This window comes from Papaver somniferum, chromosome 10 (genome assembly GCF_003573695.1).
Source record: "Papaver somniferum cultivar HN1 chromosome 10, ASM357369v1, whole genome shotgun sequence".
NCBI classification, from domain to species: Eukaryota; Viridiplantae; Streptophyta; class Magnoliopsida; order Ranunculales; family Papaveraceae; genus Papaver; species Papaver somniferum.
Window position 1 is genome coordinate 31945838 of NC_039367.1, and position 72089 is coordinate 32017926.

The 72089-nt window shown below is 35.5% G+C and overlaps 2 protein-coding genes and 1 long non-coding RNA gene across 7 annotated transcripts; 1 reads left to right on the forward strand and 2 right to left on the reverse strand.

The window, feature by feature from the left end:
- Positions 1-7067: 7067 nt before the first annotated feature.
- On the reverse strand, positions 7068-12443 carry LOC113315088. Of its 3 annotated transcripts, none has more exons than XM_026563404.1 (7): positions 12098-12441; positions 11666-11734; positions 10927-11104; positions 10741-10838; positions 10506-10634; positions 7538-7763; positions 7068-7447 (listed from the first exon to the last, which is right to left on the reverse strand). In XM_026563404.1, the coding sequence occupies exons 3-7, from the start codon at positions 11090-11092 to the stop codon at positions 7341-7343; spliced, it is 726 nt and encodes a 241-aa protein (XP_026419189.1). In that variant the 5' UTR covers positions 11093-11104; positions 11666-11734; positions 12098-12441; the 3' UTR covers positions 7068-7340. The 3 variants fall into 3 exon arrangements, with proteins under 3 accessions (XP_026419189.1, XP_026419190.1, XP_026419191.1); XM_026563405.1 differs by having other exon boundaries at positions 12021-12441; XM_026563406.1 differs by lacking the exon at positions 11666-11734 and having other exon boundaries at positions 12098-12443.
- Positions 12444-24597: 12154 nt separating this feature from the next.
- Positions 24598-26916, reverse strand: LOC113318873. 2 transcript variants are annotated; one of them, XR_003344919.1, is made up of 6 exons: positions 26527-26916; positions 26342-26400; positions 25790-25892; positions 25581-25639; positions 25230-25347; positions 24598-24988 (listed from the first exon to the last, which is right to left on the reverse strand). It is a non-coding gene; the product is annotated as an uncharacterized LOC113318873 (long non-coding RNA). The 2 variants fall into 2 exon arrangements; XR_003344918.1 differs by lacking the exon at positions 25230-25347.
- A 25498-nt stretch (positions 26917-52414) lies between these two features.
- On the forward strand, positions 52415-55735 carry LOC113317448. 2 transcript variants are annotated; one of them, XM_026565566.1, is made up of 5 exons: positions 52415-52672; positions 53702-53790; positions 54414-54590; positions 54802-55085; positions 55215-55730. In XM_026565566.1, the coding sequence occupies exons 3-5, from the start codon at positions 54419-54421 to the stop codon at positions 55281-55283; spliced, it is 525 nt and encodes a 174-aa protein (XP_026421351.1). In that variant the 5' UTR covers positions 52415-52672; positions 53702-53790; positions 54414-54418; the 3' UTR covers positions 55284-55730. The 2 variants fall into 2 exon arrangements, with proteins under 2 accessions (XP_026421351.1, XP_026421350.1); XM_026565565.1 differs by having other exon boundaries at positions 54802-55735.
- The last annotated feature ends 16354 nt before the right edge of the window (positions 55736-72089 follow it).

Sequence of the window (72089 nt, forward strand, 5' to 3'; positions counted from 1 at the left end):
TATGGTGTGTTTACATATTGTCAAGCTTGTTTTTCTGGAGCTTTTCTATTACGGGGTTGATACAGTGATTCAATGGTTACAGGATAATTACGCCTTGGTGAAATTCAAATTTATAAAATTCTGTTACAAACAGTGTCCTTTAATTGCTCTCAGAATTATCGCTCTTCTATGCAGTTGTTCAGTTTCCTTTGCTGAGCAAACTTTCCTTATTCAAAATTATACTCAGTCAATTTCATATCCTCTGAATCAAAATTCTCGGATGAATATCTTACCTAATTCAAGTCAATTCCTGATTTTTCTAGGTTTGAAACATTATAAAGTAAGTCTTCAAGCTACAAGTTTTCACATACTCAATAGTTTTCCATATCATTATATATCGTGTTCAATCAAATCAATGGCAGAAGAAAATGAGATATCAATTTCGGATTTAGCTACAAAATTTAAGCAAGCTGCTATTGAGCTTGGTGATGTTGAGGAAATAGTGTATATCAATCTAAAAAAAATGAAGATAAAGAAGAATAAATTGAAGAAATCAGTCTGGTTGGAAAAATAATTATGGAGGGGAAAATGGGTTTAAATGTGGTGGAAAAGTGCATTGCTCTAGTATGGGATTTTATACCTGAAGGTGATCTTAAGGTTTTTGAGCTGGATAACAATGTAATGGAATTTCGTTTTAAAGACCAAGACACTAAGAAAAAAGTTTTTGATACTAGACCTTGGAGTATCAATGGTCAACTTGTTATTCTCCATTTCTATAATTCTGAAATCATTTATCAGGATTTAGATTGAGGGATACAATGTTTCTGGATTCAGTTGAAAAGAATTCTACCTGAGCATATGAATGTTAAGACAATAACTAAGATTGGAAAGACTGTGGGTGAAGTCATTGTTGTGGATCCTGAAGATGCAATTCCAGCTGCTTGGGATTATACCAAAGTTTGTGTTCAAATTGACGTTAATTTTCCTATGAGAAGGGGTGTAATGGCAATCATTAATGCTGGATCTACCAGGTGGATTAAGTTCTTTTATGAGAAGCAGCCTCACAAGATTTTTCCCCATTTCTTCATCCTTAATCACAAAAAGGGAGTTTGTAAGGTTGCTGCTGATTATCTTGTTAAGGCTCATGCAAAGCCCAATTATTTTGGTGAAGAAAGGAAAAAAGATAGAACTAAGGTTGTTATTAGAGATGGATATCAAGTCCCAAGTTTCAATCAAAAGAATACTACCAAAGCTAATGTCTTTGTTCCTCCAAAGGATGGTTATGTAATTGAGGCAAGCACTGCTGATGTTAATGAATCTGGTGGAAGACTAGGAAAGAGGCAAAGGAATAATGCTCCAGAAAGTATTGTTTTTGAACATATTGCTTCAATCTCTGACAATCATGTGAACACACAGACAACTCAAATGGTCACAACAAGGGGTAATCAAAACTTCAACACAAAGGAAGCCAAGGTATTTCTTATAAACTTTAAACTTTACTTTTGTTTTGATTTCAAAATGAAAATTATTTTTTGGAATGTGCAAGGTATAGCTAACCATTTCACTAAACAACAATTTCAAAATTTGTTTCATACTCAAAAACCTGATTTTATTTTCCTTTGTGAAACTAAAATAGATGAAACTAGAATGACACATGTTTCTCAATATGTTCACTATCATAATTATGTGTGTATCGAGAAGATGGGGAGAGCTGGTGGTTTAATACTTATGTGAAAGGATTGAATTGATGTTGAGATAATTGGTTGTGACAATAATATCATCCATGCTCTTATTAAACTTGATCCAAGTAAACCTAAAGCTCTCATTTTCTTTTATGTATGGTTCAACTTACACTGAACCTAAGAAAGTCCAATGGAATTTCTTGAATGATTTCAGTAGAGATGTTCAACACCCTTGGTTATTTCTAGGTGATCTAAATTTTCACTTAGATAAGAACAACAATGGCTTTGACAATTGGGTTAAGGATAGAGTTAATTAATCTGGTTTGTAAGATATTGGTTATGAAGGTAAGGATTATACTGGACTAGAAACTCTTATGGAATAAGAACTAGGAAAGCTAGAATTGATATGGCTCTTGGTAATAATGAATGGTTCTTATCTCCACAGCTAAGTTATTTCATTTAAATTTCATTGCTTCTGATCATTGTCCTGTTTTGAGTATTATTGATCATATTCCTAGACATTTAGGGAGACCTTTTAAGTTTTTCAGAACTTGGATTGATCATGGAAATTTTAAAAATACTCTTGAAAGATCTTGGAATTTAGAAACTCATAGAAGTCATGCTTATAGGTTAATTCGGAGACAACATAGTGCTAGAATTACCTTTTCTCAATGGAATAAAATGGAGTTCGGTGATATTCAGTTGAACATTAATAAGCTTCAAAAAGATCTATAATCTTCCCAAAATGATATTAGCATTCCTAATCAGTATGATAGAGTCAAGTCTATTGTTAGTGAGCTTGAAAATTGGTATAAAATTCAATATGACTTTTACAAGGAAAAATCTAGGGATAAATCCTTATTTGATATGGACAATAATACTAGGTACTTCCATTCTATTGTTAAAAATAGATTGCATACAAATAATATAAATGCTCTTTGTGATGCTAATGGTAATTGGTTAAGAGATAGACGTGACATTAGTGCTTTGCTTACTAATCATTTTAGTGATGTTTCCATCACTTCTAATCCTATTCTGCCTGATGCTGCTTTTAATATTCTGCCGAGGATTATTCTTGATGATGATAATATTGTGTTAACTGCAGTTCCTAGTGAACATGAAATTGAAAATGTAGTCAAGAATATGCCTGCTTGGAGTGCACCTGGCCCTGATGGCTTTCAAGCAAGGTTTTACCAAACTCAGTGGCAACTTGTTGGTAATGATATCATAAATGTTGTTCAAAGGTTTTTTCAGAGTGGCCATATGCCAATAAGTCTGAACAAGACTTATATTTCTCTTATTCCTAAATGTAAAGGTCCAAAACAACCCTCTGAATTCAGACCAATTGTTTTGTGTAATGTTTCTTATAAAATTGTGTCTAATATTATAGCTAATAGAATTAGGCATTTTCTTAAGAAACTAATCTCACCTTATCATGCTGCTTTTGTCCCAGGGAGATCCATTCACGATAATACCATTATTTCTCATGAATTTATTCATTCTATGAAACACAAAGAAGGTTTGACTGGCACTATGGCTCTTAAAGTTAGATTTGTCTAAGGCCTTTGACAGGATAAAATGTAATTTTTTTATTAAAGTCCTTGATAGCTTTGGTTTTAGTAAAGAAATTTGTAACTTAATTATGCAATGTGCCTCTGCTACTAGTATTAGTGTTCTGCTTAATAGCTCTCCATGTGACCAGTTTGAACCAACTATAGGTGTTAGACAAGGAGACCCACTGTCTCCCTATATTTGTATCCTGTCCATGAAATACTTATCTAAATCTTTGCTAGTAGATGAAACTTCTAAGACTATCACTTGCATCAAAACCTCTAGGAAAGCTCCACCTTTATCCCACTTACTTTTTGATGATGATATTCTGATATTTGGTCAAGCTAATATGCAACATGTTGATCATATTTTACACACTTTGCAGGAATTTGGGAAACTTTCAGGTCAGATACTTAATTTTGATAAGTCTTGTGTGTACTTCAGTAAAAATCTTAGTCCTAATGAATGTGCCAATCTTGCTCAGGCTCTTAACATGTTTTTGGTTTCTGACTCTAAAAATACTTGGGAGCTCCTTTACTTCTTGGTCATTCTAAGATTAACTCTTTTGATCCTATAATGCAATCTTTTGAAGCTAGATTAAGCAATTACATTGGCACCACTGTCAATCAAGCAGGTAGATCCACCTTATTAAGTCTGTTCTGAATTCTTTAACAACCTATCAAATGGGATGTTTCAAAATCCCTACTACTTTGATTAGCAAACTTGAATCTTTGCAGAGGAATTTTTGGTGGGGGACAGAATAGGTAAATGGATTAAATTTATTGCTTGGGATTCTATAAACATTCCTAAAGAATTAAGAGGTTTAGGATTTAGGAATCTTGAAAATTTCAATACTACTATGATTTGTAAGCTTATTTGGAAGATTCTTACTGAACAAGATGAGTTATGGGTGAAAATCTTGAATGCTAAGTATTTTTATAATAGTAGCATTCTCCATTTACAGAAACTTAATGATAATTGTTCTTGGATTTGGAGGAATATTTATAAATGCATTGAGATCATAAAGGGTAATAGCATTTGGGCTGTTAGATGTGGATCTAAGGTCAAAATTTGGCTTGATAATTGGATCTTTGGTCTAGATCCCCCCTTACCAGCTGAAGGTTTGATTAGCACTGTATCTTATACTTATGTCTCTACTTTATTATTTGTTTTCCCCTGAATCTGCTGAAAGTATTCTAGCTATGACTATTCCAGCTATTGGTACTGACATTCTTATTTGGATGCCAGATAGAAAAGGACAATTCACAGTAAATAGTGCTAATAATGTTTTATCTAGTAATACTAGTGCTAATGCAGGAGGACAAGTTGTACCAGCTTAAGTTTAGAAGGATTTATGGAAAGTAAAATTGCCCCACAAATTTAATTCTTTGCTTGGAAATGCATCAGGGACATAGTCCCAACTAGAGACAAACTTTCTAAGTATAAACCAAACATAGAACTGCAATGTAGTCTTTGAAATCACCCTAATGAATCTGTGAATCATATGCTGCTGGAATGTCCTTATGCTAGATCTTTTTGGTTGAGTTTAAACATAAATGTTGGCCGGTAATGTTATGATGCAGCATGGTTCCCTTAGGAACTGGGTCATTTCTTGGTTTTATGCAAGGAATAACCTTATTTTGGGAGAAGGAATCAATAGGCAAGAAATAAATAAGCTTCTTATGGTTGCTATTTGGACAATCTGGAAAGATATGTGTTCTAAAGTGTTTCAGAACATCAATCCCAACAAAATGTTGTCTTTAGAAAACATTCATAGGCTTACTGCTCCTGTCATTAATAATATTAATGTCACGAGTAACTCTTTGCAGGTGTTGACATGGAAACCTTCAGATTCTGGATTCATTAAAATAAATTTGGATGCATCTTTTTTGCAAGAAAATTTACAGGTTGGTATTGGACTAATTGTAAGAAATTTTGCAGGCAAATGCATTGGTGCTCAAGGGAAATACCTTGATGGAGGAATGATTGCATGACTTGAAGTAGAGGAACTGGAATGCAAGGCCATGAACGAAGCTGTATCTTGGGCTGTTGCAAAGAATTTCAATAGGGTTGTTTTTGAGTCAGATAGTGAAGTTTTAATAAAATCCATCAATGAACAATCACATCATGTTCACTGGAGGAATCAGTCTTTTGTTTTAGACATTCAGTTTTTGTTAAGCAAGTTAAGTTCTTGGAGATGTATTTCAGTTAAAAGAGAGGTTAATAGTGTGGCCTATAAGTTGGCCAAGAGATCTAGAATTATCAAAGAAAACTTTGAATACTCAAATGTTCTTCCTCAGGAGATACAGTCCTGGGTTGATCAAGACTATCATGTAACTTCTTCATCTACATAATACAATCTTATTTTGAATCAAAAAAAAATTGATTTAAGTATTTATAGAGATATGTTCTTAGTAAGAATCAACCCCTGTTTACGAGGAAAACAAACCCCAAAAAGAATAATACTTCTCCAAACAGTTCTCTCCAAAAAAAATATATTTCACGATATTTTTACTTCAGATTCTCGAATCATATTTATCTTTTGCACAAAATAACTACTCCTAACTACTAGGGATTATCCTACAAGATAACTAACCTACAAAATAACTACTCCTAACTACTAGGGATTATCATATTTAAATCATTTTTATTTTTTTCAATAAAAACCTTTCTCTTTCTCTCGACCAAAACCGTTTTTCCAAAACAAACTAATCCTATTTTTTCTCCATCTTCTTCATCCTAAACCTAGATTTACTCGGGTTTATATATGGATTTCATATCTTCCGAGCAAATCGAGATTGTTTTATTCACTAAATCCTGTTTAAATAAATAAAACCGCACTAGTTTGCTAAATCAAGATCTTGTTTTATGTTTTCAATAAATATTGTATGTATGACAATTCTTTGTCATATGATGTTTCGATTCCCTATTACAGCGATTTATTATTGCTCTTTGGATTGTCATATGGAGTTTGATGATGTATTCAAGTACACCTTCAAAGATGACCAATTCTGGCGTGACGATGATCAAGATTCTTACAAATTTGATCAATGGCTACCGGAAGGGGTTTTAATGATGATATTTGGAGCAGATCATTCCTTTTACGAAGGATTATATCTTAATGAGGAAGAAGTTTTCAAATGGCTGAAGTCTAATGAGAAGACCATTTTTTGGATTACATCATTTATCTTTTTGATCAACTATTTTGTACAATTATTGTATTTCAGAAATTGGGATACATTATATTTTGTATTTTTTTATGTTGTATCATTATGATGTACTTGAATTATCATGTTATCATGATTCCAATCGGTGGAACGGTGATTCTCCACCACTATGTATCCCTTCAAACCTCAATTTTAATGAGGTAATTTTAATAAATTATGGGTTTCAAGTTTGAAACCCGTCTTTCCTTCAAAAAAAAAAAAAATACATCCATAGACAATTATAACAAATACATACAAAAGCAGGCACGTAACATATAGTTTAAGGTGTGCTGGATCAAATTGATAATTTTACTATCAGGTGGATTCTGTAATATGGTATATAGAAGAAAAAAAGTGAGGACTTAACATGGGAAGGCAGTAAGGCACCACAATATGTTTGTACTTTAGAATAATTGAAGACCCTAAAATGAAATAGGATGAAAAGTAAAAATATTAGGGTCTTCAATTATTTATTTTAATGAAGAAAGATATATGAATGATCATCGGTCTGCAAGGGGAACTGTGGGAAGGGATTGAAGGAGGGTGGGGGTTAAACACAGGAGAGCATATGAGGAACGACAATGAAGGAATAGATTTCCTCGGTCTCTGATGATTGAGAATTACACAGAAGATACAAGGGGTTTAGGGATGGAACACAGAAACTTAATTAGATTAATAGAAATGTATGAATTGAACTCATTGTTTTGGCAAAAGTCACATTTGGCTTCATTGTTATCCGACTACAAAGTAAATAATCTGAACTTACTTAAAGCCATTCAACTGATTTAATATACTGTAAGATAGTAATGACCTCAAATTTATAATACTCTAAATCTAATATATTTCCAATTTTCTAGTTTAGGTTAGGTTTGCTTTTGTATCCACCATCTTTTAAATTTGTGTAATGCTAACTGCTGATCATCTATATCAAAGGCCTCCTCATAAGCCCAAAACCATGTTCCTTCCTCACGACACTAATATCAGTATTTGTACGATGGACGACCCCATCTTCCGCCGTGACAGCAACAGCTGCAATTTGAACTTACATTATAAGAAAATAGAAAAAGGAAAAGAAAAAGAAAAACTGTACACTTAACAACCACTAGATTTTGCACTTACTCTTGATAATCCCATCAGCATTGCCATCATCGCCAGCCCGTGCAACTGACCCCTGAGCTAGCCGAACAGCATCCTGCCAAGAACATGTTGAAGCATTGAAATGTGGAATCAAGACTACCCTGCTGCTATCATGTCCACCACCTATGCAAACAAACTTCTCCCTGGATTCGTGCACAACTGACACAAACTCTTCACTAACCATGTACAGCAATGGAACACGTGGCTCCTGTAGAAGAAAGAAGATACCAAGTATGTGATCTGCGAAGGATGACAGTATTTTTTAACTATATTGTAAAGATATTTCAGATTTCAAAATGATGTAGGAATACTATCAAGATTAATTACACGAGGCACTCCTCCATCATCTAAACCAAGATGCATCTCTAGCAACTTGCAGAGAGATATAATCGTAAGCAGTGTGCATTTGGCTCAAATCCGGGTTTTCTTGATTTAGTACTCGGTGTGTGTTTTCACCAACTGTTTTCTCACCCTCTAATCGTGATCGCCGTTTGAGTTTCAGCAACATATCTTCCTTCATGGAGATATAATCGTATCCGTTTCATCAGTTTCAAGCTACCAGGTGTTACATCTGATCACTTGGACAATTTCCACTATCTACTTCAGATCCCTATTAAATTGTCTTTAACAATATCGACAACGGTACTTATCCACAACTCAAAAGTTTGTTATTATCTCCTTCATCTACTGGGTTTGTTAGCTCTCCACTGGCCATCGCTTCAACATCTACTTATGCGATTTCTCAAATCACTAAGAAACTGAAAGACTCGGCAATTGATGATAAGTGATTAAACATGATGCTAGAACTTACGAATTGGTCTTTTCTCTTCATAGTGAAAGTTTACTACGAAAAGATGTTGTCTGTGTGTGCTGCTGAGAAAATGCTAAACGTATTTGGAATGGATGCTGATAAATTTTATTTTAGCTATCACGGCAGAAACATGTATATCATAAGATTTAAATCAGAGGACGACAAAAATACCATTTTGGACAAAAAAATATTCTTCTTTGGATGGCTAACTTTAAGATTTAACCAAGGATGCTTCTACTTTGAACTGGACAGATCTAGAAATCTCTTTTACTTTGCTCTATCTGCCTCATGAACATCAAACCGAGCAATTGTCGATAAAATGAGAGCAATGGTGGGACAGGTAATTGATGTTTCCCCTTCAACTGCTAGGATTGTCGGTAATTAGAAAGTTAAGGTCACTGTGAGGATTACCAAGGATACTCTCCTTGGAGACGTGGAATTTCTGTTTACAAACTCCGGTCAAGAGGATGCTAAAGTGATCCTCTTCTATATCGATGTTATCTAAGATTTGTACTAAGTGTCTGGTCTGTAATCATAATAAAACCAATGGTCCTACTATCCAGAATATGCTGAAAGAAGAGGAGTCACAAATCCATGATTTCTTCACCACAAGATTTGCCAGTGCTCCTAGTACAGTCCTACCAACTACGTCTTCCGTTGTACCTGTGTTATCAACTGCGAGTTCTGGATCAGCAATGGCTTCTTCTTCACAGGTTCTGATCTCAACCAATTTTACTGCTATATCGCATGGGTAAAAGGCCTTGTTTGGTTTATGTAAAAGGTATTGACGGGTGGAGGATGCTACAAATAATGGCACTGATGTCACCATGGTTAGCCCTAGTGAAGCTGATGAACAGGTTATTTTCAATCCCTTAATCTCTCTTTTTGAAACTCCATTCTCTCTTCTTTTCCTCTTTGTTCATCATAAACATAATTGTTGTCTAACCTTCACATTACATATCATCCTTTTGGTGTCACTGGTTTTCACATGTGCACTCATATAGTGATCCATAGTGTTGTTTTATTATCTTTTTTGCATTATAATGCATCCCCTACCCTTGCTCTTTACTATTTATCTGTAACTCTTCTTTTGTTCTGAATTCTGCCGTCACTCTAGCTATGCTGTCTATTGTAAATCGTAAGTATTAGCTTGGGGTGTGCAGGGAATTGGCAATCCCCTGACAAGAAAACGTTCAAAAGATGAAATCTCCACTCATTCTCCAGATCTTTTTTCTCTGTCAGAAACCAAGACTGGGATACAGAAAATGACACCGATTCCATATCAATGTGGTTACTAAAATTATTGGATTCAAGGTTGTAGAGGATTATCTGGGGGCATGTGTGTTTTATGGAAAGATGGATTTCAAATTGATCTCATTCAAAAAAAACGAAACCTTTGTACTTTTCTTCTTCCTATTGGTGCTTCTGTAGGTTCCTGGTTATCGCCATGCATGTATTGAGCATTTTATGACAAGGAAAAACTTGAACAATGGTCTCCTATCCAATTTCTGAATGATACCTACAAGCTACCTTGGCTCCTTCTTGGGGATTTGAACATTACTCTTTCAGTTCTGAGAAAAAGGAAGGAGGGTCTAATTTTAACTCTAGAGAAGCATAATTATGCTCAAGCAGATGTTCAGAACTCTGGTCTATCCGATGTGGCTTGGTCTGGTGACCCTCTCACTTGGTCCAAACATCGACAAGGTCGGCAACTCATTAGAGCAAAGACTAGATAGAGCTCTGAGGATTATGATTGGCATACTACATTTTCTAACGCTCTACTATCCAACCGGCTACCCATGGGATCTGATCTTGCACACCTGTATTAGTGTCTACTAATACATCTACTCATAATGTTTCTAGGCCGTTTAGACTTTTTGAACACTGGTTAGGGGATGAATCTTGCAAATCTGTTATGCATTCAGCCTAGCACTCATCATTGTCCACTTCAACTAGTTCAAACATATTCAGGCAAAGCTCTACATTACTCAACAGCCTTGGACTACTCAGAGTAAAGCTACTTTCGGAAGTATCAGAGGCAAAATTCAGCAAATTAAAAAAAAATGACATCTATGAGTAACAAGATACCTGATGTGAGGGTTAGAAGCACAATTATAACAAACATAACCGAGTGATTACCTTATTTCCGTCAAATCCACCTAGCAGAGCTTGGGGCTTTTCCCAACCATGACCACCTAGTGCTTTAATATGATGACGAAGTTCATCTACATACCAACGAAATGACTTCCCCCATCCCGTTTTGGAAAACTACAAGTAAAACGGAAAAGAAAAACACAATCAAACATCAATTAGTACATAAATTGAACCATAAGAAACATCTTAAAGGATGACAATAAGCCCCTGCGTCACTCACCAACTGCTCAAGCTCACCCTTAAGAGCGAGGCAATCATCCTCGTGTCCAGAGGCGGAAAAAAACATATTACAATTAATTTGGTGAACTTTTACCGCAGCTGTAATTAAAATCAGTTTTTTATTAGATTGAGTTGTAACCTAAAATAAATACAAAAAAAATCATAACATAGAGGATTAAAAACTTACTTTTATATATTACATCATGTTTCACAACCGTGCGCTCATCTTCAGCAATATCATATTGAAAATCATTGTGGGACATGCCATCACCAGACATAACCAAAGCACGGTCAACCTCCGAAATTAACCCAACAAGGGTTGTACCGCGAAAACAATTAGTAGCTACCATCATATGTTAGAACACCTAAGAAATTTAAACAGTTAAGAGGGAATTCTGAAATCAATACAAGTATAATGTATACAAGTAGTGTAATAGAACATGAAATGGACCATACACATGAAATGAGTCATGACATGGACCATACACTGACACACAAATGAAAATCAGTATATGCCCCACTATTACGAGTACTTACTCTATCAGTGACATACCCAATTTGAATCTAAGAGAAAAAGAGCAACTCATGCAAAGAGAACAGGCTTCACTTTCCTCCCCCTTTTCCTTAATACAGAACATGACAATGATGGTTTCATTCTATGCCACATAACTGACACTATTAAGTATTAACATGGTTCCACTCTATGCCACACAATTCTAATCAATTCTCAGAATGAATATAAGACCATGTTCGTGAAACTTCAAAAGTTCTCAGGAAAGGGAGTTGTGACAGTGTCGGAAGGAATAGGACCAACTAATTGGTTGTTGACATGTTGTTCAATGAGCTGCATTGCAAAGCCATGTAAGCTTAGTAGATATTTAAACAAGTTCCATGGTCAAATTCAAGACCCATGAACATTGACAAACCTTGAATGCAAAGTAGCAGCAACCACCTAGAATTAGTAACTCCAAGAGCTAGAATCTGCACCTCTATACCTAATCAAAAGTAAAATTAATGAATGAGGATTTAGTATTCAGCAACAAAAGCCCTAATTCATGTCCATGTACAGAAAATTGATAATCAAAATGTATCAATTACTAAACAGACAAGTTCAAATCCACCATTCAGTTACTAACTCGACATTATTTCAAAACTAAAAAAATCAGAACAAAAAATCATGCAAAAAATACAACATTCCTAGTATTTATAGACCTAGGGTTTCATTAAAGAACCCCAAATTTGATTTATGTCTAACAATAATCATCAAAATTGAAACAGTACATGCAAAGAACAATAAGTAGTGAACAACAAAGATAGAGAAGGTGGTCCAGAGAATGGCTGCGGTGACTCCCACTTACTGCGAGTCTGTGAGTTTGTGACTGTTGGTGCTGTGAAAGTGAGAAGAGTGGCTAAGAGGGATGAAGGTGGTGTGGGTGGATGATGGTGAGTGGGAGAGAGACTGTGAGAGGAAGAAGAAGTTGAGGCCGTAGAAATGAAGAAGATGAAGTTTTTTGATGGGGGGCTGGGAGTCTGGGACTGCTGCATATGAGGCTATTAGCCGGTCTAACTTTTTTTTTTTCCGAGAAAGATTAGCCGGTCTAACTAAACTCTGTTTTTGAACTCGTGGGATGTGAGGTTTTATTTGGTACCTGGCTTTGATTTCTTGGTTATTCCGGGATAGGTGATGATTGAATTTTGATATTTTTATGAGGATTTTCTTATGGTTGATAAATACTGAGTTAGAATTGTTTGCTGAAAAGAAAATTTGATTACTGGTTGCAAGTATTGCACCCGTTTTGGAGTAATTGAAAATACAAACGAAACAAGAAAATTCTAGATGCTTCAAATATCAAATTTGTTGAGCTCCGAGCTCAGAATGTCTCAAGCATTGAATGCCTTAAGCAATTTTTCGTAGATTGTTGCTTCTACTACCTTGCCATCCGCAGCAACCAGCTTGTAGTACCCACCGATAGTGGAGTTGGCAATCATGAACGGGCCTTCACAATCAGAATTAGTCATGGGGCGATAGTTACGCTTTGTTTCAAATTCCCAACATGAAAGGTGTTAGGTTTGATTGGCCTAGCCTTGCATATCTTCTGTTGATTGGCCTTCACAATCAAAATTAGTCATGGAGCGATGGTTACGCTTTGTTTCAAATTCCCAACATGAAAGGTGTTAGGTTTGATTGGCCTAGCCTTGAATATCTTCTGTTGATTCATTTTTTTCTTCATCTCTATACCAAAATCCTTATTCTAGACGTGAGTATATCCTGGAAATTCCTCATGATCTTTCTGTGGTACATGAGGACATTCTTGTAATGTCAAAAGAGGAAACCCTATGTTATGCTCGGTCGAACTCGGAAGCATTGCTATCTCAAGCTTGATTGTCAAGTTTTTGTGTCAAAACTATAAGCCTTGATTTCTGGTCTACTTATAGCTATGTCTCGGATTAGGATAAAATGTGTAGTTGAGCTTCAGACTTCAAGGCGTTCATCGATTGAAGACGAAGATCTACTAAGGGGAGCTTGGAGGAAATTCATCAAAAAAAGGTATGTGGAGACTTAAACTCATTTATCACTCAGAAGTCTATGTTATTCCATCTTCTACTGAGACTAAGTCGTATAGCTATATAAACTTTTACATTATACACATTTGATATTTCGAGTTGAGTTTAACTCGCTTATATATTTCTCAAAATATTTGTTGGAAAATTTTTTGCTTTAACTACATTCATCATTATTCTTGACAAGTTTAGTTGGAAAAAATTTATTTGTTGGAAAGTAAATAATGAGTCAAAAGATGATCATGTGAAAATTGCCTTGAAACATCTTACATGATTTGTGTGAGACAGTCATTTGATGTGGACTCAGAATGTATCGTATTGATCATTCGATCACTTGAAAATTACTTATAAGCTAATAGTTTGTGTGAGACAACTATTGTCGTCTTCTAAGGATGTTTCAATGATTGAAATGGGAGTTTAGAAAAATTAAACATTGTCTGGATATATAACACAATATGCATACCAGTATGCAAAATGTTGTAGTAATAATTTAGGTCCGGGAACCAAGTGTCCATACCCGTATGCAGACGGTTTTAACTGTCAAATTCCGAGAACCAAGTTTGTATACCCTTTTGCAAACGGATTCACCTGAGTTCGGTCTGGAACGACCGTATGCGTACTCGTATGCGAACTGTCGGAAAATATCAAAGTCCGAAACTTAAGTTTACGTACCTGTTTGCAAACTTATGTGGTCAATTTCTAAAATCGGTTTAGTATGTTTTCATACTCATGAACAAATACATTTATATATTAAGGAATGCAATCTTTGCAAACCGTGGCTAAATGTTCATGAATCGATTCTTTTGAATCAAATCCGATTTTACTTCAATTGTTTCTTGTATACTTCTATGAGAATATAAACAATTGAATAACTCTATGAGTAACACAATTAGATTCATTTGATTTACAAGTGTTAGATGAATATATTTAATACAAAAGTGTTCATATGGCTAACCTCAGTTAACTGTTATTGAGCCAACTCAATATACACGTTTAGGTTCGGTTACCCATATCTAAATAAAAGTATATTTCATTTTTTTTTAACAAGGTAAGACCATCTAACAGTGGAGAGATATTGGTTTGGTTTAAGCAAACTTAGCTTGAATCTTAAATCAGGTTTTCATCTAACGATGAATATTGATAGCTTTATTTCTAAGCTATCAAACCCTGATTTGAAGAATATATAAGGGAGAACTCTAGCAACTGGGAAACCTAATCCCCACATACTAGTTGCGACCAGAGTCGATTCTCCTTTAACCTAGGTTTTTCCTAAAACCATTATAGGTTAACGACTTGAAGACTTCACTGGGAGTCTGAAGCCAGATCCAACTATTTTCTTTGTAGTTGTGTGTTCTGATCTTACTTGTTCTATCGTATTGAGTATTATCTTCTCTAATATTTTCTCGAGATTTATCTATGATAGGTAAGATATAAAAAGTAATTACAAAGCTTTTCGCCTCATTCTTTGTGATTCCACGATAACTTGTTGTACTACCATATAGTTAATTTATTGTGAGGCGATTGATATTTCTAGGCTGTTCTTTGGGAATATAAGACTGGATTATCAATTGGTTCATGTTCACCTTGATTTATCAAAAGACGGGACAAAACTCATAGGTACATTTATAGGAGACGGATTTATCTATTCAATAGACTATTATGTGTAAGAAAGATTGGTTTATCAAGTCTTCGACTTTGGGTCATAACAACTCTTAGATGTGGGTGAGATCATCTAAAGTAATCAAGTGCGTAGAATCCGGCGTGGTTCTAGAGGCGTAAGGAACGCGATTGTACCTTGACCAGTGTGAGATTGGTTAGGGCTCAACTACATTCCAGTCCGAATTTAACTTGGAGTAGGCTAGTGTCTGTAGCAGCTTAAAACAGTGTTCAAATCTGGACTAGTTCCCGAGGTCTGTAGCGGATTAATATAGTGTGGTGTTCAAATCTGAACTAGGTCCTGGGTTTTTTATGTATTTGCGGTTTCCTCATTCACAAAACCTCTGGTGTCCGTGTTATTTCTTTTCCGCGTCATATTTGTTTATATAATTGAAATATCACAGGTTACACGTAGTTCAATCAATTGGTAAATCCGACCTTTGGTTGTTGATTGAAATTGATTTACACTTGAACATTGGTCCTTGGTACCGTTCAAGTTGTTTCTCATAATAATCAGGCTCGCGGATTCCCATCTGTTTGATTTGCTGATTACATTGAGAAACAAAGATATAACTCTTGGATATATTTTCCTTGATTGAGTCTGACTGTCTAGTTGATTCTCTTGAAATTATATTGGAGTTAGTCCATACAGATTGCCTAGCGAAATATTGGGTGTGGTTGTTAGACCCCTTTTTTTCACTCTAGATGTTATTCATCATCGTATTTGGAGATCATATAAGCAATGTATGTCCCAACATTGGTTTTAGCTTGTTGATAGATCGAAGTCACCCACTTGGTGAAGTATTTTAAGGGAGAAATTACCCAGTCGTAACACCTCGTAATAGCAGTGGTGTTCTTATAACATAATTGAGTCCGGCTATCAAAGCATACATATAACTCAATAAAACATATTCGGACAGGATGGGACTTTCCTGAGCACGTAATCTCTTGACGCAGGATATTGCGTCCTCTACAGTTTCCTGCTTCATCTTCATCAAATTCAGGAATTCCTTCATCGTTGTAAGATTCGGGAATTCTTCCAAGCGACCTGCAAATGGATTATCGACCAAAGTCTCAGGACTAGGGATTTCTCTATCAGGGAAATGGGAAGGTACTTTTACGGTGATAATATTCTCAGAATGTAACCATTCTCGTTCAAGGATCATGTCGTATTTTGGATCTTATTTGATGATATGGAATTGAACCTCCATCCGAGCAACATCCATCATTATCTTAAGAGTAATGTGACCATAGGAATTTATGACTTCTCCTTCGTGGCCTTTGATTGTTGTAGGGGTGAACGTATCCTCCTTATGGGTAATCCCTGAAACTCTGAGTGTCTTGAGAGTAATGATATTGATACGGGTACCATCTTCAATCAAAGCTCTTCCAAACTCATTTCCCTCAAAATGAACTGAGGTTAGCAGTCCTCAATCATATAATTCTTTGTCTGTGGACGGTGGCTAAGAAGTCGTTTCTGGTAGAAGCAGATGTTTTCCTGACACAACATGGTTGAGAGCGTTGAAAATGTCTTTCATTTGTTCTTTTGATAGGTAAAGCAATTCACATAGATAATTCATCAAGGACCGAACTGCTTCATTGACCGACTCCTCGTATAAAGTGGATGCTCTGACCGGCAAAGGATTTCTACGAACTCCTTCAGTCCCCAGGTGCAATTCTCCCGACTCAACCTTTTATTTATGATACGTTTCGAAACATTACACTCACTTGTTTTATGGTTGAAAAATTGATGGAAGCGGTAGTATTTAGGATCTTCCATCTCTTTCTTAGTATGTGGATGCTTGATAGGAGGTAACTTGATTGTCGTGAATCCATACTTCCAGTAACTTCAATACTTCTTCCATGGGCAGAGGAAAATTTTGAGGCGTCCGAGCCTCTCTTGTCTATCGCAATTACTGACGTGGAGTCAATGTTGGTGCAATTTGATCCTGATTAGCACGTCGTGGCGCCTGCACTGGTTGGGTTGGTGCTGGTGGTGCTCCACGTTTAGGTTGTTGCGTGCATCCGATGCCGTGGCCCTTTTTCCTCTCTCGTTAACAACATTCACATAGGTTCCAAGGTTATATTGTTTGTTAACAAGACGTTTGTTGCTACAAGCATCACGAGTTTCTTCAGATTTGATAGGCTTAGTTCTCTCAAATAAAACAGGCGTTGTGGTAGCCGACCGTTGGCTTCTTCATGAAGTTCTGAGAATGTTTGAAAACACAAATTCTCTAGTAATGATATGTAGACAGGAATCATCCCTTTGATGCACAAGTCTAGGAGATATTGTTCAGTATCATTCAGATCATGATAGTCCAAAGCCTTGACTCTGAATCTTTTGACGTAGTCATTTGGATGTTCGCTAGTCCTTTGGAACATCCTTCTGAGATCATATAAAGTAATATGTTATAATACAAATAAGTATTTTAGATAGAATGTGAAAACACTGGGGGTATCAAAATACACCACCAAATTTTTCGTAGGCAATCTGTATGGACAAACTCAACAGAAATCTTAGAGTTAAAACTCAATCAAGGAAATGATTAAGATTTTTGATTGCCGTTGTTGTAAATAGGATTCGAACTCAAAGATTTGTGAAGATTAAATTTAAAGGTTTAATAAAATTATATACAAAAAATATTAACAATGGTGAGAGGTATTGGGACTAAGAATTTCATCAAATTCCATTCATGTGATTCAAATAATAATTCCATGCAATTATAGCTCAAATATTAAAAATATGGACTCTTATTCTTTGCCAATATAGATTCTCAAAATATTAGTTATAAATCGTAAGCATGGGACATCAAACATTTAAGCAAGCATGACCCATCAAATAAAATGATAACAAATTAATTCGAACCATAAATCAATTAAAAACAAGTGCAAAAGTCATAAAAAGAATTATTAAAATTACCACATGCGTGAAATAGGGCTCCATCTGTCGTCCCAGTGTTGGGATTTATCTTATCATATTAATCACTTGCTCAAAATACATGTTTGTTGCTCAAAAGTTGATTAAAATGATAAAAAGGAGTAAAACAGTGAATGTACGACCCACAGAAAGCGTCACAAAAAGAACGATAACAGACAGGTGCTGCTGATGTTGAGACTGCACTGCGACCCCCGGTGTGCGTCCTAGACGTTGTTGATTAACAACTGTCTATGCGAGTTTGTTCTTCGTGTTCTTGGTGTTCTTCATCATCATCAGCAGCAGAAACAGAGTTTGATCAACTCGTGATTTCTTGCTCCTGAGCTATCCTCTCGACCTCCAATTCTCGACACCCCTTCTATGTGATACCAACAATCTATTTATACTCCTCAGACTCATTTAATCACGCCATAACTCAAGATAATTCTCTCTTTACTCGGCTTTGATGAAAAATATGATGAGAATATTTTCTTCCCTGATTTAGCTTCTCACGCGTTTCTACAGCTGCAAGGTCCAAAGTGTTGCTAGAGTCATCATACATGAGCAAACACGTTTAAATTCTCCAAAACTCATACAATCCCGTGAAGTGTTCCTCTCATGCACGTGCTGCCCTGTTTTCTTCTCACGGATTTTTCATCCAAATTTGACCAACGAAATCAACCATACCAAGCCTGTTAAGACTAGTCACGTCATCCCAGCAAATTTCGGTCATTGAATCACTCTCTAGCTCGCCAAAAAATCAAACTAAACTTTGCATGCACGCTGCACATTTTTCCCGCCAAAATGCATTTCGAATTTTTGAGAAGAAGGTAGTCGCCCCCTATCCACTCTTGGGGTCCCTTAGCACTTGCCTTATGGGGTGCTAATAGTAATTTTTGGGCGTGAATAGTGATTTTCTGGGGTTTCTACGGCACATTTTTGGGGCGCTTTTAACACTCCTCCGGGGTGTTTCCCAGGTGCCTTTAGTACTTTATCATGCGGTGTAAAACACCACTTTTTGAGCTAATTTCGGCGCAGGAGCTTATATTTCCAAAAACATCTACAAAAACATAAAATAACACAATAACTACTTAATTGAGTCTAATAATACAGAACATTGAGAATAAAATAGACACATAAATGTGTCTTTCAGGAAAGTGTCTAGAGTTATATATATCTTGTTATTAAAACATTTACAGAATTGAATACGTGAACCTAATCACAAAGAGAGTTCTTGAACGATACCAAAGACCAATGTCCAAGGATCAATCAAGTCGTATCTAATAAACTAAGTCAGACATATCTACTCTGATTGATCAACAGACAACCTGTGATATTTCAATTATAAGATGTATGTCTTCCTCTTATTCTTGTTCTCATCAAATTTTTATGTAGTAATTGTGTTGTTAATATACCACCTAGTTGTAATGTCATGTTTTAAGGCAACTATCAATTTCAGAACTGCATCCATCTGAGCTTTAGCGTATCTATTGAAGTTGACTAGTTATGTCTTTTCATAACCCTGCATGCAACTTCTGTAAAGTTGCAATCTTGGAGATGGTAATTCGTTGCACAGATCTGTCTACATTAAAGTTCACATTGCTCAGTTTTATTCGAGTTTTTTAAAAGAAATAAAATTGTGGGAAAATGGGAAATTGGGTTTTAATTGGACTTTTTTATCAGCATAGGTTAATAAAGAAATAAAGTAATTTGAATGATCTCTCTGGTATATCTAGGTTTACAGTGCAATTTTCTAGTATTGGTTGACAATAGTCCAATAATTTTGCTTTGTTTTGCGCGACAATAGAGAATAGAGATTTGTGATAGACATTTGTTTTTCTTATGAAATACTAGAATATGGGGAGAATTAGTTCTGAAAACCTAGATTTACTGAAGTTATTATGACTTCTTGCGAGGTAGAAAAACGAACTAGTTTTTTCTGTTAAAATTTTCCTATAGCCTATAGGTAGAGCACAATGCTTAGATTTAGTGTTAAAATTTCACATATTATTCTGATTGTTATATTTTACTAGATTTTGTGCCCGTGTTACGCAGCGGGAGGACCCGAAAACCATCCACCGTCAATTTTATCTTTAACCATATTTTTGGTTTGGTGTGATGTGGCTTCATCTTGCCCCGTAGTGCATTTTTGATTTGGTGTCGCAGGACTTTAATTCGCCCTGTCGCGATGTATTTTTATTTGGTGTGGCTCGGCTTAGCCTCGTCTCCGTCCTGATACATGATTTTTTTATTTGATGTGGCTCGGCTTCACCTCGCCCCCGTCCCGATGCATGATTTTTGATTTGGTGTGGCTCGGCTACGCTTCGCCCGTCGCTCAACATTTTTTACATGGTATGGATCGGATTCGCCTCACCCCTCATCCCGATGCATTTTTGATTTGATACCAAATTTTTTACTTGATATGGCTCGGATTCGCCTGCCACCCGTCCCGATTGAAAAATATCAGCAGCTAGTGTTGAAGTAGTGGTGTTAGAGCAATTCATATGGGATGAAAAAACTCAGACTTTGTTCATTTTGCTCCCACTATGGAATGAACAAACCAAGAAAATGGATATTCAAATGAACATATCTGTTCATTTAAACATCGAGTTGGAACATCAGGCGCGCGTCTGTTGCAAGGACGCGCGACATTGCTAATAACCCTGGCGATAGGCCTGCTGAGTTTTTATGTAAAGTGCCAGAGAAATTATCTAAAACGCCAGTGTCTGACTCAATGGCGCCAACGGCTCCATCTGAACTGCTGAAAAATCTGGTGATCCAACGACTATTTTGAATTCTATAAATACTCCTAATTTCAACTATAAATTCACACATTCTACACATTCTTCTCTCTTAAATCATCCAAAAAAATGCCTCCAAGAGTTCGTGATGTTAGATTCACTCAACAAGAGGATTTAGCTATTTGTAGAGCCTTTGTTTTTCACACGCAGGATGTTGTCATGTGTAATGTAGCCGATTCGACGTTGACTTTCTGGGAGAAAGTTTTCAGAATGTTCGTTGCTGAAACGGGGAACATCCATGGGCGTGATTCTGGCGGATTGCAGCATAGTTTTAGTTCAATTAGTACGAATTTATTGGAGTTCGTCGCCCAACTAATGGAGAATCACCAAAATAAGCTCAACGGTGAAGCCGAACATGAAGTGTTGCCCAGAACTCTAGCGATGTGGCCAACATCTCACCGTGATCGTCCTTTTGACTTTCATGCTTGTTTCAATATTCTTAGGGTACTCAACAGATACGATCCCTACATCGCCATAGGAATTCCACCACCCGAAGAGAATTGACGCATATGTAGTTGTTGTTTGAATTTAATGTATTTCTTTTATTCTCATGTATGATGTGGTTGTTCAATGCAGTATGTTTTTATTTATGAAATTGATGGTGCAATGTTTAACCGAAGAAAACATAAATTACTTGATATTGATGGTTTTAGATAATCGTAATAACACAGAATAAACAACAAATTAAATAACATAATACCATAGTGAATCGATTTGTCCTACAACTTCAATCTGCCCACTCCACCAAATAACACCTGGGATATTCCCAGAAATTCCTTCCATATGTGTCTTCTTCAGAAGAAGTCCGCAAATGTATAAAAGTCCTGCAACTGGGATTTGAGTATGAACTGATTCTTTGTGGACAATGTTACTATTCGTGATCTCCATATCCACAATGCAAGCAGTGTAATAACTCCTCTTCAATTTGGATTTAAGTTTGAAGTTTTTGCAGAGTGTTGCAATCTTTTCTTCTTCTTGTTTTTGAATCTTCATAGCATCATCTAACATATGTGGTTCCTATGGACAATTGACATTACAAATACCTGAGATTTTCCGGTTGTGATTCAATCACCATTCTGATGCATGAAAAACCTTCATGCGAATACTTTGAATACAACCAAGGACATTGCATAAGACTATGGTTATCCATGAAACATAATGGGCGTTGGTAATTCAAACGGGCGCTCAAAGGAAAGTCGTGGCAGACTTTACTAATGTCGCCCACGACTTTACTACAAACCCCAACTGCTAAATTTCCATTTCCAACGACAAATTTTTCGTTCTCGTCCTATAAATTTCATTCATTCTATCTCCAAAATCACATCTTCTTCTTCTTCTTTCTTATATCTTCTTCTTCTTCTTTCTTATATCTCTCCTCCTTTGCAGAAATTTTTGTTAGAAATCGTGGTCCCAAGTTTACCGAAGAAGAGGATATAACTCTATGCAAAGCATATTTATTTCATAGGATAATCATTGGTGTTCTTATTTTCTCATGACAGTTCTTTTTGGGAGAACGTGTTTTCAATGTTCGTCTCATTGACGGGAAACCCATGAAACCGAGATGCTCGTCGATTGCGTGCTCGTTTTCATTCTATTAGGCATGCAGTCCATCCATTTCTTACTCTGGTAATAGAAATTGAACGAGAAAAGTTCAGCGGTGCAACTGAAGATGAAGCGATCCAAACAACTCTTGATAATTGGGAGGAAGCTCACGGTAAGCATTTTCGTTACGAAGCGTATTTCAGAATTCTAAAAGATGGTCTATCTCAAGCACATCGTTACTGCACTCGAATGCCGTTGCCGAAATTTACAATGTAAGAAGATGTTGCTCTAGTTCGATGTTAGTTACATCGTATGGTGAGACCAATGAACCATGACAATTTCTGGGAAAGAGTATTGGGACATTTTGTAGCATCGCGGAACGAAACAATAAGAAACAGTAAGAGCCTAGAACTAAGAATTGCATTCATCAGTAATGAAGTCAAACATTATATGGAAATATTGTGGATGGTTCATCGTAGCAATTCTGGATTATGAAGAACTGAAAACCATCACTCAGACCAAGTTTACCGAAGAAAGCGGGAGAAAGTTTAGGCATTTTGAATGCTATGAACTTTACATAGAGAATGTCGCTGGATTTGATGTAGTTTGATGTTTTTGTTGTGGTTTAATGTTATTTGCAAGTTTAATAAATTGTAATAACTTTCACTTGATCTGAAGTGGAAATCTATTTTAAAATATAAACATTTTTATTCATTGTTATTACTGCCAATTCTTTTGCAAGATATAAACTTAGACAATAATAAAAACTTCAATAAAAATCAAGTACAAGTTTTAGCCTCATTTTGATCTTCATTTGACGTATTTTCCATTCAACGCGCTCTTTGACAGTTTCACCTTTGTTTTTTAATTTTTTGTTATTAACTTTCAAAACTGGAGCTCTTCTTTGCCTTTTAGCGGAACATTTTCTTGGAGCAACTTCTAAAATTTGCACTTCCCTTTTACAATTTTCAATCTTTTTAAAACTCCCACATATTTTAGAAACATCAGCTTCAAGTTTTGCATCGCAAAAAAGTGTGATCGCCTTTTCAGCCATTTTTAGAAGAGAAAATTCAAGTGAATTTGGTGTGAGTGAATTGTTCGAAGATGATGGTAATTTATTGAGGGAAAAAGTAAAATTCGAAAATTTAAAAACTATCCGTTGGCGTCAGCAACAAAAACTTGGGCGATATAGCTAGTGACGCCGCGTCTGTTTTCCTGTCGCCAGCGTTTGTGTCCTGGAAGCCGATGTTTTACCTTTGAGTGCCAGCGTTTTCATCTAGGTCGCACGCCTATTAGTCTAACGCTCGGTACTTTTCCATAATGGAAAACCCACTTTGACCATCCACCTGGCTGAACAAGTTTTTGTGTTTGGCCATTATCATAGGAATTTCTCTTAGGACCACCAAGGAGTCAAAGTGGAAATGGTAATGTTAGTAATTATTTGACACTCATTTCATTGAGAGCAAGTTACTTTGCGAACTGTATGCCTTCCCTTGCTCGTGCAATATATGACATTAAGGACAAATATATGCCTTCCCAAGTAGTTAGCAAATCGATTATCTCGACTCTACAAATAAATCAAATAAACAACGTAAGAAAGAAATATCATGCCTTTAGGCAATGGATGTCATTGTTTTCGCGTCTGTGGAAACCATGCTTTCCGATCAATGTGCAAACTTAGAAAATTACTAAGCAAAAATAATAGATAATATTTGCATATCTAACGGAAGAACTTTATTTAAACTGATCATGTATAGCTAACAGATGAACCATACCTACAACTACAGTAGAAGCTCTTTTAATTAATACTCGATTAATTAATAAACTTTCTTATATAATATTTTTGGCCGGTCCCGAATCGGGAACAACGTGCCAAATTAATAATCCGTTAAAATTATAACATAATACTTTTTTGATTAACCATGTAGGCATCATATGAAATATAAAATAATAATGCATTATATATATAGTCAATACATTAATGATTTATGAAGACTTTTTGAAAAATGATTTAATTGTCTTCTGTTTTTTTTGTTAAAATCAATATGGTGTTGAATTCCATTTCTAATTTTTCATATCATTGTAAGAATTTTTGGTGTTGTTGAACTATCCTTGTTGTGCTTGCATAATGCTCTGGGAATTTCATCGGTCATTGTTGATTTTTTTGACACCTTTAAGATGAGAAGCCATATTGTGTTTATGATCTTTTTGTGTCAGTAGTATGATTTCATATTGTATTTATATAAAATATTTTTTATTTGTTAGTAAAATGATTTCATATTGTATTTCTATATGAAATATATATTTTATTTTTGGATTATCCATGTTTGTTTAGAAACTAATTATTTGATATGAAATTAATCTATTAATTAATAATTATCAATTTATCGGTTAATTAATATCTCGCTTAATTAATAAATTTTGATGGTCCCGACAACATTAATTTATAGAGTTTCTACTGTATTATCAGTTTCTATAGCTATTGCGTTATTGTTAAAGAAATGTAGAAGCATGATCGGTCGGCAAAAAATCCATGCCTTCGCCATTAAATATGGTCTTCCTGCTGTTTTAAATCCTGCACCCACAGTGATAGTCACTGTCCATTGCAACTGCGGTATTGTACTCCAATCTCACTTGTTCTGAATGCTTGTGGAGGGTCTTACACTTTTGAAGTAGGCAGGCAATTTCATGGCCGAATTACGAAAACTGACTTTCAGGGTGACCCGTTGCCACAAAAGGGTTCATCATTCCTTTTCCTTATTGACTCCAGTGTGCTGTAAGAAAGAAGAAATCATTTTTCTGTTCAGTTATAGCCAAGATTCAGCGTAATGCAACACAAATACAAAGAATTATTAAGACTAAACAGTTACAGTCGATAAGATCATCAGATTATTTATGGGTCTTGATATATGCCTAGTCATGAATATTTATGGATCTTCGAAATTGATTGCCAAAGTGAACTCATCAATATTAATGAAACTGTACTCATCTTCTTTTCCAATTCATTCAGCTTACCCTTAATCAACATATTTCATAATGCAGGACCTTTATGGCTGAAGGTCAGAAGAAGCGTAAACTAAATGAAGCCGAAGACAGAATAAAGATTCCATTTTATTAAAAATACGCTTTCTGACTGCAATTACAACACATAAAAGAAAATTAAAAACCTATAATTGCTGCAGAACAAAAAGATTTTACTTATTTATATGCATACATTGGCAAATCAAAAATCCATCAAACTGGTGCCAATACCCATACAATTGGACTACTGGAGAACATTTCCCCTTTTGGCTCAAAATTTATGCTTACTTTAAACTTTCTGAACATAAGAAAGACAAATTCTTTACTGTTGATGGTAGCACTTACTTTGATTGTAATTTGGGAAGAATAACCCCATAACGCCCGCTTCGATAATGAAGATAAAACTGAAAAGCAGACAAGTGATTTTGTAACTCAAAAGCAAATCACCAAAAATCAGTTAAACAATTTTTCAAATTATGGAATCATCACGCTACAAACATACAATGATTGACATAAAATAAATTGTGGAACAGGCAGAAGGGATGATTGATTACCTTGTTGGCTACCCTATGAAACATGGATGCAGGCAAATGCGTGTTGGCTATTCTAGCAATATTCGACTCCAATTAAATGTTAACTCGCAGACGAATTTATCACCTAAAATCACAGAAGCAAACCAAATATTTAGAGTATATGTTGTGCTATTCTGGGGATTCTGGGGAAAATATATGTTAATAAGAACCAAACTGCTCTCCTTGCAAAGTGGCTACCCTATGAAAATATATGTTATACTCTAATAAAACCGATGATCCAACAGATCAATTTAAAATATTTTACCTAAAATTGAACCAAATTCGCTACAAAAATAAATAATAAAATAGAGACTAAGTAACTGTGATTGATTGAATCAACAAACTCGATATGTAGGGCGCTATCAGCAAACTCCATATGTATGACATCGTGATTGAAAATCATATTCAACTAAACTCTTTTCTAGAGAGAGGTTCAGGGTTTTAGCCTTCACCTCCTCCTAAATTTTAACAGAATTAATCAAATCCCTAGAATCAATCAATCAATGACTGACCTACCAAGTAAGAAATCATTACCTTCTGTTGTTGATAACAAATCCCACAGAGAATCAATCCAAATCGAATCTTACAAAACCCTAAAAAAATACACAGAAACTGATATTCTCTCCCAAAGAAAGCTTAAATTAATCGTTTCAAACATCAAATCAGTTTTTATCTGAAAACCCTACAGAGATTCGTAGAGAAAGAGATAGAGATTTTACCTTTTGTTTCTGTGAAACATCGAGACCCTTTTTTCAAACTAATGGCGCCAACTCAACTGATTCATGAGGAAGAACCATGGTTCGTCGGAGAAGAAAAATATGGTAGGAGTTTGTTGCAGAAGAAGAAGAAAAGTATGGCAGGAGGAAACCCTAATTTCTATTTCTTCTTCTTTCAGGAGGACCCATTTCTCAATTAGCTTCCAGATTCATCACCCTCTTCTTAGATTTATCTAGATCTCAATATTTACATGAATCACTCACAAAAAGAAGCTCGATTCATCTAAACCTTTATAATTGGATTCGATAGGGAGAAAGAGATGAAGGACACAGAAGAGAAGAAAGAGAAGAAGAAAATAAGTTACAGAATAAAACTCTCTTCGATGTATTGGTATCTCCGTAGGTCTAGTTTTTGATGTAGGTAGTGTCCACACCAACAACGTCAACTAATGTCCAGTTAAGATTCGGTGTAACCAAAGTGTAATGATTAATAACCTATTCAGTCACAAAAGTTGACATAAGTCATGTATACCCACGTTTTTACTAACGGGGTTACAAACGATCAGTTAAATAAAGGGTGTAAATAGAGTGTAATCCTATTTTTAGTGTTTTGACCGATAAAATTCCGCCAAGTGTCCTTTCCAGAATTACTAATGACCAAAACTTTTATCTAATTTAATTTGAGAGGCATGTGACATTCACCGTGCGATGTGGGAGCTCATATGACTTAGCATTTTAAAGGAGGGGAGATAATTGTCAGTAAGTTATCCCAAGTCCCACTAAAATAGGTTAGTTTCATTTGATAAGAAAAATAAAGTTTGTGAAGCATTTAGAAGGGTTAGATTTGTTTTTGAGTTGTTATTGTTCGCGTCTTATTGCAGTTTAAATCACTTGGGTAAACTGGTGAGATGTGTTAGCTGGGTAGCTGATAACTGAACTTGTTATAAGCTTGGAGGCAGGGATTTTATCTCCATTGTAGTGTGAGTTCAAAGAAATTTATGTTGTGGTCTCGTTTACTGCTTAACCTTGGACAGTTGAAACAGTTTTTTATGTTTGCAGGTTAATCTACCCTGTGGGTTTGGGTATGTTGAATTCAGGACTAGAGCTGATGCAGAGAAAGCACTTCTTTGCATTGATCAGATGGAGAACTTTTTTTTTTGATCGGTCAATAGGAAAGGATTTATTGAAGAAAAAAAGGTACTTAATGGGGTACCTTAACCCAATAAATACAACCGATACAGAAAAAATGAGACCAATTTTTGGAAATAATTACCCAAAGAAAAGGAAAAATAACAAAGAGCCAATTGAGAACAATAGAAACAAACACCAACCGACACTTTTCCGACTCAAAGAGGCCGATAGAAATACGAGTCTCATAAACCTATCACCATGTTAGCGGTCAAACTCAACATTTTAGTGTTTGACTCCGCCCAAAAATAAGCTTGAATCTTAATATCTCGAATTAGATTTTCCAAATTTTTGTTCTTGTGGTTGAAAATTCTAGAATTCCTTTCTTTCCAAATGCACCACCATATTGCAACCGTTAAGTTGTTCCATATACGGTCGACTCTTTCATAACCCCAATTATGACTCCAAGTTTTTATAGTTGTCGAGATATTGCTATCGTAACTCCAATTGAAGTTGCATCCATCGGAAAAATAATTCCAAATTCTCTTTATTCGCCAACAATCATAAAATAAATGGGCACTTGTTTCATCTTCTTCTTCACAAAACCGGCACACCACATCCATGCCCCTTCTAAAAAGCTTGTCCGTCGTCATCAACTTTTCATGGTATAAAAGCCATAGAAAAAAATTACTTTGTATGGATAATGTCGACTCCAAATAATCTCACTTGAAAAGCTAATATCGCCTTGATCAGATGGAGAACTCGTAACCGAATAAACAAATTTGGAGATCGAAAGGAAATTAAAAGTTTTTGAACAAGCCTTTTGGTAATAACATCATGGTATTGGTCTTTTTCATCATTTTACATTAGGTTTTTAATATTATAGGATTCAAGTTCTCTCTCTTTTTCTTCTGAATCATAGTTCTCTATGTTGGTCTTTGTTGTTTTGTTGAGAGGTTGTAGTTAATCTCACCTAATTGTCAGCATCCCTTTCTTCCCTGTTCATCCTTCAATGCAGATGAGGCCAGCGTATTATGCTACTCAGTCGACAAATACGATAAATTGATCTGTTGTACCAAAAGCATCACAAATTTCGCAAAAGCATGAGAGTAGTCCATAAGGAACTATCTCAATTCGAAAGATTCAGCAAGACCTATTAAGAAAATCACTCTCGTCTCCCTTTTTAATGTAGTTGACATCCGTAGATACCCAAAAAAAAGAAGAGAAAAACAAGAAATGGAATTCGTTGGAGCAATGGATCATGCATCAAAAGAAGAACCATGGCTGCATAGAGAAGCACGCCTTGACCAAGATAAGTAGTGTGCTCAGAGAAACAAACCAGTGAGTGCGTCTAGAGAACATGGGCTAAGACCTGAGAAAGTGCAAAAGGAACATGGGCTTGAAGAGTTGGAGAGTGCGTCTTGGAGAGTGGGCCCGAGGAACATGCTACTGGGATGGAGAATGCGCCTGTCAAGCATACGCTGGAGCTGGAGAATGCACCAAGAAAGCACGAGGTGGAGTTAGAGAGTACGCCTGGTTTGGAGCTGATAAGTGCGTCTGGGAAGTGGTGAGTGCGCCTAACTTGGGTGGTGCGTCGATGGGATTAAATGATGTGTCGGTAGATTCAAAAGGTGCGTCTAAGACAAGAAGAGAAAAGGGAGCAAACACCCTTGCCTGAGATTGAGCATGTCTGGAAGAAATAACATTTGATGACGATGAAAAAAATATAAAATCCCTTTTTAAAAATGGTTAGCAATCGAATTTGAAATGGTTGCGGTTCGTTGAAAAGCACATGTCAGTAACGGTGGGTCTCAGATAGGGCTGCCCAGAATCCGACAAGCAGGTGCCAGGATAAAGATGCCATTAGTAGAGATGTATAAGAATGTTTGGAAGGTCAACATCGTACACTTGTACGACATCAAATAACTCAAAGGAATTTCAGAATGCTATAAATACCCCCTCAAAAGAGATATTTAGATTTATTCATTACTTTTGCATTTCTGTGTAAGCAATAGTAGCTTACTACTTTATGGATCAGGGTTATTCTCTATCCATTTTTGTATGATTTTTGCTACAGGAAGAGCCAAAACATTTAAGGAGAAAGCTGACTTTTGTTCAAATGTGTTTGGCCTTGACTAGTTAGAGTGCACGTATAAATTTGTTTTAAAACTAACTTAGCGTTAATTTTTCCACGCTAGTCGCTACCATCGCAAGATGACTATAGTGATTGTTCTTTTTTCCCTTCTTTCTTCAGATTCTCTCTCCATTTTCCTGGGATTCACTATAGAGATGATAAGGGTTTTTCATCATTGTTTCATCTTACCTCTAAAATCTGATTTTATATTTATTTGTTGACAATTTTCAAATTTAATTTGTTAGCCTAATGCCAGCAGATCCATAGGCATATACAGGGTATCATGATAAATGATCAAACAACCTTATTTTGCAGCCTCTTTATTACTTTGTCGACATCATCAATAGAGTTTAAGTCCCGCTTTCAGAGACAAAAAGTGCTACAATACTATCCCAGACATTTGGTCGACATAAGGTGGGAATCGTGGGATTTACATATTCGTAGTTATGGGCATGGAATATCATCGTGATGATCACTTATGTCATCTGAATATTAGCATTGTTGTTAGTGTCAATGAGAGCAAGTTTCTGATTTGCATGTATTATCAATTCATTATTAAGGTTGATCATTACATGATGATAAAACCGTAGAATCACCCATGTAGTCCTCCAACAAAATAATATTAAAAGTAGTCTCTTGTAGCTTGCTTCAATTTGTGCTGCTAGACTAGAAGGAACTTCACAATAACATAGGCTCAATCAGGTTCAATAATTAACACTCGGTTTGGATTGATTAACAATTCGGTAATTTACAAGGAAGAAAAAAAGATGAGTTGTGAAGCTTCCTTTTTATGCAAATGGCGGGACAAATATGTGGATAAAGAGAGACTAAACAGGCACTTTTCAACTATCATCAATCACTATTATTTTCTTGTGATGATAGCGATAAAATACTAAGAAGAAAAATCAAGATTACTGATCGGTTTGGTTTCAATAGTAATTTATTTTTACACCCTAACTAGTCGAGGCCAAACACATTTGACCAAAAGTCAGCTTTCTCCATATATATTTTGGCTTTCCCTATAACAAATTTTTTTTGTATAACTTAGAAATTGATCCTTTGAATTTATACCATATTTACAACCTCAAATTGTGCATCTATTTAGATTTTATTGTTTAATTTTTAATCGTCTAATCAAATCGTGATGGGCGGTATAATTTATCTATGCATGTAACGTTTTTGGAGAAACTAAAGATCATTAAAGATCATAATCCAGATATAATTTTTCTCAGTGAAACTAAAATTCATGAGAACAAAGCAAGTGTCTTAGCCCAATTGAGATTAAGGGTCAACCTGGGTTGCATAGACGCGGACACGACACGACACCTCGCGGACACTAAAAAATTCTCAAAAAACTAGGACGCGTACACGTACATACATATTTTATTTATATATTATTTATATATACAATCATCATTAGTACAAAACAAAGCTAGGCTAAGTTTGCATGTGTTAGCGGTGGTCAAGATTTTTCCAGACAAAGATAAATCAAGGGTGGTGGTTCTCCTGACCACCCCCTACAACTCGCACGCCTGGAATTAATTCCAATATTATGAACGAAAAATGAATAATCAAGTCAAGATATGGATTTTCAAAAATTATAACAGAGAAGTTTGAACTCATGACCTATTGTGTCATAAGAGTGGCCTCTAACCACTGTTCCACCTTAGTTGGAATTAATAGAAAAGATAAATCAACGTTGGTGGTTTGTTCAACTTAAATATCATAATTGCTTTATTAATTAGTGTTTCACTAATTGCACATAATAAATAATCTATTCATTATAAAGTTTTCTTTAATTAGTGTTTCACTAATTGCTCATAATAAATGACTAACCATTTTTAAATTATAAATATTTTCTTAATTAATTATAATATTTATTTCTATTAATAAGTAATTTTGATAAATAATATCAATAGACATTTTTGGCGACAATCAGTAGTAGAAGAGGTAGATGCCGAAAGATTAGTGGTGGTTAAGGGCGGAGCCAAGCACAATTATATATATTTTTGTTCTTTTATCATAAAATGGGATACAAAGTCCATTTTCACATATATCCAACTTGCCAAGAATTTTTTCTCTCTCTTTCCTCAAAATCCTGGCTCCACCCCTGATTTGTGGTGGAAGAAGTAGTGACGGTGAGTGCTGGTGAGTAGTGATGGACAATATTAATTTTATGTTGTCGTTACAACATCGATAACATCGTAGTGTGGAAGATGTGGTTGATTGTTTTTAACACTTTTGATAAATGAAGGTACCATATATTTCAGGGATGATATCATACAAGACAATATTTTCATGATCGTAGTTGGTTGATCCAAATGGTACTCCTGTTATCTTTGGTACTATATCGTGTAAATCATGATTTTTTAATGTTAAAATAAAATTGATTGCAATACAAAAAAGAATATATACACGGAAAAAAAATAATGAAACTAATCAATTGACGACATTTTTTTCAATCTAAACCTCATACATGGTATTTGTGATTGAAAATTAGAATTGCGTCCAACAACCGACATGGGGTGGGCGACAATGATGATGGCAGTGGTGAGTCAAAAATTGACATTGAGGAGGCCTACTTTTTTTTTTAAAGAAACATGTAAACTTTGGTGGACTAAACTATAAATATATATGGACAAAGTACTATTTATAAAATAAACTAAAAAAATTATGCAGTTATTAAAAATTCAAGGGGTTAGAGCCAGGTTAGTCAACCCTTGCCTCTGCCACTAGGTGGTGGTTGATAAAAAAAAAGGATTCATATGGTTTTATGGTGGTGGCGGGTATTGGTGAACAAAAACATATTATGCTAATTTCGTAATACCAATATGTAACCTTATATTATAAAGTATAACACGTGGTTGATCATTCTAATGTTAAAATAAACTCGATAAAACACATGTCCATATTAACAAATTGGTGCAATCAATTTCCATGTTATGTCATAACTAAACGATTGACAGAATCAACATCAGAACATATGAAATTATTTATTATCGATTTGTCTATGTAAAGAGTGGTCAGGATTTGTCTTTGGAAAAGATAAATTTACCGATGGGGTTTGTTCAACTTAACCATTTTAAAATATTTTATTAATTAGCGTCTCATTGATTGCTCATAATGATTAATTAAATTTCTATTATAAATGTCCCTTTAATAATCTAACATAAATACATAATTTTATTAATAAATAATTTTACTAAAAATTATATTAATTCTAACGGTGGCGGGTGTTTGTGAATGGTGTAGGCGGTAACATTACTATTGGTGGAAGAAATAGTGGCGGCAAATGGTTTTTATGGTATTACTAAAGGTATGTAAATTGTCAAACAGAATTACTTCATGGAGATAAATAATGGCAAGAAAACTAAAATATGGAAAGACAAGTGGATGACAGGAATGCAGCATCCACCAATTCTATTAAATGATCTATACAGGTTTTATGAATATGTTTCTGAGTTATATATTCCTGATTCTAATCAATTGAATCAAAACCTGCTTGACAGATTGTTTGATAGAGCTACTTCTCAGAAAATCCAATCCTTATTTATTGATTGCAGTAAGGATGATGTGATGATATGGATGCCCTCAAAGGATGGTCAATTTTCAGTTACAAGTACATACCAATTATTGGCTCAAGGTAACAATGAAGTTCAAGTCAATGGTGTTATTATAAATTCTAGTGTATTTATACAACAGAGTCAAGTGTTTTGATCTTAAAAATTAAAAAATGATATTGCATGTGTATAAATTTCAAAAGAAAGGAAGATATTGTTTGTTTATACACACCAAAGGTCAAACAATCTATCATTATTAAACATATGGCACAATCAAAATGCATTCTTAGTACAACACATGCCCAACTAAGGGCGTATGCGATGTCATTTCCAATTACAAAACCCTAATAAAGACCAAAATTATTGGTCTAAATGTTTGTTTTTCTTCTTTGGTTAATAATAGTAAAAATAAAGGAAGAAGTTTAAATGAAAATAAAAAAATAAAAAACGGACACGCGTCGTGTCAGCATCCAACGTGTGTCCCGTGTCTGACACGAGTCGTACGCGGACACGACTCAAGAAATGGAGCGTCCGTGCAACCCAGCCCAGCTCTGATTTTAGAGGGAACGTGTTAAAGGCACCCAAACAGTTCATCAGGGCACCCACCTGTTATATTCTTCTTAAAGGATTGCTATTGGGCGGCCCATATTAGTGCCCAGGTCCGGACCCAAGTTTTATAACTTAAAATTGAGTTCCCTTAATCATTATATTCATCTGAATGAGAGGAAGAAATTGAGATAGGGTTTTGCTGTGATTCGAATAACTGAGATCGAATTGAGGGTTTGAACACAGAGCATATGATTTGTGTTGGTGATGAAATAGATGGTTGTGTAGCGATCGAAGTTTGTGTGCTATGATATGGATGAAGGCTATCTGAGATCGAGAATTTGATGATGCTGATGGGTTCTTGTTGCTGCTGTAATTGGGTTTTGACGATTTAGGGTTTTCCTATGAATTAAAGGGTCGATTATGGAATGAAGTGAAAGCAGGATGAGATAATGACAGTAATGCAAATTGAGGACTTCTGAGATCAAAGGATATGAGGTTGTTTCTAGTAAATGGTACTGTTGATACTGAATTTCAAAGATGTTGGTAGTGTTGCAGACAATAGGAGAAGGAAGAATTGGGCTGAGAATGGCAGAATGAATATATGTATAGATGTATGTTAGGAGTGAAAGCAGGTATGGAGTTGAAAGTGAGACCCGAGCTTGGCCTGAGAAAGTCCTGTAAACAGCCAGAACTCGGCCGGTTTCCCAATCAGATGACTCGACTCAGTGATTCAGATGACCGATCCAGACGTCCAACTCGGTAATTCAGCCGACCAAGACCGAGTCAGAGCAGCTGACTAGCCTTCCTTGACCCGGTTGACTAACGAAGACTGTTACTTTGACAATTAAGTTTAACGGAATCTTGACAACATATTTTGTGGACGGCGACAGAACTCAGGTGACCGATGATGACTTTTCCAGACGAATTCTGGTGATCCCGATGATTTTTCAGGCGATCAAAAGTACATATATTTGTGCAAAATTTTCTAGGCTCATGGATTTGAGGAATTGGGCTTGAATTTGGAAGGAGAAGGTGGAAGAATTTTACAAAGACAAAGACTTGGAAATAAGACTTACAAAGGGAAAGGAATTCTACTCCTAATAAGATTGCTAGGAAATTGAAGCCTATAAGTAGAGAAGTTCTCTACTTTTATCTACACACTTAGACACACTTTTACACCTCTACACTCACAACACTTCTATTTTCTTTATTCTTTGTGTGAACTCCTTAGCATGAGTAGCTAATTTTCTTATTGATTGAGGATGAATTCCTAGTTCTTAACATGATTTGAGTTTTTGTTTCAATTCTATCTTGACGTCTTTCACATGATTATCGTTTGTTTATAGTAATAAGAATGTTTATTCTTGCATGATAGATCGTTTAGGTGTCCAACTGAATTTATTTGTTTTTCAATCTAAAGTTATAAGTTATAGAATACATAATTGTTTTTTGATTCTTTACACAAGTAGAAAACACGAGACCTTACAGAGGGATATTGTGGATTAATTGTATGTGAAAACAATGCTAGAAAGTGGACCGAGCGAACCGAGTTTAACTACTAGTACTAAACCTAAATTCATAAATCTTAATGCGTTCGGGGAATTACATCTTGTAAGCGAACCTCCAGGTGGTCCTTTTGAATAGAATCTGATAACTAGGCGGACCTGTTACTCAGCGAAACAAGGAATTTTGGGGTTAGCTAAGCGAACCTGCTATCCTACGGTTGGTGATAATCTATGACTAATAAAAAGTGAAAAATTATATTACTTGAAATCTCAAGAATTTTGTACCAGAGTATACAAAAATAAATTTGAACAAAATATGATATTTGTTAAAAATACCATCAGAATCATAAACCATGTAATGTTTCAAAACATCACTTGCTTCATTAAAACAGTTGTGAGGTGCATGAAGCAATCCATTGTTAATAGAATCATTAAATGAAAACTTATTCCTTGTAGGAATACATATTTTCCAAAATCACATCCTGGATGGCGAAACATTGACAAAATTGAAACTGAAAATGTACATATATACTTTGAGAGGTCATCCAAAATATATTTAAGATTCCATATTTTTCAAGAACACAATAGCCATGGTTCATACAATGAAGAATTCGAAAAGGAATCTTATGCATTTTCGAGATACAACCTGTCTCATAGGCCATTGTATCATTGTTACTCACTATAATGATATATAATCCTATGATAGCCAAAGGATTATGTAAGTCACTCAAGACATACATAAGCATAATTCCTAACAAGTTTAGGAATAAGAGTATTACATATTTCATACGAGTTTTCCCCCACGATCTTATAAAGTAGTCAAATCATTCCATTACGTTAATTGAATTGATCATTAGATTCAATTTCTTATAGGTTGGATCGCACCAAACACAAATTGTTAGATCTTTTCGTGTTTGCCTGCTCTGATACCAATTGAAAACACGAGGGTACCCAAATATACCTCAATCTAAAACTTTTCATACCTATAGATCCTTTTTTCGAAAGTGATTGTCTATGAACAGAGTTGAGACAATGCAACTAATGGGTTCACACTTAGTGCGATCGTCTATGGATACAATATCGAGATAATACAGCAAAGAAGTATGTTTACTTGATAAAAAGGATCAGACTTAACTAAACACAATAGGATTCATTTATCAAGTAAATAGGAATTAATGTTTGTGTAATTTACTTTAATTATAATAAAACTATTATAATGCGAAAATATAAATTAAATGACACAACAAGATTTTGTTAACGAAGAAACCGCAAATGCAGAAAAATTGGGGACTTTTTCCGGAATTGAATACTCTCAGGATTAACCAGCTACACAAAATTAATCCTAACTTCGTATAGTTGAGACCAAGCAAATAAACCTATAGTTCACCTTGTTCCGTCTGTATTCCCACGCCTCCAACTTATAAATAAGTTACGTACTTGGAATAATTCCTTTGGTTATTATTCTAACCAGTAAATGAACAACAAATCTGTTTGGTATCAACTCTCTTCAACCAAGTAATATGAGTCGGACAAAGGATCTCCTGTTTATCTTAACATAAACTCTTTCGTCAGGTCCTTAAATCTATCTTATGTTCAATTACCTAAGTAATTGTTAATATTTTGCGATCAACACTCTTAATCCAAATAATTGTGTAGATACCGATCTACTCAATTAATCAATCCAATTCTATCACAAAGATAAAAACGATTATTAATTGGATCCTCTTTTTACTGAAACAACTATTGTGCACACCAAAGATTATGAACCCACAAATCAGAAATCTTCAATATCTTCTTCGTCTTCAATTCTTCTTAGATCTTCAATAAACACCTGTACACAATCGCTTGAATCTCTTGTGATCAATCACACATAGAACGGAGTCTGTTAACAATGGATTATCACAAGATCGTCTATAGAACTAACAACAGTCTAAAGATCCCTGTTGTTGATGGTGGATTTTGGTTCAGGTCTAAAATTGTAAAGCCAAATTTAATATGCTGACATCCTGCAGAGGATAAAGCTGTTTGATAAGTGATGAGTACCTCTTCGCTTTATTAATTTACCTAGAATGGAGCATGTAACAATAATCCCAAATATTATGTGAATTAAATACACAAAATTCATCCAGGATGGAGCATGTAGCAACAATCCCAAATACCCTTTGAATTTTTAGCATTATTTATAATGCATGATTTGCCTAGTATTTCCTGTGTTTTTCCCGCAGAACTCTCATTATTCGTGCGGCATGACGACTGAGCATTGCTCTTAGCAGAGTAACACGAATATCCAAGTGTCAATGGTGAGGCATGCACGAAATACCCGTACATGATACATCTCTCAATGTATTATATTATCCCGATTGAGCATATTTAATTTCCTAAGGGAAAATCTGGACTGTCCATATCAGTCTCAGAAACGATCACGACCACGCAGGTTGACCGCATGATTTAACCAGCCTAGACGAACCCTAGCAGGAGCATGCTAGCGCCTTGATGATCAACATCGTCCCTATTTATACCCTGGCCGGTCGAACATCATACTTCACTTCCCATCGTGCCAAAACGCCAGCCCTAAGGAAGAATGGCCGCGCTGCTTTGGAGGAAGCTCAAACGAGCAAGACTGCTTAAGACATTCTCAAAGCGATCGTGACCGTCCAACTTCACTAGCATGATTGGACGGCTTAGATCACACCATGAAAGATGTAGGAGGCGCCAACACGCACATTAGCGGGACCACTATATCCCTGCCTGATCGATTTGCTCACGGCGTGGTCATATAGCCACGATCGCTTGCCCGAAGCATGGATGGTGTGATGCTTTGCAAGGGTCGAGAAAATTCCACCAATGTCTTAAATTGATCACAACCATCCAACTTTGCCAGCATGTTTGGATGGCTTAGATTGCGCCTAAGATCATTAAAGAAGTACACACACGTTCACCGTCGGCCCAACGTTGGCCCCACACAATCGGCCCCTCCAAAAAGGGAACATGACTTTCCAAACCGTTTGGTGGAAGTCGTGTGTGCGTGGCTGTTTTAAAACCCTAATTAGGGTTTGCGGCGTGATGAGTGCCAAATAATGTATATATTTATCCCTTTTTGTTGGCATTTTAACTCATCTTTTGTGCATTAATTCTACATTTTATCCCATATTCTGTATTTTCATTGTTTTCAAGAATAAATATTTTTCTTACTTAATTTTGCATTTTTAGGTAATAAATAAAGTCTGGATGACTTGCGGAGCGAAAAGAGCTGAAGAGTGGTGAAAAGCCGGAAGAAATTACGCAAGGAAGCCGGAAAGAATGGAGCGCACGTCCAAAAAGCTAGGAATGGGCTCAAGAAGGAAGAATTGTTCTTGAAGAAGATATGGGCTTGGCATACCCAAGGCCCAAAACCCTTACCCAAACCCATTTTCTATATCCATACCCGCCTCCATTCTCAACCGTTAGATCGGATCCATCTCATCATCCAATGATCGATCCTTCGTAGAGCATCAAAATCTGAAGTCTCTGCAAAACACCATAGTACCTAAATTCCAAGCCTTCAGATTAGATCACATTTAGATCCTACGGTCGCTTCTTTGCCTGCGCATCAAATAGCGATACTTCCGCTAAACACTACAGCACCTAACCTCGATCTTCGCCGTTAACTTCGTTGTATCAAGACATCCGACGGTCGCTACCAGACTCTTCAGGGGTAGCCATCCGATTCACCTACAGCTTCGCATCCAGTGACTCAGATTCGCCAACATCGAAATCCGCTACACCCGACCAACACTCTAGTACCTAATGCCTATACCTTAACCAAACATACCCTCCATCATTCCCATCGACTTCTTCTCCCCCATTCCTCTGCAGAAACACCCATTCCGCCACCATCACCTCCACCTGCTACTTCCACTGCCATCGCCACCACCTACACCAACTACCACCAACTCCACCATCTCCATCATTACCCGACACGACCCATCCCCCTAATTCGAAGTGCTTTAACCTCTCTCACCAACTGACCTAGGTGAGGGTTGATAAAACACCTCAAATTAGGGAGAAATTGTAGCGATTGGGAGCAGGAGAAGAACCGAGAGAGGCAGAGAAGACATGGGGCGACGTCAATTCAAAGTTTTGGTGAGTAAATTTCGGAAATTGAAAACCCTAATTTCAGTTCTAGGGTTTCGGAAAAATTGGGTATTTGGTGATATAAATAGGGGGTGATGTAGAGCAGAGAGAGGGTGTGCTTGGACTAGCCAAGTCTCCAATTAGGTTTAATTTAGTTTTTTAAAATTTCAATTTCTATCTCAGTAAAATTAGGGTTTAGTTTAATTTTAATTCTCAATTGTTTTTTGTTATTTCTGTTTGCTTTAAGTTTCAATGAAGTTTTTTTTTAGAATCATTTTAATTTTCAGAAATGTTTAATTTTAATTTCATGTTATATGTTAGGTCAGTTTAATTTTAATTGTTTTGATTTTGTGCAAATGTTATGTTAGTATCCTGTTTAGGTTTAATTCCATGTTTGAATCACTGTTATGTTTAGTGTTTAGTTATGTTGTAATTTATTTTTGTTGTTGTTTTAATTCACTGTTTAGGGTATTGAGTCATGTTTAGTGCCTGTTTAGGCTTAGTTTTGTGTTTAATCATGCCTTAAGTCACTGTTAGTAGTGGAATGTTAGGTTACAATTCATGTAAATTGAGCTGATTGAGAAATGGAGGAATTTAGTGCTCAACTGTGCTTGTGATTGATTGTGCTGTCAAAAGACAGTCAATGCTAGGAGTAAACAGTTGAGCAAGCTTCTTCTCCTTCCATTCCATTTATGTATGCCCTGGAACATAGGCAGGCTAGAACCTCCACCTAGCTCCATTAGGGACAAGGATTTAACCAAAAACAGCCACTGCCTAGCATTTTTTCCTGATCTTCTTTGTTATCTATCTGTTTTTGTGGCTTCTTATCACTGTTTTTATAGCTGTTTCTATAACTGTTTTGTGCCATGTTCTTCCTTTGCCTTTGGCCATTGCCTTTGATTTATCACTGCCATGTCATTGTAAATGCCATCCTTGGCCCTGTGTGACTTAGTTCCCTGTCTGCCTAGAGCCTGCTTTTCCTTGTCTGCCTGCACAGCTCCTGCTCTCCCTTTCGCTGCTGAGCACCTGCCCTTTGCACTGCTGCTGCTGCAACTGAGCTTGGCTCAGCTAAGACCAAAGTTTAGTCTTCCTCCCCTGTTGCTGCTGCTGCAACTGAGCTTGGCTCAGCTAAGACCAAAGTTTAGTCTTCCTCCCCTGTTGCTGCTGCTTCTTCTTCTCCAGGCCCAGCCCTGTTTGCTGCTACTGCTCCAAACACAGCACAAGCCCAGTTCAGTTCACAGCTAAGCCCAAAGGCCTAGCTAAATCAAAACTCAAGTTCAGTCCACCAAAGGCCTAGTTCTCTGTCAAGGGTATTCAAAGCCCATTGCCACTCAAAGCCCATTGCACTTCAAGGGCCAAGCCTAGTGCACTTCAAGACCAACTGAGCCCAAGCTCAGTTCACTTCATTATCAAACAAGCCTATAATCCAAAGGTACCCTAAGCCCAAAGCCCAAAAGGCTTCATAGTTAACCAACAACAAATTAGAGTCCAAAATAGCTAGAGAACTCCAAACACACCCAGTCTCTGTGGATCGACCCGTACTTGCACGAGCTACAACCGACGACCGTGCACTTGCGGTATTACTGTAGGCCCGTTTTCATTACGCTTCAATTTTATACGCTTTCCCGGGCCCACCAAGTTTTTGGCGCCGTTACCGGGGACTGGTGCTGTGTTTTTCTTGTAGTCTTATTAGCTATTTTTGCATTTCACTGCATAGCATTTGCATCTGCATCTGCTTCACTTCATTTGCTGTTGGACCTGCTGTTCTAAACCTGTTTTTCCTCTGCTGGGACGCCACCAAGGAAAAGAACCAAAGCCCAACTGGGTTTTTGCAACAATATCAGAGCAGCTGGGCTGTGCTTAAAAGGTAACCCATTTAAGAGAACCCGAATTGTGGGCTTCCAATTTTTAATTGTGGGCTTGTAATATTAAAGCCAATTTTTGGGCTTTTTATTTTCTGTTGGGTTTGTAATTAATTTTTGTGGGCTTGTTTGTTTAATTTGTGGGCTTGTATTTAATTTTTGTGAGCTTGTTTAATTTGGACTTGTATTTTGTATTCTGGGTTTTTAAACCCAGCTGAGCTTGTAACCGATCACGCTAGGTTAACTCGTTAGTGGGCCGAGTACCCAAATTCTAGGCCGAGATTTTGGACTCAGTTTCACCAAACGTTTTCAAACCAGCTGAGCCAAAGCAAACACAAAACCAATAGTGGGCTTGCTCCCATTCAAAAACCAAATTTTATTTTCTTTTAAAAAAAAAAAAAAAAAAAAAAAAAAAAAAAAAACAAATTTTACTTGCTCCCATTTTAAACCAAATTTTTTCTTCTTTATCCCATCTTAAACCAAAAGTTTTATTTTACTCCCATTTCAAAACCAAATTTTCAAATGTCTCCCACCAAAACCAAAATTTTCCCAAAAATCCAAACCCTTTAAAAACCAAATTCTGAGCTTTGTACATAGTTACTTAGCTTTTAAGCCAATCATGTCTAGATTTTGGCCTGCTTCGGGGAGTGGAAACAAAACACTTAGAGAACTTGCTTACGGGCCAAATTCACATTGTGATCCTCCCCCATTCCATGATGTCAATAGTTATAGGAATTATAATGGACATTTTCAAAGTCCCGAGCCTCAATACATGAACCCTAATAACCATTCACACATGCATCATTCATCGCAACGTGAAAATGAACATTCTGCTAGAGCCTCACTCACACAATCATCACTTATGGATCAAATAGAAGCTCGAATCACAGCTTTAGAAATGCAATCACATGAGGAATCTGTCACATCTAATTTTCTTAGGCAACCTGAAATCTATGCATGTCCCGCATGTGGTAGTTTAGACCACCCTGTTGAGAATTGTCATATTTTGCATAATTTTAGGCAATGTAGAGAAAATCCAAGGTATGAAATGCCCATAAATTGTGAGAATGGTAGTCATTGGGACCATAATCAATCCTTTGAGGATTGCGATCAATATTTTGTAAACCCTAATGACCATGCACACATGTATCATTCACCACAATTTGAACATGAAGAATTTGGTACTCCAATGGATTCAGACTCCACCACAGAAGCTTTAAGACTCTGCAAGCAAGACTATGATAGATCTACATCACGAATTCATGCACATTTAGATCAGATTTTGCTTCACCTACAAAAGGAGGAAATTCATGAGGAAATGTATGTTGTCCCTAATGAAGTGTCTAGTCCCATTCATGTAAATGATGTTGAATACGAACCTAATTTAGAGGAACATGAATCGACTAATGACACCACCACTGTTAATGAGGACCAATATGCATGCTACCATGATGATGATTATGATGATTATGATGATATGTTAGAAGAACATGAAAATATTGTGGAACCTGTTGGTTCAATAACATATGGCTTCTCTCCCTCGACCTTCATGAATATTGTTTTTTCTAATACTCATTGTAATTCATATGATTTTGATATTGACATGGGATTCGTACAATTATTCTGTGAAGATGAGCATGACATAGGAATAGTTGAATCTTTTGTAGACACTAATGCTAATATGCATGAAAATATACTTGATGTGTCTGATTCTCTACCTAGGTCACATTGTGATATTTCTCCTGATTTGCCGATGCATGAGAATAAATTTGTTGATGATGTTGATGATTCTGATTGTGATCTTGCCAATTTGATTGATGATTGTGAGCATGACGTGACATGTGTAGATGAGTTAGGAGATTTTGATTTGATTGATAATGATATGCCTATTCTTCTACCTAAGTCACAATCTGATGGCCTTCCACCCAACCTAGATTTGGTTTGTACCCATATTGTCAAACCGATTTTACTGAAAATTCCTAATCTAGGATTGGAACTGTATGCTTCCCAAGTCCTTTTGGACTATTTCGCTTCTAAGTATAATACATTTGAGGAACCACAGTTGGAATTAGCATGTTTGCCCGTCCCTAGCACAGTTCACTTTGAGCTAGACCTTTTGCATGATGAACCCCCGAAACTGCGCGATTTTGTTTTCAAAATTATATCTTCTGTAAAATCCAGGTTTGGGGGTAGCTCATTTTGTTTCACAACTTCACTTGCATGCCTACCATATTATTATTGTGTGAAGCTGTTGAAACCTTTACACTTTGTCTTTTGGGTTGATCCTCAACTCTTTAGATTGTTAGTGTATGGTGAATTTTTGTATATAATCAAGTAGATAAATTTTAAAACCTTTTTGTTCATTTTGTATATATTTTGCTAATCCAATATGATCTCGGCTGAAATATGTTGGATTTTTGCCTTGAATAACAGAGTTTTATTATTGCTTTCGCCGAAATCGGGTATTCTCTTTCCTTTTTCTCTACTCAACATGATCCTCTTCATATGTTGTATTATAATTTTGTTCATATTTTGAAACATTGAGGACAATGTTTAGTTTAGGTTTGGGGGTATAGAGTAGATACCATGATAATATGCTATAATTGAAATCGAACTCCTTCTTCTTTTTGAAAAAATTGAAAAATTCCAAAAAAATTGAAAAATCAAAATAAAAAATTAAAAAATTAAAAAATCATAAAAATGGAGCTCATTTACCTTGAAATGTTGACTCTTGTGCAAATATGTAATTATTAGGAGTCTTAGTCTAGATATTTAGGCACCCTGATTCTAGCACAATTCACATAGTGATAAGAAATTTGCACGCGCACGATCTACCAATACATGTATGGCCTCGATCTTCAAGGTGTTTGATAGGAAGTTACGATTGCCAATCACTTTAGAATACTGAACGAAACTTGAATAGCTTGTTCTTTGGTTGGTTGGGATAGAAGGTGGAGGTTATATTAAGAAAGACAACCATCGAATTTAACTGGGTGCATCAAAAAGGGCTACCTCTTGCAAAGTGTCATGTAATTTTTGTTTCCTTTTGTATATGTATCAAAAGTGTTTCCTTTTTCAAAAAAAAAAAAAAAAAAAACGATGTATATATTCAAAAAAAAAAATATATATATATATATCAGAAAAATACAAAAAAATCAAGTATTTATCAATTCCATCATCTCTTGCTCCAAAAATAAAAAGAGAGTAGTCAATGTAAATAAGAGTCATGTAAAGAGTCATTTTGTTGTTTCATTGTAATAAGCAAGGAGGGTGTATGCCATTGATGTACAACGCGAGTAATTGTGAAATACCTCCAACTCATTCACAATTCTCGTAAAGTCCGGACAGCTAGCTAGATTTCGACCTTGGTTCTTAGCCTGAGAAACTATCTCTTGGTGATTAGTAGTCATAACTTCAGATCTTTCTTTACACATGTGTAGATACACTTTACACTCTTATCACATGTCTTTTTTTTGTTATCAGTGCTAGGATTGTGCCTTTGATAGCTAGATTGACATCTCCATTTTGCTGTGAGCTTAAACTGACTTGCACATGTCACATTTGATGGAATCTGAGCTTATATTTTGACCTAGAACTTTGTAGGTACGTTCTAAGCAAACCTTCACGAGACTTCAACTCGTCCACTGGGGACACTTAGTGGTTTAAAAGGCTTACTGCATACACTAAATGCATTCGAGAGACCAGCGACGGTGGTATAGTTAGGATTTCCTTAGTTTTGTTTTACTTGAGGACAAGTAAAATTCAGGTTTGGGGGTATTTGATGAGTGCCAAATAATGTATATATTTATCCCTTTTTGTTGGCATTTTAACTCATCTTTTGTACATTAATTCTACATTTTATCCCATATTTTGTATTTTCATTGTTTTCAAGAATAAATATTTTTCTTACTTAATTTTGCATTTTTAGGTAATAAATAAAGTCTGGATGACTTGCGGAGCGAAAAGAGCTGAAGAGTGGTGAAAAGCCGGAAGAAATTACGCAAGGAAGCCGCAAAGAATGGAGCGCACGTCCAAAAAGCTAGGAATGGGCTCAAGAAGGAAGAATTGTTCTTGAAGAAGATATGGGCTTGGCATACCCAAGGCCCAAAACCCTTACCCAAACCCATTTTCTATATCCATACCCACCTCCATTCTCAACCGTTAGATCGGATCCATCTCATCATCCAATGGTCGATCCTTCGTAGAGCATCAAAATCTGAAGTCTCTCCAAAACACCATAGTACCTAAATTCCAAGCCTTCAGATTAGATCACATTTAGATCCTACGGTCGCTTCTTTGCCTGCGCATCAAATAGCGATACTTCCGCTAAACACTACAACACCTAACCTCGATCTTCGCCGTTAACTTCGTTGTATCAAGACATCCGACGGTCGCTACCAGACTCTTCAGGGGTAGCCATCCGATTCACCTACAGCTTCACATCCAGTGACTCAGATTCGCCAACATCGAAATCCGCTACACCCGACCAACACTCTAGTACCTAATGCCTATACCTTAACCAAACATACCCTCCATCATTCCCATCGACTTCTTCTCCCCCATTCCTCTGCAGAAACACCCATTCCGCCACCATCACCTCCACCTGCTACTTCCACTGCCATCGCCACCACCTACACCAACTACCACCAACTCCACCATCTCCATCATTACCCGACACGACCCATCCCCCTAATTCGAAGTGCTTTAACCTCTCTCACCAACTGACCTAGGTGAGGGTTGATAAAACACCTCAAATTAGGGAGCAATTGTAGCGATTGGGAGCAGGAGAAGAACCGAGAGAGGCCGAGAAGACATGGGGCGACGTCAATTCAAAGTTTTGGTGAGTAAATTTCGGAAATTGAAAACCCTAATTTCAATTCTAGGGTTTCGGAAAAATTGGGTATTTGGTGATATAAATAGTGGGTGATGTAGAGCAGAGAGAGTGTGTGCTTGGACTAGCCAAGTCTCCAATTAGGTTTAATTTAGTTTTTTAAAATTTCAATTTCTATCTCAGTAAAATTAGGGTTTAGTTTAATTTTAATTCTCAATTGTTTTTTGTTATTTCTGTTTGCTTTAAGTTTCAATGAAGTTTTTTTTAGAATCAATTTAATTTTCAGAAATGTTTAATTTTAATTTCATGTTATATGTTAGGTCAGTTTAATTTTAATTGTTTTGATTTTGTGCAAATGTTATGTTAGTATCCTGTTTAGGTTTAATTCCATGTTTGAATCACTGTTATGTTTAGTGTTTAGTTATGTTGTAATTTCTTTTTGTTGTTGTTTTAATTCACTGTTTAGGGTAATGAGTCATGTTTAGTGCCTGTTTAGGCTTAGTTTTGTGTTTAATCATGCCTTAAGTCACTGTTAGTAGTGGAATGTTAGGTTACAATTCATGTAAATTGAGCTGATTGAGAAATGGAGGAATTTAGTGCTCAACTGTGCTTGTGATTGATTGTGCTGTCAAAAGACAGTCAATGCTAGGAGTAAACAGTTGAGCAAGCTTCTTCTCCTTCCATTCCATTTATGTATGCCCTGGAACATAGGCAGGCTAGAACCTCCACCTAGCTCCATTAGGGACAAGGATTTAACCAAAAACAGCCACTGCCTAGCATTTTTTCCTGATCTTCTTTGTTATCTATCTGTTTTTGTGGCTTCTTATCACTGTTTTTATAGCTGTTTCTATAACTGTTTTGTGCCCTGTTCTTCCTTTTCCTTTGGCTATTGCCTTTGATTTATCACTGCCATGTCATTGTAAATGCCATCCTTGGCCCTGTGTGACTTAGTGCCCTGTCTGCCTAGAGCCTGCTTTTCCTTGTCTGCCTGCACAGCTCCTGCTCTCCCTTTCGCTGCTGAGCACTTGCCCTTTGCACTGCTGCTGCTGCAACTGAGCTTGGCTCAGCTAAGACCAAAGTTTAGTCTTCCTCCCCTGTTGCTGCTGCTGCAACTGAGCTTGGCTCAGCTAAGACCAAAGTTTAGTCTTCCTCCCCTGTTGCTGCTGCTGCTTCTTCTCCAGGCCCAGCCCTGTTTGCTGCTACTGCTCCAAACACAGCACAAGCCCAGTTCAGTTCACAGCTAAGCCCAAAGGCCTAGCTAAATCAAAACTCAAGTTCAGTCCACCAAAGGCCTAGTTCTCTGTCAAGGGTATTCAAAGCCCATTGCCACTCAAAGCCCAGTGCACTTCAAGGGCCAAGCCTAGTGCACTTCAAGACCAACTGAGCCCAAGCTCAGTTCACTTCATTATCAAACAAGCTTATAATCCAAAGGTACCCTAAGCCCAAAGCCCAAAAGGCTTCATAGTTAACCAACAACAAATTAGAGTCCAAAATAGCTAGAGAACTCCAAACACACCCAGTCTCTGTGGATCGACCCGTACTTGCACGAGCTACAAACGACGACCGTGCACTTGCGGTATTACTGTAGGCCCGTTTTCATTACGCTTCAATTTTATACGCTTTCCCGGGCCCACCACGGCGCTGCATAACTGTCGCAATTTGATCACGACCATCCATCTTCGCAAGCTTAGATGAAGGGTGTAGATAAAAACTTAAAAGGTCCCAAGCATGTCAACATGACCACTGTGGGCCCACCTATACGTATGAATGATCGTCCTAGGCCAACCATGGCCGAACGTCTCGAAACATGTACCCAAAGTAGGCATGTCGCGCGGCTTCCAAATCCTTTGCGGCAATGGATTTCTGCCGCAAACCGATCTCAACCACTCACCTTTGTTGGTCAAATTGAGTGGCCTAGATTGCACCTTCGTGAGACGAGCCAGCATGGACATGTACACTGACAGGACGTCTGCACGCATGCCTGATTAATCCCACCAAAAATGGCGTCTATGATTGAATTCGATTGAGCAAAAGAGTCATGCTTGCGCACCTCTTGAAAACCCTAATATTCCATCAACAATCGCAGATGAGGGTCTTAAACCATCTCGTCCGTCCAACCTCGCTAGCTTGGTCGGACAGTCTAGGTTAAGAGCTAGACGACCAATGAAGCATCTCTGTGATCACCATCCGCCACTCTTCCACGGGGAGTGATCGGCCAGGAGATGGCTCGCCCATGCAGCCTCCAAACGATCACTCAAAGATGGTTGGATGTGATGCTATTTTAATACGCTTGGTCTGCGACTTATCCGGTTAGGCTTTAAAACATCTTTGCTTCATACATGCTGATTGTATGCGATTCATTACATGCATTGAGCATACGCCATATTTCATAAATATCAAATCCTTATTTATTTTAGCATCACATGCTACTTCCTACAGTGGGTCCCACGATCCACTCATTCGAGACATCAAACATGTCACAAAATGGGGGATACTTACTGGGGTATTGGTATGGCTGTTTACAGCGTGCAACGCGCCATCACAAGAACGTGTCAGGAGCCATGACGGTTAGCGATGATGGGAGAAGTGGGCAATGACTGATCGTGTGACACTAACACGACCCCACTATTTCATCACTCCACTTCCTCCACTTCCCACGAGAGACGAGGATTATGCTCAATGGCTTGTATAAATAGGTTCTCCTCCTTATTTCCAGAAACAGACAAAAATCAAGTGTTGGTACAACGTATATAGAAAACACTCAGAGATGATTGCTTACATTATTACAAGCCAGTTCAATATTCTGATACAAGTCATAAACAACCAACACCTTCACAATCTCAACACTTTATTCGCTTCCCTCCCCAAGATCAACCCCATCTCCTTCACTTTGTGACCGAAGCAAGTCTGGAACGACCATTTCTTGGTTTAGGCCAGAATTGTATAGATTGATCTCTCGAATCAGAAAGCACTCCTGTGCAGTGCATTTGTTTAGGGTTTAGATTCGTTTCTCATCCACACACACACATATTTACCAAAAACCGCAGAAACAGTTTTCACCCATAAAAACATGTCGAAACTCTGAACTAGTTTGAGTGAATCTTATATCAGAAGAAAAGATTCTCAAGCATAAAAAAACTAGCTGCAATCAAATTTCAACCGCTGTTAGTCAATCAAATCAATGAAAACAAAAGATGAACCGCAATTATCTAGTTTCCCACCAACGGTACTCGTAGATATTCTCAATCCCAAAGAAGACTTTAAACTGAGCGGTCGTAAGAGATTTCTCATAATTAGGTTACTCTCATCTCCGAATAGGCGGCTTCACCAGTATCAACACAACAAGAGGTAGTTTGCTGTTACGAAAGAATAGTTTGCTAGAAATGCAAACTTCAAGTATTTATAGACAAGGAAGTTTGGACACCGGGAAATTTCCAAAACTGAAAATATTCTCATGTATTCATTAAGGCACAAATTCGGTTTCCATAATTCATGGAAATGCTCTGTCCAACAATAATGATCGAAATCTCTCAGAAAATCTCTAATTAGTAAATGTACATTATTAATTCTTATTTTCCTAAAAATGAAGTTAATAACCTTAATTAATAGATTCTTAACTTATTTATGTTTCGATCCTGGGATTCTCTTCCCTTAGCTATTAAGGAATAACTTTGAACAATTAAATAATAAACATTCATAGCATGTGTTCAAAGTATATCGACATTCTAACTTTGTAAGTCCTCTTTCATACTTACAACTTTGAAACCGATTTGCCACACTTCCAACAAGTTTAGAATTGGTTCATATGACTTTGCAGAACTATGCGATTGATCAAATAACATTCAATCACAAATCATGGGTTTAACGGTTCTACCAAAACAAGTTTCGGTTCTACCTTCCATGTGAGTACTGTGCTTACTCACACTAGCTTTCCAAAATTCGGTTGACTAGGTACTAGGATCGGTTCCCCATATATATATGTTAGCTAACTTATATGTGTTGCACATGTCCATAGGATCGGTTCCCCTTTGCCTAAAAACGCGTTGTACATGTCCATAGGATCGGTTCCCCTTTCTGCTATAAACTTGTTGCACCTCATACAAGGATCAATTCCCCTTTGTGATGTACTGCACCTCTTACTAGGATCGGTTCCACTTTACCCATATTTGGTCAGACAAAAACACAAACTCGATCATACAATCTCAGGTGATTACTTAAGATCAATTTTACTAATAAAAGTTATACCAACACATAAGTCAGGCCTTTGTGAATAGTTTTACCAAGAATACAACAAGTCATGAACGGTTATACTCAATCACACATATTGGTTTTTCATAAGATATGCAATGAATAACAAAACCAATAACGCATGTCGATTTCCTTTTCGATTCACAAACAAGTTTATGAACTTACTTCCTTAGAACACATGAAAAAAATTATTCCCTATGATGAAATCCTCACCTTATACATAATCACAATAGCATTCAAATGATTATGGCGATGTCTTATCTACAAAGTTTAATGGTTAAGCAATAAACCTCGTATTGTATTCCTTAACACTATGTCTATCTAGAGTTCAAACATGCTTCGCATTTTGTTTTAAATATGCACAACTTAAAAGATACGTTAGGGAATGAAACAGTTCAAGTCAAATATCACTAACCTCAAGTGGAAGGACGATGTTGTCGTTGTAGCTCCTTGCTTATTCACATCTTCAAGTCTCCGCAATACTTGTAAAGTCTCATTATCATAATACTTTCAAGCTAACCTACACGAAGTTGACTCTAGTACATAATGAAACGACTCTTAACTTAAGTTTTGATTCACTAAAATAATCAAACTTGACATACCAACGCTTGATGGGTTCAACCGAGCTATGCTCTAATTGTTACAAATATATCAAAACCCTCATTATCTTGTAAGTCTTTTCATTTCTTAATTCATATATAATCAATTATATTCTCAAATATTAGTTGTATTCCCTAAGCATATACTATCAATTGATTAAACAAAGTATAACCTATCAAATTGAATCATAAGTAATTAAGAAAATTATGCAAACAATCTAAAACTCTGCAAAAGCAGTGATTTATAAATTAAAAGTAAAGAAAATAAAATAGGTACACATTAATCATGCGCAAATAGCTTCTTCTATTTGCCTTGATTGGGCGAGAATTGGCTCATCGTGGTGTAAACTCTCTCAAATATTGATTCATGCTACAAAATTGTCTACAAATATGAAATAGAGAGAAAATAATGAAAACCGAAAATTTAGAACCTTTATATTCGTTGCAAGTTCACAGTTACAATTAAACGATCAAAGAAATGTGTTGTTGTAAATGTTGAATTGTCGCTGGAGTGACCTTCGCAAAACCAAGAAACGACCACAGTTTATTAACGAGAATCATTGGCAGGAATTTGTTCGTCGTGTTCTTCACACTAGCAGCAACAGAAAAAATTCTCAAATTCTTGATTTCTTGTTGTGTAATTCTCTATTATGTCCCAAACTCTTAATGTCTCTTCTATGACCTCCCAACACCTCTTTTATACTCAACCTGGCCTTCAAATCTCTGTAATAAGTCAAGAAAATCTTCTTTCCTTTTGCATAGAAATACGTATTTTTCTTTCCTTAAGTTTCTCTTCCATGCTTCTGTTGATGTCAAACACACTCCAAACACGTTATAGATTGAGTCAAACTCGTCGTATATCTTTTATAGCTCATGCAACTATATAATATCACAGAAAATCTAGTGTTTCTTTCCTCCCTTAGACGTGCTTTCATGTTTTCTTCTAACCAATTATCCAACCAACGTTAATCAAATCCAACACCCACATCATCCCAGTTTGGCCCAAAAGAACAAACCCAATTAATTTCAGCGATTGAATCTCCTTACGACAACTCCAAAAATTAAATCCTAATTCTGCAACATTTGCCCATCAAAAAAATTTCAAATTGAGAAGATGATGGTCCGTCTGTGGAGTCCGTTTAGCACATATCCAACATGGGTACCCTTAGTAGTTTTGGAGGTGCCCTGAGTAATTTTTTGGTGCCTTCCACACATTTCTGGATGCCTTTGATAATTTCTTCGAGAATATAAACATCACTTTTCAAGCAACTTTTTCCATAGGAGTTTATTTCTCCAAAAATACTTATAAATACACAAAATAACAATTGAGATCAAATAGTCTTATAAAATTGTTCCAACTTCCACCCCTCTTTGTCCTGCCGGGACAGGAAAAAAGAAGACATCATAGACGCGTTTTAACCCTACAGCAAACGTTTCCTCTTTCTTTCTCCTCTCGAGGAGAACCCTTTTCTCTGGGTTCTTTTGACCAGAGATAAATCTGAAACTTGATTTCAGAATCAATAACTTAAACCGAAACTCAATAGATCTCAATCTTTACATCTTCATCAATACCATAATACCAGGCATTTTGATCTGTATGTCATAAACCCTAATTATCAGGTATAAACCCTAACTTTACTTAAGTTGTGATGAGTCAGAATTATCTTGTTTTTAATTTCAGATTATTGGTTTACCTTCTTCTCCTTAGATAATTATTTCTTTTGTTTTTATCATCTACATCTACTCATTGTCTCTTTAGAATGGGGAACTTATAAATTTTCAATGGTTTGGGAACTCTGCATTTACATTTATTATTGGCATATCACCTGTTATCATATTTTGATGGATTTTAAATTTCTGGAATCTGCATTTACATTCTAATTTCAAGTTTATTTGGATGCTTTAAATATCAGTCATTGTTCTTATGGTTGGTCCCTATTGGTTTACATTGGTATCTGTAGCATGTGTCCTTGAAGCAGATAGACATAGCAGATTTTCTTTCATACTGCATCATTATTGCTTTGGCAAGGATTAGTTCTATTTATTTTCCAAAGGACAAAAAAGACACAGTTCACGCCATAATCTCTACTGAACCTTTCAGTTTGTATGGTTTGTACATGATGCTCAGTTGGAGAACAAGAAAAAGATGGAGTAGCTTAGTCTTACACGTTTTTGAAAAAGTTAATGTTGCTTACTGTCGTATATACACATGTAGCATGTGTCCTCTGTTATTATTTATTATAGTTCCTTGACTGTCTGTTTTCACTTGATCTTTTGGTGAACTTAAATTAAATCAATAAAAAATTTCTCGAGGAAGTTAAGCTATGAGCTCGGAATTTGTGGATGCGGAAAAAGAGCTTGTTGGTTGGTTTGTGGCTGAGCTGAGTTGCTAGGTTTTAAGATGCATTCGTAGTGTTTGACCTTGTGCTTGAACCAAATAGCATGCACGAGTCTTGCAACTGCATAATTTGGTTTACAATGTAGTGTTAGTGTAGTTGTCACTTGCCTTAGTTTTCCTGTTGGCACTCGCCTTATCTGAATAGACTGAATGGAACTAGTTGTTTGTTGTTTGCTTGCGTTAATGTATGCATACAATTGTATGTTGAATGGTGCATTGAAGAAGTAACCTTTCTTTCATTTGTGGTATAGGTGAGGCATTTCAGACGCTCGGTGCTGATTTACAGGAAGAATTCGAGTTCATTGATTGCTAAGAGCAACTCTGAAAACTAGCGAATTTGGTGAGAGGATTATATATACTTTTTCGTTCGTTGGTCCATCCATTTGTTCTCTAAATCAACACCTCCAATCTAGAAATCTGAGGTTACCAAATTAATTTCTGAACCCATTGACAGCCACATTATTTGTATTTAGAGCCAATGCATATAGGTCTTTTAGATTTCAGTGTGCTTGAATTTAAACCACTATGAACTTTCTAAATTTTGAATATTTGAGTCGTAATGTTGTTCCCATGTATGTATAATCTGAATCCTCTACTGTGAACAATTGACTTGAATTATGAACACGCGTAAGTATTATCTGAATCTTATCTCTACTGTGAACAACCGAACTTGAATTATGAACTTCTTAGTGACAGTAACATAAGCTGAATCTAACATGGACGTCAAACCCTTAGTTTCCCCAAGGGATATAAACATTATCGTCAATAGTACACTTGATGTTCAATTTTCTCTTTTTATTGTCATGTTATCAAACGACATACTGTTACTTTTAGGTTTGATCCATAGTTATCAATCATTTTGATTAGTATTCAGTTAGGGTTTCTGCTGATTATGTATTGTCAGTGTATCGATATATTGAGTGACTGAAAACATAATAATGATGATGGATTTAATGTATGTAGATACGATGGATGATCGTAAGGATGATGACAGTTCTCCTGTAAGTTCTATAGATAATTTTGGCAACATGATCGGGATTGTATGTGATGACGGGATTGTAGTTTCGTGTCTCAAGCAATTTCATGTGGTGGGTGATGATGATAATCCCGATACCCTTGTAGAAGTATACCCTAAAAAAGGTAATTATCGACTACTTTATTCAAAATTACATGAATATCGTATCGTTTTCAATAGATATGTTTTCTTTTTGGATAAAAAAGCATGAATGTTGAGTTTTTCTTTTTAGACAAAAAAACATAAATATTGAGACAAACAATACCAATTGGTGGTTAGCTTTTTGTTGTATAGTTATGCTTATTTATTTATTTTCGTGCATGGTGTTTCATATAGATTCAGAGTATGACAGATTGTTTGTCATCGATGGAAATCCAAAACTAGTGTTGTGTGGAGTTGGTGGCCATCGTATATTATGTCCATTAGTGAATAGGGTTGCAGAGGAAGTGCGAGGGGCTAAGGAAAAGTTCATTTCTAGACCAACCATTAAAAGCCTTTCAGATAAAGTGTCGAAATTTGCAAATTCATTTCTTATTGGTGGTGCAATTTTTCATCTCTTCATAGCGGGAGTTGACAAAGATTTTCTTGGCAATTCTAAATTAGATTTGAGGTATATCAACCAATCTGGTGATATTAGCATACCGAACAGGTTTGTAGCAGGATCGCCTCCTGCTACAAACCTGTTCGGTATGCTAATATCACCAGGTTTGTAGCAGGTTGATATACCAATTCTAAATTGGTATATCAACCAATCTGGTGATATTAGCATACCGAACAGGTTTGTAGCAGGATCGCCTCCTCCTCCATTTGGTGTCTGATCTGATTAGACACCAAATGGAGCATTTTGAAACCAGAACTATTAATCAAGCAATTAATGTGATTAAGTTTGCTTTTGGAAGTGTCATAAAGAAGGAAAAAGATTTAAAATATGGATATATTGATATCAGAGTTATAAACAGAAATGGATAGGTGACCGAGTACAGATATGATGATTTGAAGAAAATTGTGGGAGCATATTATGCTTAAATGAGAAGGAAAGTGGTTGAGGAGGAAGTAGAGGAGAGTGATTAAGAAGGAAGTGGAACCTTAAATTTCAATATTTATGATGTTAATTTTATGTGTTGTGCACTAAAAAGTACATGTATTTAGCTTTGTGCTCTACTTGATATCGTAGACTTAATTAAAATGTTGATTTCTACTGTTAGTTAAAATATTTCAGATTTTAAAATAGTTCCCTAAAAACAACTAATTCAGTTTTTAATCAATTTATTTATGTTCTGGATTGTCATAAACACCTATCTGCCTCTGCTTGTGTGTGATAGGTCAAGGAGGATAATTGTACGGGAATATACATATTTTTATCCATATTTTTTATCCATCTAAAAAAGACTCATCAAAACTAAATCAACACAAAAATCACATTTTTGATCCATCTAAAAAAGACTCATCAAAACAAAATCAACACAAAAACCACATTTGACATAAACCATCTAAATCACCCTCTCATATATTTCAGCCCACGAAAATTTCCCCACCTCATTAAAATCTGATACCGTCTATTTTCTTCCGTATCGGCTAATTTCGATTAAACCTTCTCTTTTCTTCCCTTAAAACCCAGAAACCATAAACCAAGATCTGAAACCAATTTTGATTCCTCATTCTTCTTATTCCACAAAACAGTTTTATGAACTCAATAACAAGAAATCTGACCTTAATCGGTATCAAATTAGGTTTAAGTTTCATTTTGATTTTGACATAAATCAAAAAATGGTGAAGTAAGAGAAAAAACAAGTCGAAAAGATGAAGAAAAATCTTAAGAAAGTGGTCAAACAATCTCCAAATGGTAAATCATCATTTATTTCATCGACTTTATTGTTCTTCAGATGTTCTTTAGTGATTTCATTTTTCTTCAACGATTTTGTTAACCAGTGATTTGTTTCACTATTGTTCATCTTCATTGTTCCATTGTTCTTCCGTGATGGTTGAAAATCAACATGCATTTGTAAACTGTGATTTTTGGTTTCACAAATTTTTGTTTCGTCACTGATTTTGCATAAATTAGGTTTCATCACGTGATTTCATACTTAGGTTTTTGTAGTTTCATAATTGATTTTCTGTTAGTTACATAAACCAAAACTTCGTTGGTGTGTTGATTAATTCTGGTGGTTTTGACAAAACCGAAAATGGTTTCATCATTCTTCCCTTGTCCAATTTGGTTCCACCAATACTAGTTTGGTCGTGTTGGTTAATTATGGTCAGATTTGATGAAACCATTTTTGGTTTCATCATTCTTCCCTTGTTGGTTCTACCAATATTGGTTCGACAATGTTAGTTTATTCTTGTTTTGGATGCTAAAGTCCGTTTTGTTTATGTATTTTGTTTGGTCTAGGTTCAATCTTTCAATTTTTTTGATTTCATTTGTTAAGTTTGGGATTAATCTAGTAGACTGATCATAATTAATCAACACATATGGTTATGGTTTCATCATTTTGTTTGGTGCTTATAGTTTACATATGGTTTCATCATTTTGATGGTTTGGTGTTGCTGGTATAATCTGGTATTTTTGATGAAACCATTTTTGGTTTCATCATTTTCCAATTGTTATATTGGTTCCACCATAACTGATAATGTTTGCTATGCTATACTTTTCAATTGTTATATTTGGTAACACCAATTCTACTTTGGTTTCGCGATGACCATGTGTTTGTTTGATGTATTATTACCTAATCATGTGTTTGTTTGATGTATTCTTACATAACCATGTGTTAAGTGAGCATGAACACTTTAATAGATTACTCTTGAATTTGCTGCAAGTTGGAATTAATTTGGTTTCATAATATCCCTTTATATCATATATATGCTTGAATTTTGTTGGTGCTTTAGTTTACATATGATTTAACAACAAGGAAAAAAAGAGAAACAAAGTCGTATAGGTGCTCGTTGCACCATTTGCACGCGGTAACAACAAGCTTTAATACATAACAAAAAACTGCATACGAAGGCTCTTGTATCATGTCCATTTTGACGTTTCTTCGAGCCCTTCTATGATGGTGTATTGAAAGAAGACGAGCTAAATAAAAATATGAAATCCATCACGATGATTTTAAATTTACTTAAACAAAGAGATCGTCGTAAGCTCCCAGATTGTTTCAGAGTAATAAGATCAAAGGAAATGACACTGTAGACTATTTCAGAACATTTCGTTGTGATTTTTAGTCTACAAATGATGAAGGATGTAGAAGTAAACATAGATGAAGAGCTGATTAAAAAGGTTAACATGTTCGTGGCTCAATATTTTAGGGGAGATAAGAAGACGCACAAAAATGATATTAAACGTTGTATGATGGAAACCGCAGCGGATGAAACCAAAGCTGATGACTTCGTCAAGTTATTTGTTATGTTCATTTTGGTTTCGGTATTCGTCCCGAACAAAGGTGGGAAAACTCTGGCTGCAAAATACTTATACTTGGTATTTGAGATGAATAAGGTGTGTTGGACGGACGTCTTCCATGAGTATCTAATTGAGTCGAATATAACATCTGATTCCTCTCCACATGCCATATTCAATGCATATATATTCTCTGCGTATGCATGATAACCACTTGTGTCAAATCCATACTCTCTTGTAAATATTTGCATAATCTCCTTAGTCTTCTTCTTCGGGTTCTGTTTAATCTCATCCTTGATCAAGGAACTTATTAACTTTTTTGATACACGTGGTATGTTAATAAATCAAACGCCACAAGTATGTTGATTATTTAACTTGATAATAAAGGTACTTACTTCGATAGAATCACAAGAAATAAATATATGTGCCATTTACACTGGATGTTCCTCCTCCTTCTTATCACAACAAGCACTGATCCACAACTTCTCGTTTCCTATATCTTAAATGCATAGCCGGATGCAACATGGTATTTTATCAAGTCATGACACACTTGTACACACCTCATGGAAACAATTGTTCGACACTATGAAAAATACCTAGCCAATGAGCGGATTTCGACGGTTCTTTGACTACGTTAGGGTCATCATAATCAATGGTATGGGTAACTAGTGCCTGATTAAGAGGTACAACTTCTAACATATGTCATGATGAACTTGAACTCCCACCTCTATAGCATGATAAACTTGAACTCTCACCTCTATGGTGTACATATAAGTCTAGTGTTGGCAACTTATTGAACAAAAAAAATACAACAGTTGATTGAAGATCAAAATCAGATTAAAGAAACTTTTGCTGATTACCAAGTTAGTGAATGATTTCAATAGAGAGTCGTGAGAAGTGAACCAATTTTAAACAAATATTATCCTTCAAATCCACAAGATTTGTTCGTAAACCAATGCGATACGACAACAAAGCTTCATTGTGACGTATACCTGCAATAACAGAGTCCATATCTACAAGAAAATTATGGAACCAAAAAAGGTTTCACTCAATTTAAACGTGAAAATAAAAAGGTTCCATTCATATTGATTTCAATATGAACAACAACATAAACAAATAATCAACAGAAGCAAATCGATTTCAATATGAATAACAAAGAAATATTGTAACATTATTGTAGCTTCTCTATTGAAATCAACAAGAAAATTCAAAAACAAATCAAATCAGTAAAAATACATAAGAATCGAATTTTCCTTCCTGATGATATGATTCGAGTACTCAATCTGAAGATGATAGACTTAACATGACAGTTCGAAGGATTCAATTGTTACTTCTCTTATTATTTTTTTTTTCAAATTAAGCTGAAAAGAATATGAGAACGGAAAACTAAAATAATTCAATTTCTTCAGTATTACAAATCAATCATCAATTACAATTCGAAGGATTTAAATTTACGATCTCTTCTCTAATTCAACTAATCTGAAATGAAAAAGATATCTCAAAATTAGTTTTTGAGATGATCAGATATGATCGAACCGTAGAATGTGATAAGAATAGTTTCTGAATTGGAAATATCGATGAAATTGGTATAAATCTCATATATATATATATATATATATATGTGAACCCTAAAATCTAAAATTCGAAGATTCCAGTTGAAAATGGGGGTGGGAGGGGGGTCTAACAACCACACCCAATAATTCGTTTGGCAATCTGAGAGGACTTACTCAATCTAGAGTAAAGTATATCAAAGAGTTTAATATCTATGTTTCACAATGTAATCAGCAAATCAAACAGATTGAAATCCGCGATCCTGATTATTATGTGAAACAACTTGAACGGTACCAAAAACCAATGTTCAAGTATCAATCAATGTAAATTAACAACCAAATGGTGGATATTCTAATTGATTAATCTTAACGCAAAACCTGTGATATTTCAATTATATAAGAAAATAAAATGCGAAAAAAAATAACACAAACACAAAATTTTTGCTGACGAGGAAACCGCAAATGCAGAAAAACCCTGGAACCTAGTCTGGATTGAACATCACACTGTATTAACCCGCTACATATTCTAGCCAACTACCAATTAACTTCGGACTGGAATGTAGTTGAAGCCTAAGCAATCTCAAACTGATTCAAGGTACAGTTGCATTCCTTACGTCTCTGATCCCAGCAGGATACTACGCACTTGATTCCCTTAGCTGATCTCATCCACAACTAAGAGTTGCTACGACCCAAAGTCAAAGACTTGGTAAACAAATTTGTCTCACACAGAAAAGTTTATAGGATTGAATAAATCTGTCTCCCACAGTAATACCCAAGAGTTTTTGTTCCGTCTTTTGATAGATCAAGGTGAACTGGAACCAATTGATAAACCGAACTTATATTCCCGAAGAACAACCTAGTATTATCAATAACCTCACAATAAACTTAATCGAATAGCGAAACAAGTTATTGTGGAATCACAAACGATGAGACGAAGGTGTTTGTGACTACTTTTCTATCTTGCCTATCGAAGATATATATATCTCAAGCCAATCTTATGATTGCACTCAATCACGATAGAAAAAACAAGATCAGATTACATAACTATACAGAAAATAGTTGGGTCTGGCTTCACAATCCCAATGAGGTCTTTAAGTCGTTAACCTACATGGTCTCAATAAGAAACCTAAGGTTAAAGGAGAATCGACTCAACTTATGCAACTAGTAACACACATGAGGTGTGGGGATTAGTTTTCCCAGTTGCTAGAGTTATCCTTTATATATTTTTCAAATCATGGTTTGCAATCCAAGTTACCTTGGTAACAAATCATTCAATATTCACCGTTAGATGAAAAACCTGATTCAACCAAGCTAATATCTTTCGACCGTTAGATCGAACTTAGCTTGTTACACACAAATGAAATGTACCCTCATTTAGGTTTATGTAACCGTACCCAAACGTGTACACCATGTTGGTTCAAAAATTGTTAACCGAGGTTAGCCACATGATTACTCCCATATAAACCTTATTCATCTTAACTATAACTAGTTCAAATGACTCAAATGAAACTAGTTAAAGAGTTGTTCAATTGCTATATTTTCATGGATTATACAAGAACACAATTGAAGCAAAATGGGTTTGTTTCACTCGAATCAATACATGAACATTATAGCCACAATTTGCAAAGATTGCATTCCTTATTAATAAATATTTAAGTTCATGCACACTACCGATTTTAGAAAGTAACCACTTAAGTATGCATACGGGTATGCGTACTTAAGTAACCGGATTTGAGTTTGGTTTGGTTTTCAAACTCAGCATAAATTCACGGACGTGAACTTTCCGCCAATACGCGTACGAGTATGCGTACTTAGGTAACTGGATGAGTTGGTTTTGATTTCCAACCTCAGCAGAAATTCAGGGACGTGAAATTCCGCCAGTATGCGTACAGGTACGCATACTTAACCAGTCTCCTTCAACCATTTTGTATACACACAAGTATGCAGACATTTGGTTCCCGGTTTTGGACTTATACACTAATGTGCAAACACATTAAATGCTTATATCCAAAGATGGTTACAAGATTCTAAACTCTTTATTTCAATTATTGAAACATTCTTAGAGGATGACAATAGCCGTTTTCACACACTATTAGCATTAAAGCAATTTTCAAGATATTGAAATAATCATTATCGAAACATTCCAAGTATACGCAAAATGATTGTATCACACAAACCATGTAAGATGTTACTCGGTAATTTTATCATGATATAAGATGAACTTGGTCAAAGCGAAAGCTTACTAACACATATTTCGAGAAATATGTAAGCGAGATATACTCAGCTCGAAACCTCAAATGTGTATATAGAAAACTATATCGTAATACGACTTATCTCTCAACATAGGAGATATAGTAGAAATAGACTTTCCAAGTGATAGATGATTTTAAGTCTCCACATATCTTTTGTCGATGAAGTTCCACAAGCTCTCCTTAGTAGTTCTTCGTCTTTAAGTGATAAACGCCGTGAAGTCTAAGCTCAACTACACATGCTAGAAATAGGCTAGAAATCAAGATTTATAGTTTTGATCACTAACATTGACAAACATGCTTGAGATAGAAACGCATGCGAGTTCGACCGAGCGCTTCTCTAACAATCTCCCCCTTTGTGAATTTTATTGACAAAACTATCAATACATATGGATTACAAAATAAAATAAAAATGTAGCTTCTCATCCACATGCTTGATCTCCTTGGCATCTTCAACAAGACTCGAAATCTTCGTCATTTCCAAGTACTCAATGATTCCAAAGGTTGTAAGATTAACACCATCATTAGTTGAAGATCCGTACCGATAACATTGAGAAAACAAATGCTCTCAATCATTGTTATACAATGTCATAGTATTATTACACAACATCAAAGTTCAATTTTATCACAACTTTGACATCAATACTATGGTGATATGTATCACTCCCCCTTAGTCAATACTTCATCTCAACATGAAAACCACTCCCCCTTACATAATAATCTGTAAACCATATGTATTTTTGGTATGAAACTACACATTAATTCTCCCCCTTTTTGTCAATCTAAATTGGCAAAGGTACGAAAACTAGTGGGATCCTAATGAAATTTTCATAGAGATACTTCATGACCAAAAGAGAATATCATACCAACTTATTTAGATGCCATCATAAAGCCGAAGCTAAATGCATTCATGAAGGATTTAATAAAGATAGAAGATAACCCCTATAGTGTTCCACAACCGCACTCCCCACAAAGATTTGACAATTAAGCACAAGTTTAAAAAGAACTCTCCTCCATAAAATGTCATTCCCGAAAGAACAACAAAGGCGACCTTGCTTTTACAAGAAAATAAGGATTTCTTTGAACATAATCAAATCACATGAAAACATGAATCTGTATCCAAAGTATTCAATTGAATTAACCACAAGAGAACTGTTGATGGTGGATTTTCGACAAAGGTCAAAATCGTAAAATCATTACACTGCATGTTTCCGACCCGACTTCAGGAACGCATGTGACTATTCATATTTTATGATCCGTGAACCGTTTCATGATCTCTGATCGATTTCCTCTCAGATCCATGATGAATATGTTTCTCGAAAAACCTCCCACTAGCTGAGCGTTCGATGCTACACATTTCATCGTGCCCTCTATATATAATAATAGAATTGGACGGTTCTCACGACATAATTTTTTGTCAGAGGGCTCAACGCCTTCAGGACTTCGGCGACACTCTTTGTTCCCTGACTACATAGAGACACCCCCTATACATAGAATAACTATTGGGCGTTCCTTTGGACATAATTGTTTGTCGGAGGGATTAACGCCTTCAGGACGTCGGCGATACTCGTTGTTCCCTGACTATGTAGAGAGACCGTGTATAGATTCAGGCGGCTCTCTGGGAATAATTGTTTATCGGAGGGATAAACGCCTTCAAGACACCAACGCTGCACGTTTTTCTTGACTGTGCACTCTTCAAAACGAGTATGATGCTTCAACTATCTCATACCTCGATTCTACAATGATTAATTCTACCATGACATTCACCGAATGAATTCATAGAAAATAATCTATTTTACCTCAGTACTTCGTTCCCTGGCTATCCCTGGATGATTCCATGGATTAGTAATAGTTAACCATTTTATCTCATTACTCCGTTCCTTGAATTCCCCGACCGGATTCATAGATTAGTAATAGATACTCAATTCGTTCTTATTACTCCGTTTCATGAACCATTCTCAGCTGAAGTTCGTGAATTAGTAATAATTACTAAACAATCGGGCATCTAGACTATCACCGAATAATCCCCAAGAAATGGTGCAAGTGTACTCAACGACAATGCACGAACAAGCGTTCGAAAGTATGCATAAACGAGGAATCCTACACAAAATAGGAGAGAGAAAATAATAAAAAAATAATAAAAGAGGCGCCTAAGGACCGGGGCCGCCAGCCGACCGGTCATGCCGCCGTGGCCAGTACCCCGCACCTCTTTCTTTATTTTTCTTATTTTATTATTTTTTCATGAATTCATGAAGACTCCTTCATTCGAGCAACTTTCCTTGTTTGAGAAAAACTCACGGTTTCTCCATATTTTCACGGTATCATGAAAAATAATAAAAAATAAGGTAAGTGACGTGGGACCGGGAAACCTATCCGTCCAGCCATGCCCTAGACGTGTCCGGTCCCACACATTACAATCCATTGTTTTCATAATTATTATTTCCCTCATCTCATGAAACTCCTCCGTTTGAGCAAAAATCATGGTTTCTTCATATTTTCTAAAAAATTGCTCAAATCATGAAAAACCAAAAAGTCAAATGGTCACGTGACAGAATAGGCTACTCAAGCCAAATATTAAAATATCATTATTGAAAAAGCGGGGGTCTAACAACCACACCCAATATTTCGCTTAGCAATCTGTATGGACAAAGTCCAATATACTTTCTAGAGAATCAACTAGACCGTCAGACTCAATCTCTTCAAAAAGTATATCAAAGAGTTTATATATCCATCTCTCGATTTGATATATACTCAAGCAAATAAAAATCTGTGAGTCTTTATCAAATACTAGAGAGATAACTTGGATGGTACCAAATACCAATATCCAAGTGTCAATCAATTTAAATCAACAACCAAAAGGTCGGATATTCTAATTGATTGAACAACGCAAAACCTGTGATATTTCAATTATATAACAAAATATAATGCGGAAAAGAAATAACACAGACACCAGAATTTTGTTAACGAGGAAACCGTAAATGTAGAAAAACCCTGGGACCTAGTCAAGATTGAACACACACTGTATTAAGCCGCTACAGACACTAGCCTACTCCAAACTAACTTCGGTTTGGACTGTAGTTGAACCCAATCAATCTCACGCTAATCCAAGGTACAGTTGCGCTCCTTACGTCTCTGATCCCAGCAGGATACTACGCACTTGATTCCCTTATATTATCTGATCTCACCCATAAATAAGAGTTGATACGACCCAAAGTCGAAGACTTTAATAAAAAAAATTGTATTACACAGAAAAGTACAGTAATAGATAAATCCGTCTCCCACGAATATACCTACGAGTTTTGTTCCGTCTTTTGATAAATCAAGGTGAACAGGAACCAATTGATAATCCAGACTTATATTCCCGAAGAACAACCTAGTATTATCAATCACCTCACAATAATCTTAATCGACGTAGCGAAAAAAGATATCGTGGAATCACAAACGATGAGACGAAGTGTGCAGGATTACTTTTCTATCTTGCCTAATGGAGATATAAATCTCAAGCCAATCCTTACGATTGTACCTGTAAAATAGAAAGAACAAGATCAGGTCACACAAATACAAGAAAGTAGTATCGGTCTGGCTTCACAATCCCAATGAAGTCTTTAAGTCGTTAACCTGGTTTAGAAGAAGAAACCAAAGGTTAAAGGAGAATCGACTCTAGCTTATGCAAATAGTTACACACGTAAGGTGTGGGGATTAGGTTTCCCAGTTGATAGAGTTCTCCCTTATATAGTCTTTCAAATCAGGGTTTGCAATCACTGTTAGCTTGGTAACAAAACATTCAATATTCACCGTTAGATGAAAACCTGAATAGATTCAAGCTAATATTTCTCAACCGTTGGATCGAAAACTTATCTTGTAACACACAATGAAATGTACTATTTTGGGTTTATGTAACCATACCCAAACATGAACATTTGTTGGTTCAACAATAGTTACCCAAATGGCCAATTTCATATCAACCATATTCTTCTTCACCATAACTAGTTCAAATGACTCAAATGAACTAGTTAGAGAGTTGTTCAATTGCTTAGATTTTATGTAAGTACACAAGACACAATCGAAGCAAAAAAGGTTTGATTCACTCGAATCAGTTCATGAACTTTATAGCCAAGGTTTGCAAAAGTATTCCTTAGTTTATATAAACATAAGTTCAAGAACGACCGTTTTTAGATATAACCAACTCAAGTTCGCGGACTGGGTTCGCGGACTTAATTCCATGGAAGGAGTTCACAAACTCCAGTAGAAATTCCCGGGTCGAGAACTTCCGCCAGTTCGTGGACCGAGTTCGCGGACTTGGCTCGCGCGACTTCCAGTTCTCTTGATCCACAAACTTTGGTTCAAGGGATAAGACTTATACATGTATATGTTTCCACAACAATGCTTATGTCCACCAATGGTTATATATTTTAAAATATCATTTCCATCATTGAAACATTCTCAGAGGACGTTATACAATTGTTATTTACATACCATTTTTCGTTAGAGCAATTTTCAAAGTGATTGAAACATAACATGACATTCGTCACTAGGTAAAGATGAATTTGGCTAAAGCGAAAACTTACCAACACATATTTCGAGAAATAGATAGGCGAGATAAACTCAGCTCGAAATAGCAAATGTGTATAATCAAAGTCTATATATCAAAACGACTTTTGTCTCAAGAATAGGAGATAAAGTAAATAGACTTTTGAGTGATATATAAGTTCAAGTCTCCACATAACTTCTAGAAAGTATATTGGAGTTTGTCCATACATATTGCTAATCGAATTGTTGGGTGTGATTGTTAGACCCCCACATTTTCATAGAATATCCGACCTTTTTGGGTTTTTGATTTAAATTGATTGACACTTGGATATTGGTCTTTGGTACCATCCAAGTTATCTCTCTTTGATAAAGACTCGTAGATTTCTATTTGCTTGAGTAAAGATCAAATCGAGAGATTGAGATATAAACTCTTTGATATACTTTTTTATCTAGATTGAGTCTGACTGTCTAGTTGATTCTCTAGAAATTATATTGGAGTTTGTCCATACAGATTGCTAATCATTTGTTGGGTGTGGTTGTTAGACCCCCGTTTTTTCAATTAAGTTAGTCTAATGATTAATTAGTGATTATGTTAAGTTAATTAGAGTGATTAATGAGGTTAAATAAGTTGTTTTTTAGTAGAAGAATTATTGGAATAAAAGAAGATGATGATGATGGTCTTGGAAAAAAAAACTCTTTTGAGATGGGTGAATATTTCTTGACCTGGACAAACGAATGATGTTTTGGGTACTTAGATAAACTTCAAAGTTAGTTAATGATGTTTGATTTGGCCAAAAATTTCAAAAAATTGAAAATCTTTTAAAAGTTTTTTGCTAGGTCAACCAAGGTCAGCTACAATTTCTGAAGAACAGGAAGCCGAACTCACCTGTTGGTGTAGTTCGGTTAGTATATATTCAAACAAAGGTAACCGAAGCCACCTTAATGGAGTTTTGCAAAGTTCGGCTATCAAGATTCCAGGATAGGTAACCGAACTTTTAGGATGGGGTTTACAGAGTTATCCTAATAAAAGACTTCAACTCCAATTCCCCACCCTCTGGTATTGGATTGTGACATAAACCTGATGTAAACCATATATGTTGATTTGGTTGATAGACGACTCAAAAGAGTTTAGACATGGGGAATTGGTTTTAATGGTTTAACTCAAAAAGTTGACATCTTTATGATTCCAAAAATCCAAGAATGGAGAAACCATTTACGGAACTTTCAGTACAAATTTGGAAAGCTAAAAATGATGACAATATTCAAATAGGAAAACTAGTTAGATCTGTTCTGGATATAAAGCAAATAGATAATATTGAATTACTGGAATTCATTTGTTGGAAAAAAAGAAGGTAATATAGTTACCATATGAGTTTCATTGGGTGCTTTGGAGAAAGCTCGAAAAAGATATGAGATAATGAGACTCATTTGAATTTTTTTTTAAACATATATTCAAACAAAAAGATGATTTGAATCTGTAATATGAAAAACAAGGAATTAGAAACAATTATTTTAGTATTGGATTATACCAAAATAAAAATAAAAATTACCATCTTTGATGCAAAATCAAGGAAGGATCTCTGTAGTATTTGAACTCCATACAACAAAAACAGGCACTAACGAAAACCGCCAAGAACAGTTGCATCAAAACAAAGTTGAAATAAAAACAGAAGCAGATGCTATTAAGTTTGATAAGAGAGGAAGAAAAAAGAAGATTCTAAGGAATAAAAAAACATGAAAACTCATTTAAATACGTAGACTCTCATTGCTAGTGAGGTGATTAAGGTAATGAATACCAAAATAACAAAAGAGGGAAAAAAAATAACATCGTCAATATATGCGGATGTAATGTTTGATTTGAGGAAAAAAAAAACTTTTCCCCTGCTCTGTACTATATTAGATTTGTGATATAAGAGAAGATTAAAGATAAATTAAGAAGACGATGTTTAACACGGTTCGACACTAACGCCTACATCCACAGACAAAATCCATGATGGTGAATTATATTAAAGATCTCTAGAAATTACTTATGTAAGATTTACAACTACATAAATGTTCCTATTTATAAGATAATAATAATAAGAAGTAACAAAACCTTAGAAGATAATAAACTATGTTGACTATGTAAAGTTATAAAACTTGCAGCTGAATTAGTCTTCTCTTCATCTTCTCGGTGGTAAGGTATGCACCGTATATTCCAATATTTATCTTATTAATGAGATTCGATTTTCTGTAATTAACTTATTAGAGAGAAAAAAAATTTAGTGAAAATCAGGATTTGTTTTATATGATTCAAACTTACCAAGATAAATGTATGTATATGTTCTGCTAGTTTATGATTTGATACTTTTAGGATTTTTTCCAATGTATATTGTAGGTATATTATGGTATTCATGGAATTCGATTTTGAAATAAGTAACTTACTGGAAACAAAAGAAAGATATTAGTGAGAATCATGTATTGTTTTTCTATGATTCAAACTTACCAAGAAAGATGTATGTATATGTTTTACTAGATTATGAATTATTTTATACAGTAGTATTTATAATGAGATAAATTTCATGATCTTAACTTGGTGATTTGAAAGAACAATAACAATGATGGATTTGATGGATGTAGATATGGTGGTTGACCATTTTGATAATCGTATGGTTGATGATGTTGATGATAATGGCGTAAGTTTTGTAGATAAGTTGGGTAATATAATCGCGATGGTATGTAATAATGGGCTCGTTATTACTTGTCCCAAGCAATTTGAGGTGATGGCTGGGCCAAAAGAACCTTTGCGAGTAAATCCCAAAAATAGTTAATTAAGTTTTACTTTATTTGGGATGAAAATCTTGTGTTGATTTGATGTGTTTTATTATTTGGGTATGCTTATATATTTTTTTGGTGCATGATGTTTTGTACAAATGCCGCGTATGATAAGTTATTGTGATTGATGATAAGCCAAAAATAGTCTTATGTGGACTTGGGGGTCAACGTAATGTACGTCCTCTGGTAAAAATGCGAGGGACAGTGATTGAGAAGAGATAGTGGAGGAGAAGAAGATTGAGGAGAATTTTGAACCTTAAATTCCAATATTTGTAATTTGAATTTGTTAATGTGTTGTAGATGCACTAAAACATATATGTGTTAGCCTTTGTTGCTCAACTTGATATGCAATTGACTGTTAATTATGCCTTTACAATGTTGATTTGCATCGACTGTTAACTAAGTTGTTTCAAAAATTTCTCAGTTTCAATGGTTAAGTTTTGCTGAAAAGAGAGGAAAATGCTACATAAGATTTTACTTTATATAGTATATATACAAACAAATATATATTTTGAGCATAATATTTCAAAATTTGATGAGGCCTTTGTAATGCCTCAATGTTTTTACTTTGGGTATTAATATATACAAACTTAATAATGAAAACGGGTCTCGTGTGCGTGAAAATCAAATTGCATGGATAAAAAGAACCAACTGAAAAACACCACTTTTTTTTTTTTTTTTGTAATATTGATAAATTTTCTGAGGATGGGCAAAAGTGAAATGTTGTTGGTTGAAAAAACGTATATACTCATATTTTTGGTGACGAACATAATAATACTGAAGAATGTAGTTAAACACAAAGTTTTGCATGTAAAATCTAGTTTCTAGTTTCATATGTTAAAAACTAATTTGTTAAGAAAAATTTAACTTGGTTTATTAATTCAAAGTTGGATGAAAAAGAATTTAGTCACAGCAAAGGAAAAGCTTCGAACTAAGCTTTTGGTGTTCGAGACATACCCTAGATAATATATCTGAAATATTATTTTTCTCCTTTAAAACATGTTTGAAAAACAAACTCTTAATATTTTTGGTTAAATAATATCGTTTAGCTGTCAATGTAATAAATTTCTTGTATCAAATAAAAAAGCGCAACATTCCGAGATAAAATAAAAACATGCTAGAAAAAGGGCTAATAAGCAAAGAAGAGATGACATAGAGAGAGAATGAGAGCCAAAAAAAAACTATCATAGGGTTTAGGTTTTGATACTTTTGTTATTGCAGTTTACGATGGTAAATTGATTTATATGAGTATATCCAATTTTGTGTGCTTATAGTCATGGATACGTGTGGATTGCATTTTAGAAGAAAGTTTCCTATGGGAGTAGTTTCATCAGTATGTTATGTAACATTGGTGGTAATAGCCACAACTATTTGATGTTGATATGCATTTTTTTTTTAAGAATCAAGCCTTTTTTTTTGAATTTTATAGTTTTCCAATAACCTTGTACAAGGAGGAAGCCATTGTTCTTGGGTTAGTATCAAATAATCGAGTACTTGGATTTTATTTTTTCTTAAATCTAGTGTTGTGGTGCTAATATTGATGCTTTTTTAAGTAATATATTTTTCTTGAGGATTATGAAATAGATTACTCAACCTCATATTAAACCAAAAATGACAATTTTCTTGAGGTTTTACACAAATATTGGCACGCAGTACATTATGAAAATTCTTATCTAATTTATGTGACTCTTACTATAACCACTTTGGCTTCATTTACTGAATTTATATCATATATCATTAGATACATATTTATCTGTACAAATAAGATGAGTTTTGGGCCAGTTGACCTTCGATAAGAAATAAATAACATACCAAGTAATCTATATATTTGGTTTGATGATAATATCGTAACAACTAATGAATTTTCATGGTCAACCATAATTTGTCTCTATATTATGCTTATGTTTCTTATTGTAAAGGAAGTAACGTCCACCTTTATCTATGAGGACTATCTAAGACACACGCGTTATGCGCCTACCATTCTATCTAGAAAATATCAACCGATTCATGATCCTACGGCCATAACATGGGGATATCTATTCTGGGTCGAACATGAGTTCCCAATGCTATTCACTGCTAAAAAGGTTCTATAATAAAATAAGATTTCTCTAACTATCTAAAAGCATACCTATTTTTTTTCCAAGGCTAAATATAAAATTATTATCTTGAGGCTTGAGCTGATACTTTGTTTCACATAATCTATGACATTCAATTTATTTTCACTGTAAGATTCACCTAACATACTAAGAAGTTTAACATTTGCACCTCCAGAGTCGGTTAGTTCTTGCAACTATAGATTCAAGAACAAAATTAACCGAATACTTTCAAAAAAAAATTAAACTCCTAAAACTAATATAACATGCATAGATTTCAAGCGGTTATCTCTATGAACAGGGTCTCAGTTCCATTAACCCCAAACCAATTAAAACCATCATGATCTAATTTTCGTAATTCACCATCTAAACTATATAAGGTATGCAAGATATGTTCTTACTTACATAGAAAATAGATCAAAAAGGAGATAATGAAGCAATTCAACTGTTACAAACATTTACCAATTACGTTATATGCAACATAGCATAGAAAATGAAAATCATATGATCGGTAATAAAAATGAAACACGTACATATGATTATCAAGTAAGTTTAATGAGTTTAATAAAGTCATCGTAGAAAAACTTCTTGTATAAAAATTGTACCCTGATTTTGTCCTCAAGTTTCAAATTTAATTGCTTAAGAAAATTAAAATCTCAATGTTGTTTTTTTTTTCTTTCAATAATAAACAAACTAAATATCTTCTAAATAAATTCTTTCTAAGATGGAATCTTTTTTCAAGCAGTCGTGGCTTTGATCTATAGCTTCATCTGTAATAAGTAGTTATAATTGTGAGTTAATGTCAAAGAAAATATAGTGCTTTATTGGATTAAGTAAGAGGTATAGATGATTGTACGCAAAAGAAAGAAAAAGTCAAGAAGAAATGAATTGAGCCAGAAAAAATAGAAGATTTCCATTGATTGAACTGGAAATATGATTTTATCCTCACCATCGTAGTTAGTTATTTTTATTAGGGGTTATTTTAGACATTTTAGGTACA

Excerpts from the sequence above, each read along its gene's own strand:
- LOC113317448 (XM_026565565.1), top strand. The coding sequence starts at position 54,419 with ATGGATGATCGTAAGGATGATGACAGTTCTCCTGTAAGTTCTATAGAT. Across the intron at positions 54,591-54,801 it reads AGAAGTATACCCTAAAAAAG|ATTCAGAGTATGACAGATTG; the intron begins GTAATTATCGAC and ends TGTTTCATATAG.
- LOC113315088 (XM_026563406.1), bottom strand. The coding sequence starts at position 11,092 with ATGATGGTAGCTACTAATTGTTTTCGCGGTACAACCCTTGTTGGGTTA. Across the intron at positions 10,839-10,926 it reads ACATGATGTAATATATAAAA|CTGCGGTAAAAGTTCACCAA; the intron begins GTAAGTTTTTAA and ends TTTTAATTACAG. Across the intron at positions 7,764-10,505 it reads GTGGATTTGACGGAAATAAG|GAGCCACGTGTTCCATTGCT; the intron begins GTAATCACTCGG and ends TTTCTTCTACAG.